This window comes from Pogona vitticeps, chromosome 3, assembly GCF_051106095.1.
Source record: "Pogona vitticeps strain Pit_001003342236 chromosome 3, PviZW2.1, whole genome shotgun sequence".
Lineage (NCBI taxonomy): Eukaryota > Metazoa > Chordata > Lepidosauria > Squamata > Agamidae > Pogona > Pogona vitticeps.
In genome coordinates this window covers 155,132,767-155,204,855 of record NC_135785.1, presented here as the reverse complement: position 1 = coordinate 155,204,855, position 72,089 = coordinate 155,132,767, and the positions used below count along the sequence as shown (strand labels likewise).

The following is a 72,089-nucleotide window of genomic DNA, read 5'->3' as shown; positions in this document are numbered from 1 at the left end:
TGTGAAAATCCACTACATTTTTAGGCCACAGGCAGGGGTTTCTCTGTAGGGAGAGCTGTAATGGACTGAAGTAAACTAAGAATTTTTGTATTCTCAAAGGCTTTCGAGAATACAAAAATAATTTTTCTGTGACTGACATAGGATGAAATGAATAATGTGCAGAATTAAAAACAAAAACCCTGAAACTAAAAAGACCGTGAAAGCTTTCAGCAGAGGTTGCAGTCGCATTACTTTCCTAAAAATAAGCAAGTGCCAAAACTGGCTGTTGGTTAATTACGGCATATCTAAAAGTCAGCTAGAGTTTTTGCTGGCATTGTGGGTGTTGCAGTACATGGCAAAAGGCCAATGCAACCATTTCTGGCTGCTAAGAGCCATTTAGGAAGTTCAGAGCCTGCCAACACACAAAGCTGTTTAAAGACAGCTGTGGTCATGGTTAGTACAAATATTTACATCAGTTCTTGATGCCATTCAGGCTGGTCATAGAGAAATTATTTTGGGATGTAGCATTCCAGCTGGGATTGAACCCTTTGGTGTTACATACAGGTATTTAATTTTAAACAACACGCTATGAAGTGAAGTAACTATGATTATGAACTTCTTAAAAACAGACATGTAGAACTCAAATATGGTAACATTTTGATTTGACTTAAAGTGTAATGCATGTTAACCTGAGCCACCCACTGAATATTTTAGATGCAGATATTTTTGTTTTAATGTGTGTGTCACTTACATGGATCTCTGAACAAGAGGAAACCAGCACTTGTAGCTCAGCTTATGTGTTATGGGAGGGCTGTTAAGATCTGAATAAACTCTGCTGTTCTCATACAGAGGATTTCTTTACCCATCACAATCTAAGGTACAATTTTGCAGAATAGTCATGTTGTAATTTCTCAGTCAATGACACAAGCAAATTGTGTGATGCAAATTGCTGCGATATAATGCCCTGCACACTTCCACAGGCATAACTGTGTTATGCCAACTTGACAGGATGTCAGCCATTGTAACAAATAGATTCAACTAATCAACATAACCCTGATCAGTTGTGCCTTGAAACATGTTGAGTACATCATTGTTGACTGCTGCATGATAGTCCATCCTCCCCATTATCTCCCTAAACATGGATGCACAAATCTCTTGAAGGGAACATGAGCTTCTGCAGCCTATCCCTGTGAGTCAAAATCCCAAATGGGGTTGTGACTCATATGGGGGGAGCTATCCAGATACAACAGCTTACTGTTTGTTTGTTTTTTCTGACAGTTGCACTTCCATGATAAAGAGATGATAGAAGAGGCAGGGCACCACATATGTGGTCTCCACAAATGAATCCTCTTCAGTCAAACATGACTGAATAGGGCTAATGATGTATTATAAAACATAGATCCAATAGAATGAATACATGAAAATATCCAAAGTTCAATCCTTTGGCATGATGGGAGTCCACAACTACTGTATATCTGTAGGACCATAAATGTTTCAATATTTTTTTAAAAAAATTCTTTCAACAGAGCAGAATCTTTAAAAGGAAAATAAGGCCCACCCGCTGCTGCTTCTCTGGTTTGCCAATTGCTGCTGAAGAAACAATTGGCGTTTTGTTTCTGAAGAGCATTATCACCATAAATCATGAAAGATTTATTTTCAGCATTTAACCATCATTCAACACATCATCAACCCTCCTCCTCTGTCATTTTGCATGCCTAAATAAACACAAGAAGGCTGAACAAGAATCATCTTTCTGTCCCCCCCAGTTGCCCATATTATAGAACATTGCAATGTGAAGTATATCCACAATCTATGTTGATAATTATAGACTTTTAAAATGTGAATAAAAGTCATGAGTTAGACTAAAATTTAAGTGTCAAAACAAATAGATTTGAGGAGAATGTGGGTTTTTAAAAAGTTCCTCACACATCTTTGGTGTAAGTACTTTTCAATCCATTTGCAGAAGTCTTCTCTCTTTAATTCATGATCTGCTTTCAGTAAGAACCACACATTACTATCTTCATGACCACTAATAATTATGGCTGGCTCATGGTGTCTACATAGTAATGGCTAATCTTCCCACAGTTTTCCTTAGTGGCTCATTTGCTTTTCTTGTGCTTTCCTGGGAAAGCTGGTGAGGGACAGACTTTATTTTTCTTTTCTTTTTACTTTTTTTGGGGAAAAGCTCAAGTTATTTCTAGCAATCACACAACACACAGGAGACTGTAAACAAGTCTGGCCCTACTGTATGCACAAGCTGGACCTTTTTGTCCAGTGCAAGGGCTATTCTTTATTTTTTATTTTATTTTTTGGCTGTGCTGAATTGATTCCTGCATAGATGGAAGGGTCATTTTAAGGGAGAGCATTACCTGGGAAATCACTCTTTCCAGTACAAGTGGACACAATTCTTTCTCACCATCTGATTGCACTCTAAGTAGCTGTTGTTGCTATTGTTTGAACAGCCTGTGCTTGCCAAACATGCATGCCAAAATGAAAATGACATTGTTTCACCTACATTGATAATAGAGATTTACACCAACCCCAACATTTGTTACTTTAGTTTCACAATTTGAAAATCATTCTGATCCACCTCAAGCTCATATAGAGACTGTGTCGCCTTGGTCTGGATCCAAATCTCAATTTGATAATCTGAACTTTTACACTTCCTATTAAATATAATGAAAAATAAACAGTTCTGTCTGAATGAGATGAAATTGTCAACCGTAACAGGCTGTTAGAAGGAGATTATGCCATGATTCAGATAACAAAATGCAAGGTTTGGGGTACTTCACATTGTGGTCTTTTCAAAGGAAACTGATCACACATTTCTCTTTCATGAAAGGGTTCTATGAAATGCGCTCCAATAGTAGCCTCCTTTGAAAAGATTTTTCAGATGAACAGGTGCAGATGAGTAGGTGTCTGGAGTGTGTGCAATACCAATAATTTACTATTGTGACGTTTTCAAAAATGACACACTTCTTTTCCCATGTTCTTGGGCAACAGTTTGTACTGTAATGCCCATATGTAATAGGGGTGTTCCTGAATGAAGGGAAAAAACTTGCAAAGCATTCAAAGGGTCAGTACAGAGGCTAGAGCATTGTCAACTATGAAAAACATTCCTTATTTCATACTCAACCGGCACTTACTACAGCATCAGATGGAGGTGGATAACAGGTGTGGGCTGGACAATGGTACCAGCAGAAGAATATGGATAGCTGACAGTTTTCAAGCAAGCACCTAGTTTTACAACTTCCCAGGTCCCCAGAGACTACACAGTTTCACTACTATAGTTCATGGAGTAGGATATGAGCAAAGATCATTGAATATTAAAACAGTCCTAGAATATATCTTACAACTTCTGTCTCCTAAAAGCACTGGAATTGGAAACCATTTACTGTGTTCAAAAACTAAAGCTACCAGTTACAAAGCTACATCACCTCCTCTTCTATTTTCTTTCAAATTGTTTAGAAAAAGCTCCTAAAAACTTCAGAATAGGCTTGGGAAGGGATCAATCATTTTGTAGAGAAACATTGCTGGTACTTCCAAATTTGAATCATCAATGAACTTTCAAAAGGGTTCTGATTTAGTCAGTGTCAAAGGAGCCCTGCTTCAATTTCTGCATCTTCCCCCATTTGTCCAAATCAGCCGAGTTTCCAACTTGGTATTTTGTCAGAGCACAACCCCAATGTTTCTTTATTCCACCCAACCATTGTTCCTCCTCCCTGAGTTCTGAGTTCTTTGACTTACCATAACTTTTCAGGTTTATACTCTGTCAAACTATAGCTCCATCTAGCTTAGTATTGTCTGCACTAACCAACCAAAGATCTTGAAACTGAAATCTTTCCTGGCTATGCTGATATGAACCTAGAAATGTGTCCATGTTAAAAAAAATGATGTGATCTTTCACTGCAGATATATTGTCATTGTGAATGCAAGAGAAAAGAAAAGAGGCCACAAACCTCAAAAGATGTTTGTAATGTTATCCTGAATGATCAAAGCACACACCTTTGAAATAATTTTGCCACTGTTCATGACATTCCTTCTCTTCAACCCTTATTCTTTCATGTTAGAAAATAAACAGCAACAACTATGAGCATATCTCATGCAGTAGGAATTGACCCTGAGGTTTTGGTAATGTGCCCTTAGCTTCAGCATAGCATGTTGTAAGTTCAAGCAGTACTGGCTGAGCTTCAGATCCACTATTTTTGTTTAATCAAGGCCCTGTCTTGTGATGAAATATGAGCTGCAGTTGCCTGATAAGCTAACAGAGAGGTGGCACAAGGCCACAGTCCTAAAAAGTGGCCAGAAGTCCAATGCAAAGATCCAAAGCTTGCTCACATTAATGACCCTATTTCTGAAAAGAAAAAAAAACAGTTATTTTTAAGAGCAGAAAGCTGGTGACACAGATTTTCAGTGTATTAAAGTAGTAAATGACTAGGTCAGACCACAAAATAGTGTAAAAAAATCTAAATGTCAGGAAGTTACTGCAAAGCGATAGGGAGTTGACTCTCATCAGTAGATTTTCAGAAGCACGTTGCTTCTGATTTTGGTGTCACATGTAGCCTATATGGATCAGAGTCAATGACAGCTTTATCCTTCATGAATTTGTCCAATTCCTTTTTGAAGTCATCTGAATGTGTGTTTTCTTCAATTTGCATGTTGTTCCCCTGAGAACCAATTTCCTCAGGTGTGATGCCCAGAAATCTTACTAGCAAATCAAACCTGTTTTTACTTTCCAATCACAAAATAAAGTATGCTAACTACAAAATTTAGAAATGTGAAAAATCATGTGGCATGTCAGGGAGAGATACTTCACCAGCTGAGTGGAGAAAAGCTCCTAAATACATGCTGAACATATCATGTAGTTTAGTCTTTGTTGGTGGTCATTCTTCCATTCTAGAATAGATTATCACACTGGGAAGAACTGTTTCCTTTAATCTGCCTTGAATCTCACTACAATCAGTTCTTTTGATGAGTTCAGGTTCTTGCACTGAAAGAGAGTGGCTTTTTTTCTTCTTCTAGTCCTGTTTAATCCACACTATGCATATTTTAATAGCTTGCGCTAACTAGGAACAAGTTTCTCCTTCTTAGGTGTTCCAATTGTATTTTATTTTGGTATGGACACTTGGCCTGTTCCAGATTTTGAGTTTAACTTTGTTTCCCAGTAAAAGGAAGGCCCTGATTCCAATGGTGCCCTTTGTCTTAACACAAGATCTATTGTGCTAATGGAAGTGGCTTTCTGGAATTAGTCTTCTTTCTTTGTGTCAGAAGCAATCCAGTGATGCTTCTGGAGTGGAAGGATCCAAGAACAGGGAATTGCCACTGCCCAGGAGATCCCTGAATGTTCACACAGTCATCACATTCTTTGGAGGGCAGGGGCAGGGTGCCTCTGTGTTTCTCTCCAGAATAAGTGTAAGAAGGAGGGGGAATCCAATACAGCTGTCTATTCTACAACAATAGTATGAGAGACAGAATGAATACGGTTGTCTCTTGTTCTACTTCTTGTGCCATGGGTAAATCCAGCACAACTCTGTTAATGATGTTTTTCATTCTATTGGCATCAAACTGGGTCTGTGCTGATGAAACATGTTCGATATGGATCCAGCCCACTGGAGCTCCAATCATAAACGCAGGCTTTTGTATTAAAATCATTTGATAGATTGGAAGCCAAAGGTATCTATATCCACTTAGTGGCAGCTAGCTGAAGTTGGTGGGGCAGAAAGCACAGCACAGGCTAGTGTAGCCAGGAGTCACAGCCATAGTCAAGAGAATAATATACAATAAACAATATGCTTGCACATGCAGGCAGGCAAGCAATCAAGTAAACATTCAGATATGCATTCAAGAGGAGAGGGACTGGCAGGACCATGATCCCTCCACCTGTAGTAAGGAGGCAGGTAGGAGAGGGGTGCTTGGGGAGCCTGAAACTGAAATGAGATTTCATTATATTACTTTAAATAACATGGATGTTAGGATATGCATTTTCATACAGACTTAGATGCAACAAATTGTATGTAAAGATGGGTGGATCCCACTGTAAGACAAGCTGGATCAGGACATTGATATCCATAGCTGATTTTCCAGAGACATCTTTAAACATCCACCAATGTTGTACTGAAAGAACTTTTATTTATTAGTAGAGATGGGATAGATGAATATGAAGTCTGCTGGCACAGATAGTTGGTCTGATTATCTCCCATCCCCAGAACCTACCAGTCCACTTGCAGCATGGTGTGTGACACTTTAGGCTGGCTGGTGTCCTTGAATCAATCATGCTGCAGCCTCATTCCCCTGCCTGCCCAGCCATCCTAGCAACACATACAAAATAATTATAAGTGTGCATGCAGTCAGGCCAGTTTTAATCTATGGAGGAAAATCCATGTTATTCTTATTTTCTTCTGTTACTGTTGCTGTTGCTGCTACATAATTGTTATTAATATCTGATGTGTGTGATGAGGCATGGAAATGCAATGATGTGATGATGATTTGAATCTTGCTCTCTGTGTATACCTCTCTATGTTTGTATTTTGCTTAGATCCCCACATCTCCCCCTCAACCTGTCAACAATCTCTTTTCCATGGCCTATAAGTTATAAGGACCTGATGCACCAAGGAAACATTTTAAATAGGAATCTCTATGGTTACATTTCCTGTAACTCCATAGGCTTGTAACTCAGAATTTGGCAAGCTGCCACCATAATAATGAACATAATTCTTATGACTAAAATTTGCAGATTCTGGAGGAGTAAAGGCTTGTAATAAAAAAAATCTGGTACACTAACATTCTACAAAACCAGAGTACTGTACAGTGGTGCCTCGTATAACAAGTGCACCGTTTAACGATGAATCTGCATAGCGATGCAGATTTTGTGATCGCTAATGCGATCACATACCAATGCTTCCAATGGACAAAAATCGCTTTGCGACGATCGGTAAGTGTTTCGCTTACCGATTTTCGCATAGCGATTTTTTAAAAACAGTTGATCGACGGTTCCAAAATGGCCACAGGACGCCCAAAATGGCCGAGTGCAGCGTTTTCGCGCCCTGCCCTCGCTTACCAAGGGCGCAAAAATGGCGGTGCTATGGAGAAACCTCGCTGAACAGTGAGTTTGGGCCCCATTGGAACATATTAAATGAAGTTTAATGCGTTCCAACGGGTTTTTACTTTCCGTATAGCAATGTTTCCCCATAGCGATGGTTAATCCAGAATGGATTAACCTCGCTATGCAGGGCACCACTGTATTTACAGAGAGTGCAAGTTACAGGAGCTGCAAAGACCATCTCCAGTAATAATACATTGCAGCATAAATACAGTGATGCCTCGCAAGACAAATGCCTCGCGGGACAAAAAACTCGCAAGACGAAAGGGTCTTGAGACTTTCATGGTGCCTTGCAATACAGTTCATCTTGCAATATTTTTCGTCTTCTGAGGCGTGTTTTCCATAGAAATGCACTGAAATTTCATTTGTGTTCCTATAGGGAAAAAAGTCAGAAACAAAAAAAAGTCAGCAAAAAGTCAGTAGATTGAGCTCAGCTCCTCACAGTGCCTTTGTAGCCCTGGAACAGCCAGAAAAAGAGCACCAAATAGCTGAGGGTCAGCAACCAGCAGGGAGGCGGCAGCCATTTTGTGGTCATCTCTGCTCTTGCTCCCCCTCTCCCTGCCTCTCAGCTGATCGATGCTGGGTCTAAGAGGCTTCCTGAGGCTTGCCTAGCATGGAAAAAGGCAGGGGGGAAAGCGGGAAATTCAAAAATGGAGTTTTTCCTCTGTCTTTTTATGTGGTGGGCAAGCCCTGGGAGGCTTCTGAAAGTGGTGCTTTGCCACGGACACCCCCCCCCCCCACAGCCAGCACTGCTTTCAGAGGTCCCCTGCCAGTCTTCCGATGGCTGGGAAGACTGGTGGGGAACCTCTGAAAGTGGCGCTGGCTATAGGGGGGTGGCAGCAAGGCCCCCCCATGACAAAGTGCCACTTTCAGAAGCCCCCCGGGGCTTGCCCAGCATGGAAAAAGGCAGGGGAAAAGCACCATTGCTGAATTCCCCACTCCCCCCTGCCTTTTTCCATGCTAGGCAAGCCCCGGGAAGCCTCTTAGACCCTACTGCACCTGGTAAGTGACTTTTTGCTGACTTTTGTTTCTGACATTTTTCCCCATAGGAACATATTAATTCAATTTCAATGCATTCCTACGGGAAAATGCGCTTCGCAAGACAAAATTTTTGCTAGACGGCATTAACCACGGAATGGATAAATTTCATCTTTCAAGGCACCACTGTATGTTCAACTGTCAGCCATAAATGACATTCGGTTGTAATGTTATTATATGATAACCTTACTCTCAGATTTTGTGATGACTGTGGTTGCTGAAATTGGAATGGGAATGGGGATGTCTAGATCTTGTTTGTGTGTTCTTTTAATTTCTTGCCTCAATTTTGGATACTTTGCAGCCTTTGCACTTTCCATATTTTTGAGGTTGCTTTTTGATGGAACTTACAGTTATTGTTGTTATGAATCTTATTTTGTGAATATACTACAGTACTTTTCTTGCATAGGCTGCAACAGAGCCTGTACAGTATAAAGACTGTTCAAGCAGGCATTCACAGAACATCAATGAAAGTTTAGGTTCACATTGATTTAAACTTACCTTCCATGGATTTCCCCAATGAAAAAAATCAGGAGGCTAAGTGATAACTAACTAAAATAAATACTTAACTTACTATATTTAAACTGTGGGTTTTCATGCACTAAGCTGTTACATTAGGGTTTGGGGTTTTTTTTAACAGTATTGACCTCCACCCCCATTAGATGCAAACTAATGCTGTTCTTTTGATTAGTCTTTTTCTGGCTTCAGAAATATCTGTACATGAAAACTGATGAGCTAGTCTTAAAGCAAGCCCTAATTCTGTCATTCATATGCTTTGCTTGGGTTGGTGGTTCTTTACTCATACACCGAAGAGAAAATGGTGGCATTGTCTAGCACATATTTTTAAACAGCAGCATCTTTAGATTGTCTTTAACAATGGCTCTTAAATATTCTTTGTAATTGCCCCACAGCAGCTACAAGATCATTTTTATTCAGGTGTTCACCAGAACAGCTATTTAGTTTTATAATATGTAACTGATAGTGCCCCCTCCTCCCTCTATCAGCCTGTTCAGGACTCTAGGCTATACAAAAATGCTGCTGCTTGAAATTAGAGGAGCACACGATTGAATCAGAGCATGATTAAATCTCAGTGGTACAGCTTTCTCTGATCTCCATGGCTACCTATCAGATGTTGTACTGACATTAAACTTGTACAAATCTGTGAAGCTCTCTGGGAACTTTTTTTTTTAATGAAAGTGGACAAAAAAAAACAAGATGTTGTCACAGATTCAGCACTTACTGATTATGATTTCAAACAATTTTAATTTGATGAATACGGAATATTTTTCTCTGTGTTATGTTTATCTAAATTCACCAAAGCTACTAAATTCTGGCTTTTTTGCACTGTACATACCATATTAAGTCTTTTTTCTCCCTTCTGCCCCCTTTTAATATACTTCAAGTAGATCATTTATATTTTAAGCACAGTGTAAATCAGTCAGGAAACCTTTGAAGTTATAGAACTCCACACATAGGTTATTTTATACTTGGAAACAGATATTAAACATATTTATGATGACATCTGTGTAATGGTGAAGAGCAACTGGTACATTTTATTTGTGAATGATACACCTTTTTTGCAGAAATATTAAATAGTGTTGAATTTAAATTACACTTGAAGTGAAATTTTGAGATATACTGTATTTGGAGGATTTTCTTCAGTTGTAGCAACTGAGGAATTTGACAAAAAGGAGAAAGAGTTTTGGAAAGCCAATCAGAGTTTCCTACCAGAATATATGTTTGCATCTTCATACCCAACTTCAAGAAAAGTAGAGTTTTGAAGCATATTTGGAAGGTTTCTGTTTGGAGAAAAGATCTATGAAATTTCAAAGAAAGCACAAAACTAATACTTGAGAACTTTATCTTTGAAATCTTACATTATGTTTAAAACAGTGAAATATAGTGATATGTATGAACCCAGTTTCTTTACATGTAGGTATGGAACAAATCAGAATAGTGTAAATGTGTTGTTGAATTACATATTATGAAGCATCATCAACAACTAATTGTTTACTTAGAATTTTACTTCAATAAAACACAGTAAAGATATATGTGACAATCTACCAGTTAACATATTTTAACTCTCCCCTCTCCCATTCCTTTATACAAGTTGCACTTCCCTTCAAAATTCCAGATACACAAACCAATGTTGTAATCAGGATCAATGCTGAAGTCTTCAAACAGTATCACCGCAGGCCACAATAACTGCACAATGTTTACTTCAATGCCAATGGAAATTCAAATGCAGATGAGGAAAAGAGATTAATGACTGCGGTGAAATGTATCTCTTTTTTTATGAAGTTGTGATTTCAAAGGAGAGAAGTGATATCTTGTGCATCAAGTAGGGGTCCCATGGAGATCTTTGAAACCCAGAACAAAAGCAAGCTGTAATATTCTGCAGTCAGTGGGAAGACAACGCAGAAGAAAAGGCATCTGGGGATTCTCAGACTCTCAATGTGGTTAATTCACCACTTTGAACTCTACCAGAGTTAGAGACTTAGAGAAACCGTTTTCCCTCTTTCCTTCTTTTCTCTAAAGTACATGCACACCTAAGGATTTTCAAAGACTGAATGGAGTTTCTTACCACATACAAAAACAAAGGCATGCTTTTAAGGAATAATTTTTTAAAAAAATCAAAGGCCTGACACATTGACATGGTTTTGATTATTGGGGCCAGCATGATGTCCCTTGGGACAGTAACTCACAATCAGAGTGCTGCTACAGAGAAAGTCCTATCTCAACCTGAACTCTTGAGATAAAGAGATTATCTTTCCTTTTAGCTGAATTGGACCATTGGATAAGGTGAGAAGGAGTGGAATAAGAACAAAAACATGAGATTCTGTATAGTGGCAGATCTACATGTTTTCAAGTCCTGAAGTGTGAACTGTTATTGGGAGGAGAGATACACAGCCATCAACAGGTTCTGGGTAAACACTGTTATCTTCTTCAGTTGGGTTGTTTCATGACAGATCATCACAGCAGGGATGAGAAAACAGGTGTTCCATGATCGGCAGCCTGCCCTCTTTGATAGGTCCCCATTCAGAGGCAATCGCCAGAGGAGGTGGGGCAGGGAAGCAAGTGCTTCTGAGTGGGAGCCTGCTGAAGGGAGCAGGGCACTGAACCATGGAACATCTGGTTGGCCATTGGCCAACCAGCCTGAACCACCAAACCAATCATCCATGCCCATCTTCAGTGACAGCATGTAAGCAGAGATGATCTAAGGCTGTTCACATGCACAATTAATTTTAAAATTTATTCAAGTCACAATAGATAAAGGGGGAACAATATCCATGAAGTGAAGGCACAGTGTAAAAGAAATGAGAGGAAAATCAATGCATTTAAAAGAAAAAACAACAAACAAAAAGTGTCAGATGAATTTAAAACATGAACCATTAGTGACTTGATGGCATAGAGCAACAACAAAGCCTGTTTTAAAGCCCTACATTTTTTTCTCTCTAATCTTCCACCAGCCCTCCACTTCAAACTTCCTGTGTTCTAGCCATTTAGCAGTTTTTGGCCTAAAAACTGAGGAAGAAGAATGTAGAGCAGCCGTTCTCATCATCTTTTTTTTTTTTTTTTTGCCACAGCCATAAACACAATATAAAAGAAATATAGCCTGAATCAGGACTGTATAACTTGCATAATGTGTGAATAATTCTCTCTCTCTCTCTCTCTCTCTCTCTCTCTCTCTCTCTGTGTGTGTGTGTGTGTGTGTGTGTGAAGCAGTCTACAGGCCTACCAAAAAAATTGCCCAGGAAAATCTAGCTCCATGGAAAAATCATAAGGGAAAATCCTGATCAGGGAGGTATAGAATCTCCCCGAGCATAGTAAACTACCCTATCATAAAAAATGCATCTTCCCTCAAAGCCAAGGTAAAATAATAAACTAAAGTGCAAAGGCCTCAGGATGGTCCAAGTATTTCAAAGTAAAGCTTACACTAAAGTGGTGAATGGAAAAGTGTACCTGTATGTTCCTCTACTAAGGAGCAATTCCTTTTCATTCCATTGATACTCCTATTTTGCCTGAATTCTGACTTGCCATTTCCCCTAACTAAAATACAGTTTTCTGTCGATAGATGGCAATTCGAAGGAAAAGTGTATTATACCACCTTTTCTTTTATCACCCAGAAAATATTGTACATACTTTAGGCAAATGCATGATCACAGCATCTTATCAGGGTACACTCTGGGCATGGAGCCATTGAAACTATCCATCTTCAAAATTTGTCTATACTTTTCTATTGTATTTCAGCTTGGCCAAGGCCTTGTTGTCTTTTGCTCATTCCCTAATAGAAAAGTCTAGGCTGAGAGACTTTGCTCATTCCATAATAGAAAAGTCTAGGCTGTAAAGTAAGAAACAGTCAATTGTAGAGTTTATAAAACATAGCATTCCCCCCCCATTCCATTTAATAGTTAGATCATTCTACAGTGCTGCCTTGCATAACGAGTGCACCATTTAACGATGAATCCGCATAGCGATGCGGATTTTGCGATCACTAATGCCATCGCATACCGATGTTTTATCGCATTGCGATGGGGGAACAGCTGTTCGGCAGTTCCAAAATGGCCACCGGAACACCCAAAATGGCCACCAGAACACCCAAAATGGCTGCCGGAACACCCAAAATGGCCGCCAGAACACCCAAAATGGCCACCGGAACATGGGGAAACATCGCAGAATGGTGAGTTTTGGGCCCATTTGGAATGCATTAAACGAAGTTTAATGGGCTTTTCCGTTCCGTTTAGCGATGTTTCCCCATAGCGAAGGTTAATCCGGAACAGATTAACTTTGCTATGCGGGGCACCACTGTATTCTATAATTCTATGGTCCATTCATTGGCCAGGGGTAGGCAATTGATTTCTATAGGGGGACAACATGAAAAATCTGAACTGTGTTCGGGGACCAAACCAACTTTACTTAAAAATAAAATGAAACAGTAATGTTATGATTGTTTTTATTTTAAACTTGTTAATCTTCACAAATACTAAATAGGTTTTTTGTGGTATGTTAAAGATAACCAACTGATCAACTTTAGACAAAAAGCTATGAATGATTTTGATGTTCAAAACTGTCCGCAGGCCGAACAGGAGTGGCTCGCAGGCCGTATGTGGTCCTTGGTCCGCATTTTGCCCAGCTCTGCCATAGCCTATTTATCTACATGTCCACAGGAGCTTTTCCCCAGTGTGGCTTTAGATCCCAAAAGTCTGTCCTGATTAACACCCTAGCCATATAAAACTCACCATTCCATGAAAATCTGAAATGCCTGCTTCACAAATAGGTAACAGAGCCCCTGCATATTTAAACCACCACTACCACAACAACTAGAACCCATTTTCCAAAACTGGGGACTTTAGCAACTTCTAGATTCTCAAATATCTCTCTCTCTCTCTCTCTCTCTCTCACACACACACACACACACACACACACACACACACACACACACACACACACAACATGTTTAGTGGTTTGTACAGTACTAGAGGATTCCAGGGCAGAAGAATGGCCTCTGGAACTGCCAAAGTTGCTAACTCCTGACATATCAGAACTGTATCAGAGCAGGGTTTGGTAACCTCTGAGTCTCCCATGGGCTTAGAAGGCCCTTTGGGGATTGACGTATGAGCTCAACAAACTACATGATCCCATCTTATTTCTTTATTGTATTCCTCACTTTACAGGTTTTCAGCCTTCCCTGATCCTAAGCCCTTGACTCAAGTATTTTGAAGTCCCTGTTGGCAGGGCCAGAAGTGGCTCAGTTTACCTCCCTAGGCTGTGGCCCCATTCCCATTCTAAACAGTTTTCCAAGTGGAACCCACATGTTCCATCCACGGTGCTCCAAAAGGGCAGCAGCCCTCAGTTCTCTTGGTGGCATAACTCTCAGGCTTAACATTACTGATAACACTGCATCTTCTGGGTTGAAGTGGGCTGTCCAGCATCCACTGTCAGGTAGGGTAATAAAAAAGTAGGAACAGTCCTCCATGGGCAATACCAGGTTGGTCAGCAAAGGTCTACTTCCCATGGTGGCCCAATTAGGGTATCCACCTTGCTGTTATCCTCCCCTGTCTCCTTGCCTTCAATGTCAATACTGTTCCATTCTACAACTCTGAATCATATCCCTCTTTTCCTTGGGCTCTTTCATCTCACCCAGCACTTCTATGTACCCAATGCAAATGGTGGGTGGCACACTGGCTTCTCTCTCTAGATCCACTGATCCAGTGCCATCTGGAGTCCGGGTCAGGCCTTTCTCTTTCTGTGAGACAGCTTCCTCCCTGACTGGCCTCACCAGATTCCAGTCATTGGCTACTGATTGCTTGCTGGCAAGTGCAGTGGGAGGCATGGGGATGGCTCTGAGTTAGCTCTGCTGGTCTCATCACACAGGGCAAAAAACTGGTGCAGGATTGTGTCCTCACACTTGCCAATCAGATTCCTTTGGGAGGACAACAAATAGGTCATTGAGAGAAGCAGCAGCTTTCCCCACCTCCTTCCTGTGTTCTACAGATCTCTACTGGGCAGGTAGAGATACATTCCAAAAATAACCACCATCATTTGTAGCCATTGATAGGATTATCCTCCAAGAATACAGAACTTTATAGTTTTCCCTGGCAGAAATGTATACCTTCCAGCAACAGAGCTGCTTATAAGGTAAAATAGAAAGGGGAATTCCAGAAACCAAGATTGCCTTTAAAGGTGTTGTGCTTAAATGCTTCAAACCCTTTATCTACTTTGTTCTGTTCTGCCTCTTACATGCAGAGGTGCATTCAAATTTTTTAGGTAACTTAAAAAGTTCATATTATGGTTGACAGTATGCCTCCAGGATCTTGTGATTTCTGGAAAGTTTTAATAAGGAGCAAATAAACTAGTCACTATGGCCTTTCTTTTCATCACACAAATTTCCAGCATATTATTCTTCAAATCCATCCTGACAAGATTCTTACGCCTTGAAAAAGGGTAAGTGACTGAATCATTTTGATAATATCATATGTACTTGCATATTGACAAAAGGCTGGAACGGATGCATTCCCCCCCCCCAGCAGCTGCTATTATAGGCACCGGGGGGGGGGGACTGAAAATGATTTCTGGCAAAGTCCTGTCTTGAATTTAATTTGTATCTCTGATATTAATCACATTTGTTTAGAAGAGGATTTAGAACACCAAGAGTCTCCATTTGTTTTAATGACTCAGTGATGACTCAGTGGTGACTTGGTTTAATGACTCAGTGAAAGTGAAAGTTGTAGTGACTCTAAGAAAATAAATGTATGTTGTGCTCATTTGCCATCAAGCTGCTTCCCATTTACAACAATTCTTTGAATTAGGGATGTCCAAAAGGTCTTATCATTAACAGCCCTTCTCAGGTCCTTCCCTTGAATGTACATTTGAACATGGTGCAGGTGTCTGAGTGGACCAGGATAACTGAGAGCAGTGCCATCAGGAAGTTAGACTCCGTTATTCCTAGTAGGGTCAAAGCTGAGACACAAGACTGAGATTCTTCTAGAATGAACAGTCACATCGGGTGGGGGGAGGGATCTGGTTGTTGTTCCAATGATGATGGAGTCAGAAGAAGTAGTGAAGGGTACATAGTAGTGGAAGGGGACATAGTAGCAGAGGATATTTCACATACAACTCTAGAGATATCTGAGGTAACTCTTGTTAGTACTTTGCAGAAAGTGTCAATGGTAAATCACTTCATATCTTGAAAAGCCTATATTGAAACAATCCAAAGAAAAAGACTGCATATAATCGAATGCATCACTTTCTCTTCAATGTCATTTCATGTTGGACTCCATACCCCCTGATCCCAAGGAGGTGAGAAAGCCATTATGTGCAATGGAACTTGGGTTTTGGGATTCGATGTTCCTTCTCTCCTTCTCTCCTTCCTTTCTTTTCAGGGTGGACTGAAAGCCATTTTCTCTTCACTCCAAGTTACCTCAATCTATAAGTCATAAAAGAGGAATAATTGTATAAATAAAATGTGACATCAAAATGCAGCAGGTCAAACCAACAGCTCCTTCACAACAAGAACTATACCTCAGTTTAATACTGTAATAGGAAATAGTATATCCTAAACAGATCTTGTTATGCAGAACTTCAGAATGAATAATATTAAACAGAGGGAAAGAACTTGCAGTCCTCAGCCTGAACTCCTCAGATCTGAGAAAATGCAGCTGAATGCCACAGCCATTATTACCAGTGGCTGTGCTGGTTGGGAAACTCTGTAGCCCTTAAAAAATAACTTTTCCACGCTCTGGTTCTTCAGTCTGTGACCCAAAAGCCTGCTGGTTGCTGAACAAATGGATGAGTAAGAGTAAGAACATGGGGTGGAAAAGACTGAAAACAGGATGGCAAAGAAAAAGAGAGAGAAAGAGAGAGAAAAATGGTTTTGCTTACTGTTACTTTTACTGTTCCCTACAGCAGCTTCTGGTCCATGAGAAATTACCCTGACAGAAAGTGTCCCTCAATATGGGGGGATGGAGTGTTTTTCACCCTAATATAAAAGGAGATCTTCAGTTTAGCTAACAGATTTCTTGCCCAGCTCTGAACACGTTCTTCAGCAGAATCGGACAGTCTCGGGAAATTTCAAAGCATTGAAATCTCAGTTTCAAAGCTGCCTCCAACCTATGGCAACCCTATGAATGAGTGATCTCAACAATGTCCTCTCCTAAACAGCCATGCTCAGGTCTTCTAAACTCAAGGCTGCGGCTTCCTATATGGAGTAATTCCATTCCATCTTGTATTTGAACTTTTCCTACTGCCTTCAGCTTTTCCCACCATTATTATTTTGCTCACTGAATCTTGCCTTTCCATGATGTGCCCAAAGTATGACAGCCTCAGTTTTGTTATTTTGCCTCCAGAAAAAGTTCAGGCTTGATTTCCTCTAGGACCCACTTGTTCAACTTTCAGGAAGTCCAGGGTATCCACAAAGCTCTCCTCTACAGTATCCCCATATTTCAAGTGAACCTATTTTCTTCCTGTCAGCTCTCTTCATTGTCCAGCTTTCACACATACATGGTGACTAGGAATGCAAGATTGTGGATGATCTTGGTCTTGGTCTCCAGTGACACATCCTTACACTTGACTATCTTTTCGAATTCCTTCATTGTGGCCCTTCCAAGTCTCAATATTCTTCTGATTTCTTAGCTGCAGTCTTTATTTGAATTGATGACTGAACTAAGGTATACAAATTCTCTGTTTCAATTTCTTCATTGTCAATGTTGCATTTTTCCTCCAGAACAATCCATAGTTTCTCATGATCCACACAGTCAAAGGCTTTTCTGTAGTCTATAAAGAATGGACTGACCTGAAATCCTTTAGTGTGGTCCAACAGCAGATTCTTGCATTAAGATTTTGAGTACTTCTTCATTTTCAGAATCAATATTTAAATGTTCCAATTTTTACTTTATAGTTTCCAGTTTACTTTCATTCATACTTCTCATGTTCCATGTTTCAATTGTGTGTGTTGTGCACCATCAGATTATCCTTTCACCTCAATGCATGTCAGCCACTAGATGTCCTTTCTGCTTTAATTGAGTTGTGTTTTTAGCAACAGCACTATTTGTACTTGTCCTTTGCTCTTCTCTAGTAGGTGACTGAGTGTTTTTTGACCTGGAAGTCTCATCTCAGCACTGTTTCTTGTTTCATTTTGAAGTGTCTCATCATAGGATTTTCAAGGTAAGAAAGGTTCAGCAGTGTTTTACCATTACCTTGTGTGGTACTAATAACAGTTAACTTGAGTGTGACTGCTGTTGTCTGTGAAAGATCCTCTGCCATCATCACCTTCAGCTGCCTTCCAGAGGTTTCTCTGCCCCCATTGCCATTGGAACTATCCATTTTTTTCCTGCTGATATGGCTGTTACTCCTAAAGAGCATCTTAATTTGGTGCTCCAAATGTGAACATTCTACCTTGGGTGACCCTGCTAAGAGTCCAGGCTTGTAATGGAATCTAGACTCCTGACAGCATTGCTCTCCGCTTTTGGGGAACACTCAAACCCCCTCATCACATTAAGGTGTGCATCTAAGAAGGGGTCATATGTGGCAACACAGGATCAATCTGATGGTCTTGTTATGTGCTGTCAAGTTGCTTCCCATTTATGACAACTTTATGAATGAGTGATTTCCAAAATGTCCTGTCATCAACTGCCCTGCTCAGCAATTATAAACTCAAAGCTCTAGCTTCCTTTACAGATCCAATCATATCTGATCTTCCTTTTTAAAATCTCATGATAAAAACTAATATAAGACTACTCAAATTTTCTATCTTTTCCCTCTGTGGGCAATTTACCACTGATGGATACCCTGCTTCTGTGTCATTGATCACATGCCTTCAACCTGCTGATCCAGGTTTTCTGCCTGTTTGCTTCTTTGCCTGTTTCTTGATGTACTTTTAACTATTCAACTCTGAGCAATGGGCAATATTACATGTGATATTGCATTTTTACATGTATTGCCAGTGACAACTGATTTATCATATGGAAGTAAAAGCTACTCATAACGTAACTTCTCTTTAAAAGTCTTCCATTTGAATTAGACTCTAATTTTCAACATCTCTTGGGCTTTTCTAGGTGATGTTCCGGGGTCGGTGGGAGGCAATGAATTACCTAAGAGAGAATTCACCTGTACTGTCAAATGTCCTGCAGGAGATAAAAGAATTACGTGTTTCCAATATTTTATGCATCTCATAAGAGTTGCTGGCAGGTGACCCTGGACGACTGATTGTGGCCAACACATTTATATATATACATATACATATATATCAGCAGATATGAAAGGGCTCACTACCCCTTCCAAAAGATGTTCACTGAACCAGGAAGCCTCTAGTTCACTCCATTTATGACTGCTTTAAAGAAATATATACCAGGTGTAAGAAGAACTGCTTTGCAATATGCATGCAGGGTTGAGACATTTTAGGGAGGGAACACAAATAGGAGGAGGAAACCAAGGGCAGATGTCGGAGGCTGGGAGGAAAATAAGGGGACTGGTAAATGGTGCTTCACAATGTTAAGAAGCTGAGATCATAAAAAGTGCCTATCAATTGAGCTATAGAAAAAGGAGTGTGTGCCTTGGGCTACTAGCAGTTTTTTTTTTATCACCTCAACATGTGAACTGAAAGCGAGACTGCTATAAATGGGAAACTTCAAAAGGCATCTTTCCACCTATTAGTGGCAATGAGAACTCTTAGAAGACCAAGTTCAGGATAATCCTTGTAGATTAAATAGACCAGAATGTTTTAGCAGAGGTGATTTTCTTGTGGAATGGGATGCAGGAAACCATGGTCTGCAGCTGAGGTTCATTTGCTGAAAGCAAGGGTGGGCTTCTGTGGGACTCCAGAAGTTGGCAAACTGCAACTTTTATCAGCTTGAGCCAGTCTAGTCATCAGTAGGGGGTTATGGGAGTTGTAATCCAATCATATCTGGAATTCCACAGCTGCATGGTACAGTCTAAAGCATTTGCTTTCTCTGGGCTGATATGTCAGAAAATTCCAGCAATCTTGTCCTCCCTTTTTGCTGGATAAACCACTGAAGCATTATGAAGCAGTATTACAAATCTTATCAATTAGGTACTACAAAAACATAATAATATTTGATAGTTTGCCACATGTTCAGGTCAGAGCAAATATAACATGCTCTGGCTCTCATGGCTGAGGCATAATACATGAATGTATCACAATGAATATGGCTTCTTCAAAAATGCCTGTTGTTTGCAATTGGTTCCTGTGTATTTTTCTCTCAAGTGATTAAAAAAATAAAGCAATGATTATATCTCACAAGCCAGGCATAGGGTAAAATGTGTTGGTCTATGTAATTTTACAACACCGTGTATGTGTGTTTGTGTAAATGTGTTTGCATGGGAAAGACTGAAATGTCATTTCTGCATAGTGAAATATTCTGACCAATCAGAATGTGCCTGGCATCAGCCAGATAGATATATAAAACAGGTGTTAGTTAGTAATCTCTCAGATAATGTCCGATATATAATAGTTTTCAAATAGAGCAAATATGTACAGTGGTGCCTCGCTTAACGAGCACACCATTTAACGATGAATCCACATAGTGATGGGTTTTTTGCAACTGTTATTTGACATTTTTAACCAAGTGATTATTTACTATCAACTGCTAGCATAAACACACACAAGAGAGAATATAAGCCTTTACTCGGTGTGTGTGTTTTCATCAATATGCTTGAAATTGCTATGCACAAAATCTGATAAGTTACATTTATATTCTTTATTATAGCCCAGGTCAACAAAATTTAGTATATTCCAGAAACATAGGGATATAGCAGAGGTAAAGATTAAGATGCCTCTCATGTAAGGTTTTCCAAATTAATATTGTTTATTGAACTAGTCCACCCAGTAACAAGCTGCATTCTCTTGAAGGCAAACTCTTCCCTTTAGCAGATATAAGTCCTAGTTGGTGAGCAGGAAAATGGCCAAAACAATTAGTACATATTTAAATTAATGAAAAAATGCATTAAATACAACAACATACAAAAATTTAAATCACAATAAAAAACTAAATAACAATTAAGAAAATCCCTTTTGTGGCAGAACAGGAGAGCGCCATGAATGGACACATCATGCCGGAATCCACAAATGACCCTTGTCTAAGGCAACAGTGGCGTATCCATGTCCCCAGGTAATAAGTGGCACTGGTCCTTTCCATTCAGGATCTGGAGGCTGGCGGTAGGACACCAGAGGTCAAGGGAGTTGCTCTTTAGACCTAAAATGAATTTCGACTGGAGTGTGAGACCTGTTATGGGGAGCATGCAGGAAATTTAATGTATACAAAACCTTAGCAACAACCATCTGGACATCTGTCATGGGGACCCCTTTCCCCCCAGTTTGTTTATGTAACAATGATTTGAAAGTCAGGTGAGCACGCTCGATGATTGCCTGTCCAGTTGAGTTGAAAGGAATTCCATGCTTGAGAATTATTCCCCATTGGACACAAAAGTCCTTGAAGGCAATTGAAATGTAAGCAGGCCCATTATCAGTCTTTAGAGTTTGTGGTCTTCCCATAACAGCAAAGGCGCACATACAATGCTGGATAACATGTCGAGTAGTCTCACCCCGAAGAGGGGTAGCCCAAATGAAACCAGAAAAGGTGTCAACAGTCAGATGCAGTTTAGAAAAAGGAGCAAGAAGTAGTACCTGCTTAACATCCATCTGCCAAACCTCATTAGCCAATGTTCCACATGGATTGATGGACTCAAAAAGTAAGTTGAGTGGAGACTTACTACATGAAAGGCAGGCAGCAACAATATCCCGGGCTTGAGACATGGGGATAGAAAACATCCTATGGAGTACTTCAGCAGATTGATGAAATATGTCATGGGAAGCAAAAGGATCATCAAAAAGGTTGAAAGTACAGGCAGATTATCTAAGGGCAGAATCTGTCCTGGCATTGCCTTCAGTTAAGAAACCACGAAGTCCAGAATGAGAACGAATGTGAGTAACAAAGCAAGGAGCTGTTCGGCTTTGCAATAAGACGTGTAAACGTGAAAACAGCGAGAAAAGGTCCTTATAAATAGAAGGAGATAAGTATGAAAAAGGCAAATGAAGGAGAAGTTTGTAAACATACTGGGTATCCACAACAAGATTGAAATCATCATGAGCAAAGATATCAAGGCCATAGGTTTTTGGTGGAATTTTAATTGCTGAGAGAAAACGGGGTATCTATATTTGGATGGTGAAAGTTGTGTATATTTTAACTTTTTTTGTAGTGTTGTCCAGTTTTACCTTGGGGAAGAGCACCTCATTTCGTTGCACCCACTTGTGAACGCAATGACAAATAAATTTCTTATGTCTTATGTCTTAAAAGCCAACATCATCACCGCCAGTTCAGAACACTGCACAGAAGACTGATGATCCATAAATTTCAACATCCACTGACCCTCTGAATCTGGCCACACAACCACACCACGGGTAGACGAACCATCTGTGAAGAGAGTTCTTGTACTTACTAACGGTTGGAGAGAAAAACAAGTAGTTAATTGATAGGAAACAGAAGAAAGAAAGGTTAAACGCTTGTCCTTCGGTGGATTGGGAAGAACAGTTCCAAAGAAATCTGCGAAGGCAACCTGAAATGCAGAGGAAGTCTGTAAAAGCTTCTCAACATCGCCCTGTAGAAAAGGAAAATACACAGAATTAATGTCCATCCCCGACAGTTGACAACATTGGGAATGAGCCTTAGAAAACAAATCAGCAACAGCTTCAATCCAAGGGTACAAATTCCTAGAAGGCATGTGAGGAAGATGAAGCCACTCAAATATAGCAATATAATCCTTGATGTCAGGTGTATATAGGATTGCGGTAGGAAGAGATGGTGTGGATAAAATTGCACAGAAGAGTGGAGAGCCATACTTTGGGACTCTGTCAACAGCTTGGATCTGAAAATGTTGAGCAACAAGTTGAAGCGCTGACCGCATACTGGGAGTAACAGGAATGATGTCCACAGGTGAAGTGTGAACAGAGAAAGCAATAAAAAGTGGAGAGAGCTCTTGTGTAGAAAGGACTAGAAATGAATGAGCCCAGTTAATGTTGCCAAGTAAACTTTGAAGTTCAACAAAAGTGAAAGACAAAGGTACCTTCATTTGTAGAAGAGATGGTATAGAAGCTGTATCTGACTATTTGTGTCCTAGATATTCATAAGGCGAAGTTGTTTGAACCTTCTCAGGAGCAATGCAAAGGCCAAAAGAAGTCAGAGAGGCTGTGAGGAACTCAAGATGATTTTTGCCAACATCCTTTCCGGCTGCCAAGATGTCATCCATATAGTGATAGACCAAAAGGTCAGGAAAAGCATTACGAAATGGTTGAAGTGCAGAAGCAACAAACAATTGGCACAAAGTGGGGGAATTTGCCATTCCTTGAGGCAAGACGCAATATTCAAATCTGCGGGTCAGTTGTTCATTATTAATAGGAACTGTAAAGGCAAATTTCTCTCAGTCTTGTAGAGCTGAAGACAATGATGAACCCATAATGGCTATGTTCCAACTGGACAAAAAACAGTCACCCGGGATTCTAAGGAAGTGTGATGCATCTGTAACCCTAGCTGGGTGTGGGTAAATGCAAGCCGGTTCAGTTGTCGAGCCTCACACAAAAATTAAGGCCTCACACAGAAAAATAAGCCCCACAAAAAGTAAGCCTCATAAAAAACAGGCCTCACACGAGAAGCAGCCTCACACAAAAAGCAGGCCTTACACAAAAGCAAACTCACACAAAAAGCAAGCTTCACACGAGACACCACATGTCAGAGTCCAGCTCCAACACCAGTGAATGGGAGAGATCTCTGAAGAAAAACAAGGAGACTGCAGTCGGAGATTCGAAAACAAAGCATGCTCAGTCATACCTACAGGAAAAGAAAAACTCTCTTGGCAACTCCCGGCACCTCCCTTTATTCAGTACCTAGGTTACACAGGAATCACGTTACAACCAATAAGGCATCAAGTACGTTCTGCCTAGCAACAACTGACACATGCATAGATTAACTGTGTTAATGAGCTAGGCATTTGGCTGATGCAATCTTCAGCGTACGTGACCTCCTTGCTCAGCTGTAAGGGAGTCAGCAGACTCCCACAGTCGTCCCCTTCTCCTCTTGTCTTCCCCTTTTCCCAACTTCAGGGTCTATTCCAGAGAGTCTTCTCTTCTCATGAGATGGACAAAGTACTGGAGCCTCAACTTCAGGATCTGTCTTTCCAGTGAGCACTCAGGGTTCACAATTGATAGGTTTGTTCTCCTTGCAGTCCAGGGGGTTCTCAAGAGTCTCCTCCAGCACAACAATTCAAAAGCATCAATTCTTCGCCGGTCAGCCTTCTTTATGGTCCAGCTCTCACTTCCATACATCACGACTGGAAAAACCATAGCTTTGACTATGCGAACCTTTGTCGGTAAGGTGATGTCTCTGCTTTTTAAGATGCTGTCTAGGTTTGTCATCACTTTCCTCCCAAGAAGCAGGCGTCTTTGAATTTTGTGGCTGCTGTCACCATCTGCAGTGATCATGGAGCCCAAGAAAGTAAAATCTGTCATTGCCTCCATATCTTCCCCTTCTATTGGTCAGGAGTTGATGGGACCTGTGGCCATTATCTTAGTTTTTTTGATGTTGAGCTTCAGACCATTTTTAGCGCTCTCCTTTTTCACCCTCATTAAGAGGTTCTTTAATTCTTCCTCACTTTCTGCTATCAGAGTGGTATCATCTGCATATCTGATGTTGTTGATATTTCTTCCAGCAATCTTAATTCCTGCTTGGGATTCATCCAGTTCAGCCTTTCACATGATATATTTATTCTGCATATAAGTTAAATAAGCAGGGAGACAATATACAGCCTTGTTGTTCTCCTTAAGTCATTAAGTCAATGATTAAAGGGGATTACACTACTCAGTGTTTTTTTTTGGGGGGGGTCCTTAGAATAGATTCTGGCAATTGCCAGATATGACAAAACTTTCTGGAGTTCTAGTCTACAAGCTGTGGCGTAGTGCTTATATATAAGCCTTTTGAGTAGTAGGAATGAGTAAGTAAATCACTTGGTATGAAGTTCTGCTTCATGATCACTTGATTCTCTTTAATAGCAGTTAGAAGTTTCCCTTTTTGACATGTGAAGACATAAATATCTACCCATTTTTGCTCAGTTAAGTGTTTTTTTTTTAGTGTTAAGAGATCATCTATGATGCCAGAATCAACCTACTAGTGGAAAGTTACATTAAAGGTGGATGTGAAAGTTAAAATGGTACAGATAGCATCATCACTTTTTGTATACATTTGTATTGCCATACTAAACTGTTCTCTCTTTCTCTTGTGTTAAAGAGGTATTTCTGTTGTGCCAATAACAATCTTGCATGCATTAATACTGGATAACTGTCATGTGTTCAGCTGAAGAAGACCTAGAATTGGAGGAATTGATTGCACCCGAGGGAAGTGTAGGGCAATTAGTGGAAACAGAGGCCTCTCTGTTATTACAGACAGCTCCAGTTAGGGATGAATCTCCACCAGATTCTCCTCCCCTACTGGCCAGAATTAGAGATAGGCTTTGGCAGAAACTTACAACACAGAAATATCAGAGCAGCCAGTCCAGAATTTTAGAAGGATGGAGTGTTCCCAGGAATGAGATGACTGTTGCATCTATATAACTTGTACACAGAGGTCTGGAAAGTCGTGGAAGCAACAAGTCAATTCCCTGGCTTGCATCCATGCCGATTCATTAAATATTTGTCCCTTCATATTCGTGGGTACCAGAGACTCCCACAAATACAAAAGGATGAATATTTACTCATTTTTATTCATCATTCGTATTTAAAAAAATTCTGCCTGCCAGCCACCAGTCACCTGATCGGCAGCCAATAGGAAGCCACCACCACCCACAGCCACCCACCACCACAGTCTACCTCCCCACCCCTTCCTCTCCGTAACTTAGCCCCCCCCCCCCACTGACACTCAGGTACCTTAATAGCTGCCATTGTCTTCATCTGCCCTCCCAGCCATGACATGTAAAAAGGAAGACTGGCTGCCCTTTGTAAAGATGGTGGCTGCGGCTTCATTTAGGGTAGGGAAACTGCAGCTGCCATTTTTGCAAAGGGAAGCCTGGATTCCCTTAAGGCAGGTGACAGCAGTGGGGGGAGGTGGGTGGCAGCCGGGGTGTTTTTTTTAAAATAACCCCCCACGAATTGACAAATAACTTCATTATTTATTGCTTTATGGGGGCAACTTTGTGCTTCGTGAGTCGTCAACTTTTGACAACTCATGAAGTGGGACAACTTGCCAAGATGGTGAGTCATCCCCATCTCTAGTCCACGGTCTTGTTTATCCTGAATTACGTGAACTTTGCTTTGGTTTTCAGACTCTGACTTTGGACTATGGTTTGTGTTTTGGTTTTGATGATTCAGCATCTGTTTTGATCTCCTGGACTTCTGACCTTGGGCTGGCTCATCGGACTTTCGCCTGCTGAATTCCCTGAGAATGTGACAATGACAGTAGGAAGAGGCCTTAGAACCCACTATGATTGTTCTTTGGCATTAACTTGATTTATAAATTGTTTACTGCCTCTTGCATTTGAGGTAAGCACTATTTATTCTTGTTTACTCTTGCTTCCACTGTTTTCTTAATAGCTGCTCTCTTCTCTTCCCAACCATCTTTAAATGAAGAATCAATTTTCAACATTTTTCTTCTAATTGTCACAACAGATGGTAACTGTAAGTAAATATACCTTCCCCCCAATTTAAAATGCTTTTAGAATAATTTTACCATGCAAAGTGTTAGTTTTGTGTGCAAACAAGGAAGAATTAGGGTGAGTATGGGCTAATTTATCCACATTTCTGTGTTTTTCCGCCTCCTATTTTGCAGAGGCAAAGGAATAAAGGAATTGCCAAATTCCAAGAAACTTTTTCCCCTAAAAATCCCAAACAATTTGTGCTATTGTTGAATCTGACTTTTGTTTTTTAATTCATATTAAAAGAAGTCTACACTACTGTTTAGTAAGAATGGAAGAATGTGAATTTTGGTTTCAGTCAGTTCCTGACTTTTCCAACCATAATTTCAAAGCACAGCTGCATTTTGGCTTGTTCATTGATTCTGAAAGTGTATATTACGTAAAAGATTGCATCCGTATCCTTAGTATCACATAATAATGGATCAAAATATTGATGTTTTGCAAAGGTTGTTTGCTAAAAGATTTTTGAATGGAAGAGCTCTTGATAAATATATGGAAGCTCCTAATTAACCTCTGGCATCTCTGTCTCCAGCAGGGTAAGAAACTTGTATTTTCCTGGTATTGTTGACTGCAACTCTCTTCAGCCCTAGTTGGTTTAGACAAGAGTGGGAAAATATAAGATATGTTGTCTAAGAGCATTTGGATAGCCACATGTCCTGCATTCCTCAGTTGATGAAATAAGATGCTGCAGGGAAATGCCTCTTCCTAAAACCTTGAAGAGACATCTGTGCTCATGGTTGGTAAGAACTACACAGAACCGATGTGACAGAATGATTTCTGTGTCTTCAAAATTAATTCTGGAATGCTAGGTGTACTCGGTGAAATTGCATATAAAGATAGGGTTAAATCTAGATATAGGCATGTAATGTCACCTGGTGGAAGCTAACGTCTAATGCAGGGGTCTCAAACCTGCAGCCCGTGGGCCATTTGCGGCCCTCGGGATGATAGTTTGTGGCCCCCTTAATATGAAAGTTTAATGTTAGTGCAGCCCACAAGTTTGATATGTATGGTACTTTACAGTGTTGTGTGCGGAGCTGAATGAACCTACCAATTACAGTGTGGTATATGGCTCTCGGGGGTGGGACATTGGCCGGGCTTGATGCAAGCCGAGATACATTTCTCAATGAGTGAAAGTTACAGCAGCGTTGCATGGAGTGTTTTCTTCCATGCCTGGCTGGCTGCCTCGTTTTTATTGGGCACGCACAGACATTCGTCCCAACACGCTGCATTCACAACACTTCAAAAATAAGTTGCTGCCCAGTGGGACATTATACGTGTGTGTGTGTGTGTGTGTGTGTGTGTGTGTGTGTGTGTGTGTGTGTGTGTGTGTGTGTGTGTGTGTGTGTGTGTGTGTGTATTTATACCGCAAATGGCCCATCGGCTGTGAATTTGAGACCCCTGCCTTAGAAGTTAGCTTCCACCAGTCGCAACTGCTTCCTCCCTCAAGCCAAATGTGGCTCAGCTATGCAAGAGGAAGTACTGCCAGGTCTCTAGCAGCAAAGAGTAGGCAAGAGAAGCCATGGTTGAAGTAGCAGCACGAAACTGGAGTACTACAATGGAAACAACAATATGTTATCCAACAGCTGTTAAAGGGCATTTGTAACATACTGGCCAGAATCCTTTTATTTACATCTGCCTGAAGAACTCAATCAGCATAAATCTCAGCAATGCATTGCTGCTGCTTAAGAAGTCTATACAGGCAGTTGCTGTTCCAACATGCTGAACTGTGTGTCTCAGCACATAGAAAATTCTTACGATGACTTATTAACTTGCAGCAATTTGTTACCCAAATTTATGCCACACAAAAACATAGTAGGATTCTGCATAATATGTGTGTTGATTGGCTTACCTGGTTGTTTGTGTGATCAGCTATGGTTTGGGAAGGAGAAATTTTAATAAATCAGTTATTACTGTCACTAGTGGTTTACCACTAGTGAATGAATGAATGAATGAATGAATGAATGAATAAATAAATAAATAAATAATACTTACTTACTTCCTTACTTTCTGCATCCAATTTATCAGTGATCATGTTTTCTGCAATCCCACCTCCAACTGTGCATGACTGTATATAACTGGGATTAGAGATGGGCATAATCCTGGATCACTGGATCATGCATAGATTGTTATTGTGGCACCACAGGTGTCACACATTCCCTTACCCCACTCCAATATACCACCCCACACTCCCCCCAGCTGGCACCCCCCTCAACAGCAGCAGCTGCCCATTCAGATGATAAGGTGGGACAGGGATCGCAGCAGTGCAGCCCTTGAGTGGGCAGTTGATGGAGGAGGTGGAGAAGGGAAGTCTGTGTTCCTGTTATGACTGGATGATTGCCCAAAGGGCAGGAAAAAAAGCAATGTGTGCTGGCTGGAGAGTGGGGGAGCCAGTTGGGTGAATGGGAGAAGGCAATGCCCAGCACCTGTGGTGCTGCAACAATGATCAGTGCAGAATCAGATGTTTCAGGATCGTGCCCATCTCTAACTGGGATTCTCAGTCATGCTCCAGACGTCTGAAAAAGTGGACTGTGGTTTATAAAAGGTCGCACTGTATTTATTTCTTACTCTTTTAAGTACCGGAATAATCTTTGTTGGTTTCTCACAGTTGACTAAAATGGCTACTCCTTTCAAATTTTCATTTAGCATTACTAGTATCAGTAGTTCTACTAGCAGCAGCATGCCAGGAAACTCTTGCATATTCTAAAGAGCAAAACTATGTGTCTTCTAATAAGGGCCAGGAAGCTGGATGAGAAGGGCTACCCCTCCACATTCAAGCCTCCTCTGTTAACTTTTCTGGTCAGAGCAACCCTTAAGTCTAAAAGGAGGCTCTGGGACAGAATCAGTTGTAAAGTAAGCAGAGGTTCAACAAACCCAGCTTCACTGCATCTTCATATTGATAAAATATTGTACCTATTTTTTCTGTATAGTGTTTGACCAAAGAATGGGTTTTACTCCCTATGAATCTAAATAATATGCATATTTTTATGCCAACTTTGATTAAAGATCATTTAAACTGCATTACTTGGGAAAAAATAAAAGTCAAACATAATTTATTAGCTAGCACTCTCCAGACAATTAATCTTGCAAGGTATGTTAAGTTTGAGAAATGTTAATAAGCATTGATTTCACAAATTATATAATTTAGTACCCTTTAATGGGAATATTTTGTAAGTTTTGAAGTACAGCATTTTCTAAACTACTATGTCTTGAATAGAACCAAAATAAATGTGCAAGAGGGCTGTGGTGGACCTAAATTTTGGGGGATCGTGGAGCTTGAACTGTTATGGGGGGGCCTTCACAACAAACAATGTGGTCTGGGTAATGACGATTATCTTCTTCAATGGGGTTGTTCCATGACAGACCACCACATTTTTTAAAATTGACTTAAATTGTTTATGAGGCCCCTCTGGGATTAGGGGCCCCTGAAGCTTAAGCTTCATTAGTTTCATAGTATATTTGCCCCTGCAAGAGGCCTGTTTTTAAAAGGGGCTTCACTCCACTGTGAGAGTTCTTTCCTCAGGAGTTTATTATCCACAGCCTTAAAGAGCAAACCAAATGTCCCTCCTTGGAAGTAAGTCCTTCTGAAATCCAAGGTGCCATGGCTAGGACTGAGATGGTGCATTTTTGGAGCGGGTTTTGTAGCTAGCGTGGTATGCATCTTTCCTATCCATATTGACATAACTGGATCACAAGAAAAACAGTCACATTGGTATACCTGTGAGAGTCTGTAGGAAAAGCCTGGAACAATTGCTGTATAGAGGGGTAATTCTGGGGGTTAATCTTGTTTAATGTTCTGAGGGAAAAGGGGAAAGTTGGGAAATTTTAGCGTGGGAGCCAAAATCCAACCCCCCTTCCCCCCTCTTTCCAGTTTTTCCTTTATTTTGTTTCTTTGTAATGAATGAAATGTTCTTTCAGAGTATGTTTTCCTCAGTCAAGATGTGAATATGAGTGCAGCTGTCTCAAGAATATGAGACACATAATATACAGCATTAGAGAGAAATTCCTGTGTGTAATGTAGAATAATAATGTTATAATGATATCCAAATATGTTTCCAGTTCATAATGTTGATTATGCTGTTATCTGTTTCTGCCTAAATAACATGCTTTCTTTTATTCCAGAAAAGGAAAAGAAAAGCGAAAGGGGGAAGTACATTTTACAGTATTACCTGTTGGGTAGAGAATAAGGTTGTCCTCAGTTTGCAGTCTTGCTTGGATTGATTGATTGATTGATTGATTGATTGATTGATTGATTGATTGATTGATTGATTGATTGATTGATTGATTGATTGATGCCCTGCCCATCGAGACTGAAGTCTACTCTGGGCAGCTAACAATAATACATAAAAGTAAAAACAATATAATAAAATAATGATGTTAAGTATCTATAATTTCTCGACGATAGTGCCCTGGTCAGCTATTCAGGGTACTCTCCATAGACCAGAGAAAGAAAGACAGCTGTGTGCTCCTTAATCTAGACAATCCAATGGTAAGGTTAGAAGTTACCCTTATTAGACCATTAAAAAGGAATCACAAACCAGTGCTTGCTTTAGACCCAAACAGGACTTTGCCTGGCTGGGCACTACTGAGTTGCAGAAGTCTCGAATACCTTCCCCCTGGTGACCATTGATTGGAATGTTTCTCCCAACTTGCCAAACAAAGGGGTGCTCAGTTTTTGGCATTTCAACATCTCCCAATGCCTGTATTGAAATTAAAGATTCCTTTTTGGCTGGGGATTGACATTACACAGAAAGAATTGGGGGTAAAATTCAGTCTACCCAGTAAATTGAGCCAATTGCAGCCAAATTAACTATGTTACCTAGTGTGGAGGAAGAAGTCAATTTCCAATCCTTCTTGGGCAATGTTAACTATGTCCAATACCTGCCATCCCTTTGTTTAGTGAGTTGAGAGAGACAATCCAATGCACTGCCACCAAAGGTGAAGAATTTGACTATGGCACTCTTGACTTGGGTTTGCAGCTCACATTTTGAAAATCCCTTTTAAGAAAAAAGCCAGGCATTGACATCTGCCATGATTTTTGCAATGTTGTTATCCCCCGCACACATACACACTGTCCATAATGCAGTAGTGCGCAGGCTGAAGAAGACCTATCTGGGTTGAAAGCTAGCATTTGTTTGTGATTTTTTTTAGTTCCAAGTATCATCTATCTTTGGATGATGCTTTCTGTACCAGAAAAACTGTGATTTCTGCTTTCACCTTCCCCCCCCCTCCATCCCTCATATGGGGAACACTGAGTCAGAAGTCATTAGGAAGCATAAGGTGAAATAGATTGCAGGAGTCTTTCTAGTGTTTGGGTTACATTTGCAGTATGACATTCCTGCAAGCACTTGCCTGGTACCAGCCTTCCCTAAATAGATACTCGGAAGGAACATGTATACGATTCTTTTATGCAAGCTATCTTGAGAGGGGTTTTCTTCCGAAAGCGGTCATGAAAATGTTTAAAAATATAACTATGCCAAACAATACAGCTATTGCATACTGTCAAATTGATTCCGACTTATGGCAAACTGTCTTGGGTGGGGTTTCCAGGTAGAGACTACTCAGAAGTGCTTTCCCATTCCCTTCTTCCGGTGGCACCCTCAGACTGTGTAGCTTGCCCGACGCCAAATAGGCTGGGTCTTTTCCTGGGAGTCAAAGTGGTTAATTGAACTCTCAACCTCTGGCTTGGCGGCCATATACATAAGAGACTGAACTATACCTTGTTGAAAATACTGCACTGCTAGACAGGGCAATTCCATTCAGTGTAAGTCCTTGCTTCTCTCATTCCCATATGCAAGGAAAAGGAATCACATCATTACTCTTCCTGCACATAGTGAGATATTTTATAAAACTCTTCACAAGAAAAGAGGTCCTGCTTTCACTTGTACGTGATGATTCGATGGGGTTTGAAAATTCCTCATCCACATGTCTCATTAAGTCAAGGCACTCTAAATCTGCAAGAATGAAGAATTTAGTAAGTATTCTTTATATCCTAATTTGAGGTAAGTCTTACCATATTGTTAATCCAGAAAACATGTAAGTAGGCTTTCTGCTTTATTTACTCTCCGTCAACACACTTATTCTATATAATGATACTTTCCCAGTATTCAACTAATATAGTTTCATGTAGTTTCTCCTTTGTTGATACTATTTTAATAACAAACATGTATCAAAGTAGGTATTATTTTCAGTTACATCTGAATAATTCAATGATACCAGAATAAATGGTGAAGGACTTTTTTTAAAAAAAAGTGGACCATAATTTATTTGTCGTTGAGTTTTGTGACATATAAACACAACCATTGCAATCACTCTTGCTGTTAACAGCACATAAGAATAGCTATCCCCTTTTCTTCATTGTGCCCTTATCAATTCTGTTTCAGGCGAAAATGAAACTAACTCCTTCACTCTTAATAAAGCTCAGGTGATCCAAAATAGCAGATTTATGAATATTTTAATCTTTTTGCTCAAGTCTTTTTTCCTCATTAAGGCATTTTTGTGTTTGCAGAAGGGAATATTGCTTGTGAAAAATTTAGCCAGCTGTCTGATAATTATGCCCTTTACTTGAAGTGTATACTTGAGGTTCAAATAATAAGATCAGAAAATGACATTCAACCATTTTCATAGTGAAATTACAAGCACTTTCTTAACTTTCCCTGTTTCATATATTTAAGGCTTAATTTCAGCTAAGACTTATTAGGACTCTAATCCAAGAAGCTCTTATCACTCTCAGAGCTTGTCTCAAGAAAATGAGAGTTATACATTCATTTTTTGTATGTCTTTCTGTCTTTCACTCTGTCAGTCTGTCTGTTCAACATGTCTATCCTTCATAATGAGTGACCACAAACTCATTATGTCTATCTGAAATCAATGTACATTGCTTCGAAGGCTATGATATGCTAGCTTAGCAGCTTCTCATTTGTTAACAGTATCATCTCCATCTAGATTCATAGGGTCAAAATCATGTAGACCACTGGTTCTTAACCTTGAGTTACTCAGGAGTTTTGGACTGCAACTCCCAGAAGCCTTCACCACCAGCTGTGCTGACTGGGGTTTCTGGGAGTTGTAGTTCAAAAGCATCTGAGCAACAAAGGTTAAGAACCACTGATGTAGACGGTTCCCTTGAATTGCATGGTTATGAACAACATGGTTTTGGTTATGCATTGCCTTCAATTTTTCCCAGCTTATTGCCTTTTCCAGTGAATCTTGCCTCTGCATATAGATACTATGGCCTAAATCCAGCTTGCAGTCCCTCCTATTCCACACCCATTAAATCAGTTACTGAATGGTATGTCGATAATCTATTTGAGACTAGCAATTGAATTTAGGCCTTTAATTTCATCTGGCTGGACAGTCCAGTGAGTTGAGAGTTCCCTTCTGTGTTGGCCTGTGTAGCCTTGGGCAAGCTGCATCATCGCACAATACCCCTGCAAAGGTATGGTAAACCACTTCTGAGTGATCTATACTGAGAAACTCCCAGACATAATTATTAAAGCAGTGTTCAGAATAAAGGGTGGGAGGGTACTCTTCTCAGACACAATGTCTGAAGAATTGTGAGGGAAGCCAAACAAAATATGGTGATGTCAACAAATTGAGCCAAGTCTCCCAACTTCACAGTATTTTAAAAGGTACAAAGATGTTTTTGAAGAGTAGAATTGGGAAGTCCATTCCTGTCCCTACCATATCGTATTTCCAAATGTGGACTCAATTATTTGAAATTAAAATTGGAAGTTCTTTCTAGCATGAAACATTTGAGTGTTTAGGTGGAAGCTCAGAGATATTGTGGTGGTGCTTAGTCATTGAACTCTGCAAGGAGGATCTTTAGCATGCAAAAAAGTAACCTGACATTGCATTTAATGTGAAATTTTTGACAGAGTGGTAGCTGTTCATCATCTCATTGCTCAATATTCTAAAAGAGATTTAAATGCAGTTCAGGTTGAGCGAAAGGGACATTATTATTAGTCCTCGTGGTTTTTTTTTAAAAAATATTTCCTTATCTAAATCTTTAAACCTATGGATAGCTATTATACTTTAAAATATACTAGATTATCTCACTGTGTCAAGGGCCATACAGAGGATTGGTCTTGAAATTCTCCCTCTTTCTCATTATGTGTGTGTTTCAGCATAACATTTATTTGCATTTGTTAACTGTTCAAAAAATGGCCAGGAATTCTCCATTCTTTTGAGGTTATGTATTTTGTAGGAAGAGGAATCTCATTAAAGTATTTACTTCTCATTATTTTATCATTTTTTCATTAGCACGTTTTGCAATTGGTGAAATCCTTACTCAGCCTTGACGGAGGGAACAGATGTCCTCTAAGTGCTAGGTAGAGAAGTTGATATTTATTTTATCTTGAAACATGCACCATGAAACAAGAAACATCAAAAGGTGGTAGGATAGCTAGAGAGAGAGAGAGAGAGAGAGAGAGAGAGAGAGAGAGATGTTGCCGTATAAATACATTAAAAACTTTCAGTCAGTAAACAGAGCTTTGAATTGGGATAACTTCTTATCCTACTACATATCTTAATTGACTTACCTACTATGCCAAGTTGTTTGCATTATCAGCTACTGGCTTTGGGAAGAGAACTGTGATAATAGCACAATTGTCACTGCCAGTACTTTCTACATACAGTTGTTCTCTAATCTTACTGTCTACAAGTCAGCTGCCAAACATGCATGCCATCATTTATAACTGGTATTCTCAGTAATGTTCCAGATATCAAATGAAGTGGGCTGTGGTCTACAAAAGCTTATATTGTAATACATTTGTTACTCTTTAAGGTGCCACAGAACTGATTGCTGAATTGCTGCAATAGGCTAAGGTGTTGGTAGTAGCGACATCATGCCTCAATGATCTTGTGCCTTGCAAATGCGCAAGGACAGGGAGGATGGTCCACACCCACTTTGTGCCTGTAGATCAGGTGAAACAGGACATGGAGGATGGTCTGTGCCTGCTCTATGCCCTCTCTGTGGGACTAGAATCAAGGTAAATTGGCCATGTGAGCAATCCCACAGCATTCTTAACCACTACCTCTTTATATTGATGAAATACCTCTCAACAGTGACAACAGACACAAGGGAGTTGAAGCTAATGTAGAATTTTTTCCTGGTGTGGACAATTAATCATTTTCCACTAAAAGGATAGCTTGGCAACAGAAAGGGGAAGTCTGAGTTTGTTTTGATGATGAATTGCAGTAAAGGTTACAGTGACCTTATGCTGAGGAGGCAGCATAGGCCCTCTGTTCATGTTCATAGGCATTGATTCCTCAAATATCTTCTTCCCCTCCTGTTCTGAGAGAATACTGGAAACCATGTTCTTGCCCCGCTACCTGCAGTCAAGGCAGATATTTTAATCCATATTCTGGAGCATTTTAGAATTTAATATGAGGTCCACAGGCAGGGAAGAATGGGGAGAATGTATATGTAGGTGTAAAAGTGGAACCTCTACTTACGAACGTCCCTAGCTACAAATGATCCAACTTACAAGCAGCTCTGTTCGCAAAATATTGCTTCTACTTGCGAACGGAACTTCAAGATTCGAATGAAAAAAATGTGGGGGAGGCAGGGAAAGCACAAAATTTAAACTTTCAGATGACCAGCGAAGAGGCTGTTTGCCTGCAACATTGCTCGTCCAAGCGGTTAGAGAGTGGATAGGGAGAGAATCTTCAGACTGCCTGGTACTCCCTGGTATTGCCTGGTACTGCCTGGTACTGTACTGTACTGACTGTATTGTTTTGGCTTTTTTATTTTTTTTATTTTTGGATTTTTGACTTTATTTTTAAACAGAGAGACTGCCTGTTCTGGGTGAGTACATACACTGTATAGTATTTACTGTACTGTACAGGGTTTTTTGCAGCTTGGTGGAGGGCTAGGGCTAGGTGGGGGGTTATGTTTCTGTGCCCTGATGGGTCTTGCAGGGTGGATTTAAAATTTGAAAAGTAGATTAATATTGAATTAAAATTAAATGTGAAAATTAGACTGTAATTTTAAAATGTAAAATTTATTTATTTATTTTTGCATTCTGTGGCTTCTAGGGTTTGTGTACTGTGATGTCTCTGATGTTTTAAAATGTGTGGGTTTAAAATGTGATTCCAAAGTCTTTTTTTTTTCCTTTGGGGATCTGTTTTCTGTAATAATGGTTGCTGGTTGTTGATGCAGGCAGGCTGTAAAATGCAGTTAGATTCCACAGTTATTTTTTCTTAAAATCAGAAAACATTCTGTGAGGGCCTGTGCTGGCTGTTGATGCAGGCAGGCTGTAAAATGCAGTTTAGAATCTTTTTGTGATGAGGAGTTCTGTGCTGGAATAATGCTTGCTGGATTCTGTGGCTTCTAGGGTTTGTGTACTGTGACCTGTCTTTTGTTTTAAAATGTATGTTTAAAATATGGCTCCAAAGTCTGTCTCTTTTAAAATAAAAAAAATCTGTGGTGCTTGTTGATGCAGGCAGGCAGGCTTTAACATGGAGTTTATGTCAGGTATTAGTTATACCAGTTGAATTGTTAATCCAGTTTGTAAAAGATGGTAAGTGATTGTAAGAATGAAACTGTAGGAAAGTCTGTAGAAATAATGATTTAGGCAATACAGCTGTGATAAGAACAAGCTAGTAGGTAGACTTAGATCAGCTGTGGAAAAAGAATGCAGAGGAAACAACCTACAGAAGCAAATCACTGATTGGCTGAAAGGAGAGATAAAGCCGACAACTCCAGCCTGATCATTTTGTGGGTTGAAAGGAGAAATGCTGATGGATGGATTTATGACATCAGACTCACAATGGACACTGATTTATTGGATAAGTAAATGGACTGACTCTAATTGCTATTCTGTGTATGACCAAGGACTGAACTAAAGGACTGAGCTGTACGTATGTGTTGCAATATTACTTCAATATAAGTTTTCTATTGTCAACACTGTCTGCTTAATATCTTCTTGGAGCACCTTAACCCAGTGGTCCTCAATCTTTTTTGGTCCATGGACTGGTTGGGGGGGTGCGGGCTCCATGCAAAGACCAGTTGGGGGTGGGGCACCCCTCGCTCATGGGTGGGTGTGTTGCACTTGCGGAGGGGCATGCCGTGCTGGTGCTAAATCTTCCCCCAGCACCCCTCACAGGAGAGCAGGGCCCCTTCCTTGCACGGAAGCTGCTGTGGGGCAGCCTACCCAGGAAGCACCGATGACTGGCCACCGGGCTTGGCACCACCCCACCCAGGGCAAGTGGCCGGTTGGGAGCGTGCGTGCGATCCTGCTGTTTCCTGCCCGGCCGACTCTTCCTGAGTGGGAAAGGTGGGCTGGGCCAGGCTTGTCCGCAGAACTTCCAAGGTTCTGGGAGGGCAGCCTTCCTGCCACTGCCGCCCCCGAGTGCGGCTCGCCTTCCAGATTGCCTCTTCGTTTGCTCTTTTTTTGCGCTGGGCGGCCAAAGCAACCATCCCGTCCCACACGCAATCCCTCTCAATACCAAAGTGGGGTCCACCATAGGTAAGGCTGGTAGACAAGGGCTCTCCTCCTCCCCCACCGCCCTTGGCTGCCTGTCTCCTTCATCTGCAAGAAGCCAAGACGTGCTGCTACTTGCAGGCGGGGGGCAGCAGCAGCGGGGGGAGAGATGGCAATAGCAGAAGCCAGAAGGGGAGGAGACAGCTGGAGCGACTTTGCAGCTCTTGCCTTCCGGAGGCAGCGCTTCCTCCGTGCACCCAGCCGGCCTGTCTCTGCACCTTCTCTGTTGGACCAGTGGGCAGGCTTTTTTTCCAGGAAACCAAGCTGGGCAGGGCTGTATGTCTTTGTTGGGGCAACGAAAGGAAGGAGAAAGAGGAGGAACTCCTTTCCCTGCCCTTCAGGAGCTTCCCTCACACCTGACCTCCCCTACCCCAGGCTCCTTCCGTGCAACTCTGTAAGTCTGAGTGAACAAAAAGAAGGGGGGAAGGGTCGATCCATCCGTCCTCCTCCTCCGCCCCCCTCCCTGACTCAACCAGCCCTCCCTTTTTGAGCGGGGCAGGGAGAGGATCTTTTAAGGCGGCTTTTTCCAGAAGAGAGAAAGGTGGCGGAAGACGCTCTGTGGTGGATGATCCTTGGGCTGGCATTGCCTCTTTCTCCCCTTCCGCCGTGCCTTCCTGGGAGGCCCAGGAGGCACTGGAAGGCCTAGGAAGGCGAGCCACACTTGGAAGTTCTGTGGACAAGCCCGCCCCAGCCCACCTTTCCCACTCAGGAAGAGTCGGCTGGGCAGGAAGCAGCAGGATCGCATGTGCGCTCCCACCTGGCCGCTCGCCCTGGGTGGGGTGGTGCCGAGCCCGGTGGCCAGCCCCAGTAGGGCATGCCCCTCCGCAAGTGCGACACACACCCCAGGCGGGGCAGGGGGGGCGGAAACCCGTGTCCACAGCCCAGTTCCAGCAAGCCCACGGACCGGCACCGGGCCGTGGACCAGGGGTTGATGACCCCTGCCTTAACCTCTGGTGAAGCTATGCTCTCTAGCACCCCCTGATTCTGCATTTGCACATTGTCAGTTTAAAATGGAGTTTTAAAATGGAGTTTACTGTAGACTCGAGGCTCTCCCCCCTTGTCTTCTCTCTCTCTCTCTCTCTTTCTCTCCTCTCTTTTTGTGCTTAACAGCACAAACCTTTGTCTGAGGGGTCTGTGTGCCCCAGTGATGACCTTCTTTCTTTCTTTCCTCTTTTCCCCATTGTTTCTTCTCTCCCTCCTTTCCTGCCCATGTCTAACCTCATAAGACATAAAGCAACATGCTGCAGCATACTCTCCCCACTCAAAATAAATAAATAACCTAACCCCAAGCTAACCGAAAGTTGTGTTGTCTTTCTCGTAACCTTGACCTACAGTTAGTTTCCCATATAAATGGGAAAAAATAATAAAAAAATTTCATCAGAGAAAAAATGGAATGAAAGAACTCTTTTACTCCTTCTCATAGATTTGCACCTCGTGGCGCAGTGGTTAAACCATTGTACTGCAGCCAAATCTGTGCTCACAACCTGGGGTTCAATCCCAGGTAGCAGCTCAAGGTTGACTAAGCCTTCTATCCTTCCGAGATCGGTAAAATGAGTACCCAGCTTGCTGGTGGGGGGCAATGTGTAGCCTGCATAACTAACTTGTAAACCGCTCAGAGAGTGCTTGAAGCACTATGGGGTGGTATATAAGCAGCATGCTTTTGATGGGGGGCTCACTACTCTAGTCCATGCACTTGTAATCTCGAGATTAGACCATTGTAATGCACTCTACATGGGGCTGCCTTTGAGGCTGATGCAGAAACTTCAGGTGGTCCAGAACGCAGCAGCCAGGCTTCTTAGTGGGGTGAGAAAATACCAGCACATCTCCCCCACTCTGGTTGCCTTGCACTGGTTGCCCATCTGTTTCCACATCGACTTCAAAGTGTTAATGATTACACATAAAGCCCTGAGCAGTCAAACAAGCAGTGAAGCTGAGTGGTCAGAGTGCTACCTACAATTCAGAAGACATGGGTTCAAATTTCCACTTGAGCATAAATCTCTCTAGGTCATCTCAGACTCTCTCAGACTGACCAGTCTTACAGAGTTGAAATGAGCATGAAATGTCAAGATGGAGAGCCACCTATGCTGTCCTGACCTCATTGGAGAAATGAAAACCTATACATGGAAGAAATGAAGAAAATAAAGAAACACTTCTTTCCAATACTATTGTCTGTAAATACAGCTGTTGACAGATTTAGAAATTTTGTAGGAGAGCAGCTTAATTAAAGAGCACATGGTGAATGAATGTACAGTTTTCTTGTGAAGCAATCTCGCACCACTGCGACAGGTGAGCCATAGGGCTGAACCATAGATTTTCCACACCCATCTTCTCCTGATTTAGCGGGAAAGTGACAGTTAAATGGGATCCCTGAAATTGTTTGTGTCACATGGTCTCGAATTGAACATACAATAGAGAAAACTGAGGTGGGTTCGGGTTATGGAGGTTAGGAGGGTCTCCATAGAGAAGAGCCAACCTGTGTGACCTTGGGCAAGCTGTACAGTATCAAGTGGCCTCCAGAGGAAGGGAATGGCCATCCACTTCTCTACCTGGAAAACCCTCAAAAGGGTCACGATAAGTCAGAAGTGACTTGATGGCACATTTTTAGAGATGGGGTGAAGCGTCAAAATGGCACTTGGTTCGTGGGTCATCAGTGTTTAGTTTCAGAACCTTTACTGGCATACAGTACAAGAGATGAAATACGATAAATACGATAAAATGTTTTTTAAAGAGACGTATGTGCCATATATGCCAGGGGATTCTCAGATAACATCATTAGCACTCAATGGTGTGTGACAGCATGATGTGGTGCCTCTACATGATGGAAGGGATATATCTGGCTGTTGTCTGGGTAAGTTCCTTATTAGTGCCACTCAGCAGGTGCCAGATTTTATCTGGGTTGCCCCAGCCACAGTGGGAGAAAAGGAAGTGCTCAAGTATTGCAGGTGGATATCCTGAAACCATATGTAGTAGAACAGCATGTGCTGCAATGATTCAACCACTCCCTGGCCTGCTGATGTTCATTGGAGATTAGCAGCCATAGGTTACTACACTGATTTTTTTTTAAAAAAAATTAAAATAAAAATAAGATTAAAGTGGTGCAGTATTCACCATGTCTCTATTTAACCACCTTCAAATGACTGTAGGTAAATGGTGCCTTATTGGACCCCTTTGTCTCCCCCTGCTTTACCAACACTGAATTTGTTTTTAATTTAATTTAAATTTAAGGCCACATTTTCCCTTATAAGAGACTCAGATTGGGTCATAGTTCATTGCACAATTCTGAGAATTTAAAATGCCATAAAGTAATTTTTTTAAAGGTTGATGTAATTATTTTAAAAATGAAATGATCACATCCTTACTCATATATATTTATTTCATTGCAGCATAAATGTTAACAAATGAAAAAAATGTTGCATTTATTTTTGGTTTTTGTTGTCATTTTTGTCCAATCTGCCTCAAATTTGACTAGTGTGATGTCCTGGGAAAGTAGAACATGTCTGGCCATTTCATGTGGCATATGCAGAAAACATGAACATTGGAAACAAGGAAAAGATCAGCTAAAATGTCCACTAACAGAAATGGAAAATCATTGGTTAACCATAAATTGTCACTATAATCCCTGAAATTTGGCAAGCCTAATATCCTTACAGAGTGGAACAGATGTGGTCTTTTGGGTCCAGGACACTGCACCTTGTTTTATTGGAAGATTACCATTCTGACAGAATTTTGCACAACAGAAAACATTGTCTCTATTTATTTTGGAATTCTTTTGTAGATTTGTAAGGAGAAATGTAAGATATAGGTGCTGTAATAATGGCCTTGGAGACTCATATATAGCCCCACCCTTGGAACAAAAGTTTCCTGCAATTGTTATCTCTTTTATGTCACAATCCTAACTAACCAAGATGGCTGACAATTGGCAAGTGAAGTCCTGCTGACCTACAGATGCTGGAAATTATTTAGTACTACCAACACCTTGGTTTAAATGTGTTGGCCTAGTGTCTGAGTTTGAGGCTGAGAAGGCTGAAGACCTCTACTACCCCTTGGCTTTTCTCTCACCCCACCCCTTCTATGCCTTTTTCTTTTAGTTTGCCTCATTTACTGGCTGATCCTGTGCAGGCATATCTTTCTGTCAAAAGATCTCCAAGGCCAGCTAGCACAAGGCATTGTGCCAGCACCAAGGTAGCTGGAAAACTCACTTAGAGTTGAGGCATCTTTGAGTTAGAATTGCCATGTTAAATAAGAACACCAAAAGTTTAAGCGGCAGAAATTCAAGCTGGTGTCCATTAACAAGAAATTACAAAAATGAAGAGCATATGAAAATGAAAGCAGTGTGAACACAGATAAAATGAAGTCAGTATGCTCTCAAAAACCCAAAGGTGGAAGAGAAAAATAAAATGAAAAGGATTACCAAGCACATCCCTATTATCTATAGCACAATATAAAGCAAAGAAGCATATAGGAAGGCAGGCAATATCATTGATTAAAAGGCTTAAATAAATATCAGATTTACTGAAGAGTGCTGACACACTGATGGCAGTTCGGCAATGCAGAGGTGTTAAACATTTCGCCACACACAACTTCATTTACGCATCCATAATCCATCCATCCAGTCATTTATTTGCTCCATCTCTTATTTAGTCTAGTGAGTTCTACTCTTGGCAGAGTACTGTATCTTGGATAGGAGAGAATCTGGGCTCTGTCATTAGCATTTTTAATTGACATTATTGCCTGACCTGACACACAGTAATTTCCACCAATCCTGGTTTCTGTAACCGCAGAAGTAGCTCTCTGCCAATTGAGTTATGGGCATGCGTCACGCCTGCCTGCACTCTGCTAATAGGAATATGCGGCTCTTGGAGGTCATAAGCCATAGTGTCAACTCGTCGTATTGCTCTTTATGCATCGCTTGCTGGAGAGCAAGACAAATGAGCCCTTGCGTCATAATATCTCCTTGCTGTCAAGGCTGTTCGTGGTCTGAGGGGCCAGAAATGTTTTGCGTGGAGAGATGGCATAGGTATTGCTCACCTGGTGGAAATGGCTATCATTATGATCATGTCAAGTCCAGTATTTTCTATGGTGCAATAGACCCTTTTGCCATCGTTATTCATTTACTATCCCAAGCATTTCCTTTCCTTGGAAACAAGCCAATAGAGAGACTGTAAGAAATGCATTTTATGAGCTCTGCGCCCAAATGGCCCCCATCCTATCTGTTGGCAGAGAAATGTGTTTTCTGTAAGGGAAGAGAAATTGTCCAACAGTTTTTCAGGAACAAGCCTCCTCATTAGTAGCCAGTGTAGGATTGCTTCCTTTTCCCCCAAGTTTTCCCACTCAATTTTAAAAAACAATGACTGCAATTATAGAATGTAGAAGCATTATATAGGCTACACTGCTGACACAGGACAATGTCGGTTTGGGAGTTAAGCAACTGAATGAACCCTTCATGTCATAGAGAAACTGTTCTGGAAGTGTGGCTGTCTTTTTGCATCCTCCACAGTGTCCATGATCTAGTGCCATTCTGGATATGTTGGATTTGGACAGGTCACAAAACTGTTAATATTCAGAAAAAGATTAAATAAAACAACCTTATTTTTCAGGGCAGGGTGAGAAAATGTGTGTGGGGAGACCCTCAGAACTTATCTTAGTAAAATGTCTTCTGAGAAATTTCCACCCAGCTGTCATTTGAATCAAAAACATAGCAATATGGTGAGCAATCTAAGTTATAACAAATGTCTTAGAAATATTTCTGGAAAGTAGTTGCAAAGAAGCCCTTTCTGCTGCTACCAGCTCTCCATATTTTGGAAGTGTGTTGTATTCAGCTGGTTGCTAAAATGTGAACCAAACTGAAGCTATTTGTAAATCTTTCTGGTAGCTGAGAGATAGTGCAAAGAACCCAAGGACTTTCACAGTGCAGGGTGCTATTCCCCATACATCCCTCATGCTGTACCTGTAATTTTCTTGGGGTGAAAAAATGCTTTAAAAAAAAAGATGTTATGTGATCACAAGCAGCGAAAAAGAAGTCATTTGTATCAGTAGAAAGGAAGCAGGGACCAAAGGAGAAGGAAGCTCAACCCCAGAGTGTAGAACTCTCTTATATGCGCCAGTCACTGTGGTGGATCTCTGAGTGAGGTCAGGAGGAGCCAGGAACCAATCTGCACATTTTTGCCATTTTTAAGTGGCAATGAAATGAGAAGGACTTTCATTGGCTTGCCCTTTTTTCTTCTTTTTAACAACTTAGTTGTACTATTAGGAGTGTATGTGTTTCTTCTGTTCTTTGGGCTGAAGGTGAACAAATAATTCTGTCAAAAATAATTATGGCAGTCTAATATAGCACTCAGCCCAAGCTATTACAGTGGTGCCTCACTAGACAATGATAATCTATTCCACTGAAATCGCTGTTTAGCGAAATCATTGTCTAGCGAAAAGCATTTCCCCATTGGAACGCATTGAAACCTGTTTAATGTGTTCCAATGGGGAAGAATTGTCGTTGTCTAGTGAAGATCGGCCATAGGAAAGCCACCTTGCAAACCGCCAATCAGCTGTTTAAATTGCTATCTTGCGAAGCTTACGTCCCGAAAACACCTGTTTTGCGAGCTTGGAGGGAGCTGTCAAAATCATTGTCTAGCGAAAATCGGTTTGCGAAGCAGGGACCAAACATTGTCCAGCGAAATTCCCTCATAGGAATCACTGTTTTGCGAATCGCTATAGCGATCGCAAAAAGTAAATGTCTAGCGAAAAAACTGTCATGCGGGGTAACTGTCTAGTGAGGTACCACTGTACTGTTTCCATTTCCCTATTCAAAGGATTGGGATGTTTCACGAATGTTCAAAATCAGACAATTACTGGTAGGGGTGCAAATAAAAATCAAGTTGGAGTATCTCCAAAATGGTATAAGGAATGTAGGCTTCAATCTGGATGAGCTTGTTTGAGCACACATTCAATTGTGACAAGTGCACATGTCTATTGAGCATTATCTTTTCTGATATTTAGTTATTGTTCTCTGTGTCTCTTCTCTGTGTTAATTTCTGCATCACATTGCCACCAGCTCAACTATACCTGAGATATCCCTTTGCATAGCATTGCATCTCTTCCCAATTTTAATGGTTCAATGGCTGCACTTTAACTTGGCATTCCTCACTCTTTGTCCATTACTATGATGGAGTACTTGTGGCCGAATGTCCATGTTCCACCTGTCTGTCATGTGGAGCTCTAGAGCCAGAGCCTATGAGAGAACAGGAGGACGGAGTCAGAGAGGCAGTTGGAGACTGAGAGAGGAGGAGAGAGGAGGTTTTGAAGGTTTATGAGAGAGATTGGAAAGTTGGTGTAGTTGGCTGATGTGTTAAAGAATAGTAGTACAGTGGTGCCTCGTGCAACGGTCGCTCCGTAGAGCAACGAATCCGTGCAACGATGCCGTTTTTGCAATCACAAATGCAATCACAAAACGGCACCTAGATAGGGGAAAATTCACAGAGCGAAGGTCGGTAAGCGGTTCGCTTACCGACCTTCGCTTTGCGACCCACCGATCAGCTGTTCCGTGGCTTCAAAATGGCCACCGGAACAGCTGAAAGGGCCGGGCACAGCGTTTTCGCACCCTTGGTAAGCAAGGGGAGGGTGCGAAAATGCTGCCGGAACAGCCGAAATGGCCGCACACAGCGTTTTCGCGCCCTCCCCTCGCTTACCAAGGGTGCAAAAATGCTGCGCCCGGCCATTTCCGCTATTCCGGCGGCCATTTTGGACCCGCCGGACAGCTGATCGCAGCATTTTAGCGCCCTCATTCAGCGAGAGGAGGGCGCGAAAATGGCTGCTGGCCATCCCGGAACATCGCACAACGGTGAGTATTCGGCCAAATTGGAACACATTAAACCATGTTTAATGCATTCCAATGGCTTTTACTTTCCGTTGAGCGATGTTTCACACAGCGAGGCACCACTGTATACTAAAATAGATAGACAGTCATCAGATCTTATTCCAGTCATTGATGTGAAGTAATACAAATAAAGAAACGTGTTTAATATCCAAGTTTAATGAGTGCGACATAATAAAACATATATGAACTTACTTGTGTGATTTAACAACCAACTAATAAATAATCAGTTATAGTTGACAACATGTGTCTGTTGCGAGCACACTGAAGCCTCTACTAACTCAGGCCTCCAGGAGTGCTCACTCTTCTTCTTCAGTTGCTGCCACCAATTTTATCCAATATTTGAAAAAAGACAAGTTTTGTTTCAAAACAAAAACATGTTTATTGGTTTAACAAAATAAAGTAAGTAAATCACAAAATGTTAATCAAGGTCTCTTACTCACTGACATACACAGACTCTTCCCTCACTGACTATTTGGCTCCCAGGCCCATAGACACACTCAACACTAACTCTCTCAAAATCTCTCTCTCAAAACTCCTTTCTCCCTCATCATACACACCTTTATATATTCCAGCTCCTCCCCCTTCTGCACCACCTTCCGTCCCCTCATTGGCTGATGTTCCACTGCCCAGCTGTGACGGACAGGTGAGGGCAGGGCTGAATGCTACAGTGTCTATGCAACATTATTGGTAAAGGGTAGATAAAGATCCACTGGTGGCAGTTGGTGAAAGGAGAAATAAGCAAGTTGTGTCCAAAGGTGGACCTGGATTTGAGGGAAACAAACTAGGGACACTGTGTGTGTGTGTGTGTGTGTGTGTGCGTGTGTGCACGCGCGCACGACAGTACTCATAATGCTCTAGATTTGATTTCTCTGTATTACCAATGACAAATGTTGTGTGTGACCTGATTATCATGCAAGGGCAAATCAAGGCAAGATTTGCAACTTCACACACATGGGTAACACTTGGGCCACATGGAGGTAAGTTCTCTGTCAGTAAAAGCAAGACATTCTACTTCAATTATTGCAACTGTTGTACAAGCATCAGTAATCCATTTGTGAGAAATTGTCACAAATCCAGTGGGCCCTTCTGTAGCCACTCAACCGCACTACCTTCTTAGTTCCAGAGTGGGTGAACCCAGGAAAGTGGGTTGTGGTCAGGATTATGTAACCAACCTGGCACTTGTGTCTCCCCCTTCACCCTAGTCTTCCCAGTCTTTGCAGTGGTTCCTGGGAGATTTAGATGCCCACCTTGCAAGGTAGAAATTCCACTACACACTCAAAACTACCAAATCTCCTGATAGATGGTCAAGGGCAAGGCCTATAATTAGTACTACAAATCCTCCGAGCCAAAAATCTCTGACAGTGGCTGGATACATTTTTAATTTTATTAAAGGGAATTAAAAACGATAAAGAACCAAAACAATTCAAAAGGTTTCAAAAAGCATCTGGAGCAAAAATGCAATTGAGACAAAACTAAAATGTTCAAAAAAACATCAGAAAAAAAAAGAAAGTAATTCTACCCGCTGCTCACATTACAATACAAATCCAAATGGTCCTGAGGCATGCACAAAAAGCATTCCCAACATCAACTAAGCACAGCATCTTCTAAGGGGTAAGCTAAGCCAACTAAAGTAGCTTCTGAAGTCCTTTTTTATAGATTACATGTCCCATTCTAGACACACACAAATGGGAATACATTTTCTTGACTATCTGATCTTCACACCCCAGGATTAGAAACTGCAAAATTCTTCTGCTTGACAATGAGGAGGGTGAGAGGTGTCTTGTCATTCTCTTTCTCATGTCAGAAAGCATTATATTTATTATTTGCAAACCAATGTCTATTTTTACCCAAGAATAATTTTACACAACATAGTTCAATTTTATGCACAATTGCACAATTAATGCAGTTTCAATACTGTACCAAAACTAGCTTTATTTTTAAAAATTTGAATCACTGGATAGACTGTTTGTGTCTTTCTTAGTAATCAACCAGTCCTCATGGCGTTGAGGCATGTCTGCAAATATGCAGACTTTGCTTTTCAAAGGGAAGGGGGACCAGAGGACACTATTTTGCACCAGTTACAGACACAGAGAGCTCTCTTATTTTTCTGTCATCTAGAAGCAAGGCATCCCTCAGGGATTCTTCACTGGGATCTTACCATGTTGAGGCAACCTAAACAAGGATGGAATTGAATAATATTCCTTCCATCCCTGAAACAAAGAGACAGGACACAAAGAGAATTTCCCCACAACCTTATGACAATATGGCCATGAATTCTAGGAAGTGATTGCAGTACACAGCATTCAAATTGCTGCAGTCCCTTTAAACAGGGATGTGCAACTTGTTGCTATTGGACTGTAACTCCTATTGGCCCTAGGCAGCAGAGCTTCATAAAGATGGTGGGTGATGCAGTTCAAAGGGGGGGGGCACAAGTTGTCCATCCTGATTTAACACATTACAGTTAATGGTATATTGCTTATTGAAGCTGATTTGGTGCTCACCTCCTTACTCCTGAACACAAAAGCAATGACACCATCAGCTGAATTAGTTCTTGAGCAAACACAACGTTTTTATGCTCTTCCTCTCATTATCATGATGTCTAAACAGTGAACTAGTAAGCAATGAGAATTCTTTCACCACTATCTGGAAGTGTTCAGAATATCCTGAAACTGATTTAAACATTAACCATAGTGTGTTACACTGCATGAGTTGAGTTACATGTTAAGTGTCATTAATTTTCTACATCTGAGTTGGATACGGTAATGATTTCTTAAAAAGAAAAAAGATTGAAAAGCAAACTCTCATGGTAGCCATAGCAACTACAGCACTAGAGTTTACACTCAGTGTGAGGGTATGTGAAGATGAAGCCTGAATGTCCTTTGCACCATTGTGCTTGGACTCAATAGAAAAAAGAAAGCAACAAGGGAAGTCTTGACATATATGGAAACATGTGGATAATTACACTTGTTGTCTGAGGTGGGAAGAGCTTTGGGAGAACTTACACAAACATCTCTGAAGCACTCAGGGAGCATCCTCTGCTACTAAGGATTTAATTCTATGACTACTCACTAGAGAGTAAGAGTCTGATTATATGGGCATGTAGCTCACATTTTGGACCACTTGTGGAGTAGTCTGGTGGAAGGTATTTCCGAGCAATCACATGACATATAGGGAATAGCACTTTAGCCTGGCCCCAACCCATGCCCAAGCTGGACCTTTTTGGTCCAGCAGCAGAGCTCTTGCTGTTTGTTTCTGGATTACAACTATATCCCCATGGTCAGAAGGGTCATCTTAAGGGAGATTGCTCCTGAGACAGCAATCCTTGACACCATACAATCCCACTCTAAGGCACATCGAAATCAATGGGACATGATTGGTTGCAATGTTAGTATTGAAGGTAAGGGTGCAGTTCCTCCTTCATTTCAACATTTTAAACCTTTAAGTGCTTTTTCTCCTGAATATGGAAATTTGCAGGTTTTGGTAAATTCTATTTAAAATAAATGGAAATGACATTTTCATCTACATGCAGTAGTCAAATTCAGTAATTATTCCCAGACTGGAGCGTTCATCTGTTCTGTTCACTAAAAATGAGGAGCAACATGTAGCTCCCATCGCCACAGAGGAATTTTTTACAGACTGCAAAAGGCAGCCCCTAAAATTATACTCTTGAAATTCAGTGGCAAATTGTGCTGTTGAATTTTTGTAACAAAAGGCCAGTAAGTGAAGTGGTCGATTCTTGCTTTAGAAAGGTTTCCACAGTTTGCTACTGCAGCAGGGAAAGAACATCAGAATCCTGCATGAAAACTAACAAGTCCTCCTTGTTTTCAACTAACAAAATTCAGTGCTCAGAATTTTGGTTGGAGTTTTGCTGCTTAGCATAGTAAATCACCTGAAGTAGGCAGATTAAATCAATGGAACTTATGGAGGAGTTGACTCACCAAATCCATACTGATTGCAATTCTAGTTGAAATTTACTAAGCTAAGCAACAGGATTTCAGCCATTGATATATGCAAGAGGGAACAAAGGAAAATCTAAATCAATATTTTGTGACACACTACTAGATCTAGAATCTAAACTGACCATGTTGCAAATTATTCCATTTCAGGCAGTGATGCAGAAGTTCTGCCTTTGATGTTTGCTAAAGTACATCTCTTTCACAGTTGTCTTTTGATACTGAAGATATCAAATTGATAAACATACATGTATGATCTAGCCTCTGAGGTTGAAAAAAACAAACATGTACCCTTTACAATTGATTTTATTGTGTATAAAACAGCATAGAAATGTCAGCATCAGCATAGAATCCACTTACTTTTTAAATATTTTGTAATAAACATACATACAGTACAAAATCCAAATTTAAAGAAAGTAAAAATTAAACAGACAGAAAAACAAATAAGCCATAGTTTTCATACACAAAACTTTAAAATGATAACAATGTGCCCCTGCTCCACCAAAACCATTGGGGATCTAAAAAATTCTCTTTTCTTCAAAGGTACAAATTCCCCTTTCAAAATTGTAACATTTCTTGCAATTATACACTTTCCTTAGAAATTAGTTCTCTAGTTGTCCAATTATATTTCTCCTTATCAAATATTGATACAAGTGCTATTTTAGGACATACATTTACATTTTGCTTAGTTATTTCTTTTATTTCTATAAATACCATTTGTCAAAATTCCATCACTCTCTCGCATTCCCACCACAAAGGAAAATAAGTACCAGTTTTCTGACATCCTCTCCAACACAACATAGAATAGTTTTTATTTATTTGACTTGTTTTCACCAGAGTTAGATATCATCACCATTCAGTTTTATAAAAGTTCTCTATAATCCTTACAGACATAAATTTCACTATTTTTATATCCCATGTTTTCTCCTATATCTCAGTACATATTCTTCCCTCATATCACATTCCTATAAGACTTTCAGTGGGTCCCTTTGATCCTCTGCTTCAATTAAGGTTTTATAAGTTTTACTCATTATAACTGTCAGTTTTTTTATTTTCTTCTGCACTTTTCTTTTGTAGTGGCATTTCCTCAAACTTTGTAAGTTCCCTATATTTAACATTTTTCCTCAGCCAATCTTTTGTCCACCTCTCTAATTGCATCAAGCTGATACTTTCCCCTTTCCTAATATACCTTTAATTTGTTCTCTATTCCCTATCTTTTCTATGCAATCCTTTAGTTGGATAACTTGTTTTCCTCTTAAATAATTGTTAAACAACAGTAACATCATACTTGGAGACTCTCAGCTGAACCTGCAAACTGGATCTATTAAAAATATCTTGTGTTTAATTCCCAAATACATTTTAGTATTATAATTGTATTAAGCCATGCTAAAGGATAATATACTTCCCGATTTAATTTTGTGTCATCCATGTGTATATTCTTATGTGTACTTTTTCGTAATGTAGACAATTTTGTACACATTCTTTAGAGAATTTCACAACTTTGCGCAGAGAATTGCTGTGAGTGACTTCTGTGGCATTTTCTTAACCCAGTGAGGGTTAGCTTCAGAAAGTGTTTTTCTTATGGTTAGTAAACTCAATAGCTACCACTGCCTCCCTTCTTTCCCCTATTTGAGATGAATGAAGGCTCCAACTTAGCAAAACATGGAGGAATGTTGTTGTGGGTCTGTCCCCTTCCATGGACCTAGGAAAAAAGTTAAAGAGAGGTCAAAAGAAAAGACAACCAACCAACCACTCCAGAATCCTCAAGCCTAGTGGCTTTCTCTCTCTTTACTTAACTGTGAAATTCTCAGGTGTTGGCATCAAACAGAAACTGTTACAGGCTGGATTGTTTCTAAGAAAGAATACAACACATTAAAATATAATACATTTAACAAATAGTGTAAGGTAGAAAAGTCACAGTGATATGTCTCTGGGCACAATTTAAAAATTACAAAATAATCTAAATAACTAATAATTCTATATAGGCATTCTGGAAACTAGCCGACTCCTGCCCGATTCTATTCATACCTTCTTGCCTCTCACTGTCCTGAGATCAGCTCTTCCTCATGGGCACCCGGAAACTTTCAAGAGGGAGAACAAAGAAAGCTCTTGCTGGATATTTAAAAATCCTTCAGTCAGTCTGATTGGCTGATATCTTTGAGTCATCAAGAGTATCAGCACTACTATCACAACTACTATCACAACTACCTTCCCTTCATTGTTATAATTTGCACGGCATTGCATCAGCTAGGACAAAAATGTACTATGATGTCTAGAAGCAAGACATGGGCTATTTGGGACATTATTTTTTGCCACCACTGTTCTGTTTGTTTGTATTTTAACTTTGCACACGGCAAGTGGGTGAAACATGGAAACATTGCCTGCCACTGTTAGATGACAAATGGAGCTGGCCATGAATTTAAAAAATGAATTGCAAAATTAATCAAAAATTGCTAATTCCTCAATTCGTATTCATCAGAAGTGACTCCTTCAACAAATCAAATTTTAGTGATTTTTGCCTGCTGCTTCTCTACAAGCCCAACAAGTTTGATGAAGTTTGAGTTTTGGATGTCTGAGTAATGCACCCACAAAGGGGGCCGACTAGAATGTTCCTCCCAGGCACATAGGGACACCAACATCACTATATACATATATATATAATTAACAGGAGCTCTGCCTGAGAAGCTGTTAAAAAAAGAAAGAAATGTCTAGAGAGAGACGGTTTACAGAGACAGGTGAGTGGTGGCACTGCTTGTGTATGTGTCCATGTGCACTGTTCTAGTTCTCTCTCTTCAGGCAGGAGGTGACGGGGAAGGTGATTTACCAAAGCACTGCTCTCTCTGTGTGCAGGTGTGCACTCACACACTGGTTGGTCTTTCCTTTCTGCATCGGTTCAAAGGGATCTCATGCTTTGAACCAAAGTGCAAGGATTCAACTTCTAAAATGTAGAAGGGTCTCTTTTGAGGAGCAAAAACTGTGGATTGGGGCTGTGGGACTCTGAATTGATTTGTGTTTCCCATTATGTCATGTGACCAATGGGGAAACATGTGAAACAGCCTGCCCAAACCTGTAGTATTTCCCATAGTTTTTTGCTGTTTAGTGGGGTTCAAAGTTAAGAGGAAGAGACACTATGGCAGATGGGGCAGGAGCAATACACACATTTATTGTGTGCCCTGTTTTATAGTAAATAACTTGCTTTTGATTAGCAACAGCTAATGCTTTTAAAACATGATTCTAAATAGGATAGTAATTATCTTCTTTAAGACAAAATAAAGCCCTGGAGGTACTTTAGGAATAACAGATGCTCACAGCTTTAAAAAAAATCTTCAGAGAATGCCAAACACTTTGAATCTTCTTTCATTTTAGATTGAATGAGAGGTTGGTCTATACTTAGGTTTTGTGTAACACAAGGAAAACACCCACTTCATGACCTCATGAAAAATTCTTTTTCAGTGCAGTTTTAGAGCTCTTATAAACTGACAACAAAATGAACAAAAAACATCAAGTATGGTTCAGTTCCAGCTGCATGAACAGATTCAAATATAGTAAATAAAACCAGCTTTTATCATTCTAGTTCTGCTGAGATGTTTATTTATTAAGCAGTTACATTTACACCTCACTCTTCCCCCAGCTAGTTCAAGGGGATGTACATATATGGTTCTCCTCCTTTCTGCTTTATTCTCACCATTCTCCTGTGAGGCACGCTGAGTTCAAGAGCCAAGGGAATCCTGGAAGCTTTATGGCTGAGCATGGACAATTATGTTGATCTTCCAAGTCCCAGCCTAATACTCACTAGTACAAGATTCAGGCTGCTACTGGTGGTTTGAGGAAGCATCAGCAATGTGTTGGAAAACCACAGCTATTTTTTCCTGCCCCTCATCCCTAAATTTGTCCCTGCAACCCCCCAGTGCCGTGAAAGACACCAGCTCATCTCAAGTACTGAAGTAATATTTAAACTGCCGGTCTGTTCCACTGTTTTACATGGATTGGATGGGGATGCCACAATCTCATTTGTCTCAAGGAGCAAAATATTTGGAATTGGCCTTGATAGCTTGCTGCTAGTGCTATATCGTGAAATACTGGTCCCTCACTGTCTTGTATAAACACTGTTCCTTGGGATGCTTGAGTGAGTCATTCTTCATGGTCTCTCATGCAAACTGGCCTGATCCATATATTCCTGGACTAAAATGTGGATTGAAACATAGTTATCCTTCTGATTTTGAATTTCTTTGAATGTTGTGATACAGCTCTTGGCTCAAAGAAGCGTACAAAAAGGTATGCTCAAAAATAGTTCAGGGGAGAAAGATGACTTAGAAATGTTGAGATTAAATGCAATTAAAAGTGTGCATTTGATCAGAATATATGGACCAAAAATACACATTTATATTTTAAAAGTTATACAGTTCTTTTTAAAAGATGCCTCAATTGTAGATGACAATAGGAAAAAAAACCATAATGGATCCACCTAGAAAATGTACCTTACAGATTGATCTCTCCATCCATAATTGTTCCAATGTAAGGGTAGTGTTAGCAATTCTAACCACTGTTTGCGAACATTATTGAGGCTTTAGAGAAAGTATGGAGGAATAAAGTCCAACTGTCATCAATCCAGCTCAACCAAACCCAAAAGATGAGTAGTATTTCAAGGCATTAAGGTTATCAGGAGAAGCACAGAAAGTAAGGACATCAGGTATAAGAACTGCAACGATGTATGCTGTTGCTATATTTAGGCAACGAAAAAGAACACATAGCTTGCAGTTTGATTTTGCAAGTCAAAACATAGTAACAAGCTATCACTGCTACCATCTCAAGAGATTTCAGGCTTGGAAAGCATAATGGCAACATTACCACAAGTGGCAGATGGGCCGGTCTTACAACTGGATTTGGCAAACTACTGTTCAGTAACAATGATCATAATAGTAATAATAGTAATGACAGTAACAGCAACAGCAGAAACAATTATAGCAATTGTTTTCTACAACCTATTTATTTATTTATCTAATATATTTATATGCTAACTTTCTTCCAGAACTGAGGCTCAAAGCATCTTGCAGAACTGGTTTTAAAAATGCAATGGAATTGCAAATGATAAATTTATAATAGTTTTAAAATAAAAAACAATTTTAAACATATGGGTTTTTTTAAAAAAAAATCTCTGTGACATCCCTCAAAGTTCTGCTTTTTTCCTATGTAATTTGACATCTACATAGAACTGCTGGGGGAAGTTGTCCAGAGTTTTTGGGGTGGTTTGGGGAGACTTGGGGTTCAGTGTCACGATTATGCAGATGACATCAATCAGGATGTTCCTGGATTTGTCTTTGAGCCTGGATGCTCAGGCTTTGGCAGTGGCCAAGAATGCATTTACACAATTAAAACTAGTTTGCCAGTTGCCCCCATTCCTGGAAAGGTCTGATCTGGCTACAGTGACACATGCCTTAGTTACTGTACATCACAGCTGGTTTACTGTAACACTCTCTGTGTGAGGCTGCCTATGGAAAGTGTCAGGAAATTTTAGCAGGTCAAAATATCATCAGTCAGATTGGTGACTAGTGCTGGTTACAAAGATCATATAACCCACCCGTGTTACAGCAGCTCCACTGACTGCCAGTCCATTTCTGGACACATTTCAAAGTGCAAATTCTAACCTATAAAGCTTTAAATGGCTTGGGTCCAAGCTATCTCAAAGAATGTGGTTTTTATGAGCCTGCTCAAGAGTTAAGATCATCATGAAAGGCCTTTCTTTCAGTCCCACTACCTTCACAGGTGGATTTGGTGAGGACACAGGAGAGAGACTTCCCTGTTGCTCCTCCCAGATTTGGAACTCCCTCCCACTGGAAGCTAGTCTAGCTTCATCTTTACTCTCTTTCTGCAAGCAGGTAAAGATCTTTCTCTTTAGGCAAGCTTTCCCTCAGTGACAGGCTGTCTAAGTGGCATTTTTATATAGATTGTTATGCCCTACTGCTTTGAATGTGTTTTTAGTTTGGCTTTTGTTTACCATTTCTCAGATCGGGTATTTGTTTAATCCTTTTTGGTATTAGTATATGGAGATCGGGAGGAGCTGCCGGTTTGGTGGTTTGTTCTGGTTTGGCTGACGGTTGCATAGCTGTTCTGCAGTTCAGGGCCCTGCCCCCCTCCACTGGCTGCCCACTCTGAGGCAGCACTCCAGCTTCCCTTACCTGCCTCCTCCAGGTGCTGCCTCTGCTTGTATACTCATTGTTTTTAGCTTCAAATATTGCCTTTTAATGATGTAAGCCACCCTGAGTCCTTTTTAAGGAGAAAGATGAGGCAAAGATATTGTAAATAAATAAATAAATAAATAAATAAATAAATAAATAAATAAATAAATAAATAAATAAATAAATAAATAAATAAATAAACAAACAAACAAATAAATAAATAAATAAATAAGATATGAATGCCATCTCTCAAACCCTCACTAATCCCCAAGTATTTCCCCCTGGTCATATTCCTCTAATTTACTTTGAAGCCGCAAGGAGGCTTTGCTAGATACCTCCTGTGTGAGGCCTCCATTACAGTTCTTTCCTTATATCCCAAAATTTTAAAGAGAAGCATTCCTGTCAGCAGATACCCTGGGGGAATATCTTTCTATGGGACACCCAAAGCACATACTAAACACTGGTCCTACCATCTGCTGCATCCACTTGTGTTCAAACGAACTTAGAATTTATGTTCATTTCTTGTGGCTATCCCTCTTCTTCACGTTTTATGTTGTAATGGTACCTAACAGTAATAATGATCAATAGGCCAGATCATTTTCAAGCTGTGCTATTGCCGCAGGCTCCAAAACTGCAGTAAGCTATTTCATAAGAGGAAGTAACCTCCCTTAAGTCATTATTAAATGATGAATTATTAATCTTTGTTATCCAAGCATTGATCTTTGGTGTACACTGTGTATGCTTAGCTATTTGGTGTAAGTAGTCTTAGGGAAAAATAAAATCCATTGTAGCTTATATGATTTTCCCCCATCCCTTCATCCGTTGTTTCCCTTTACAACCTCTATTACTATATATCAGTAACTGCAGGTTGAGTGAAAACATGTGAGGGAAAGGGAGAATTAAAAGAACAGGGGGAAATAAGATAGACTTGTCTGTTGCAACTTTGACAATCTAATAATCAAGCAATCAATCACTCCATTAGTGATGTCCCTACAGATCCTGGAAATGGTGGGGGACAGGTGTTGATCTTTAAGCAAAACTGATATCTTATTTTACTGTGTTTGATAGTCTTTCTCATGACAAAACTAAAATAGCTACTGCTGTGTTACAGAACCTCTCTTTGCTAATGTTGCCTGTTTCAGGAATAGAGTTAAGAGCTGAAATGACAATTTTTACATGAAAGATGCCTTCAACCATACTATGAACACACTTGCTATGGTCTTTGCAATCATACTTTATTAGCGATAATCACCAACAGAGGTTGTTCTCTGAATGTCTGCAGCAAAGCAGTTTTCACACAAGCATTCACTGACAGCACAATATTAACATGCTTCTTCAATGCAAGCCCCATGGAGTTCAGTGGGGCTAACTCCCAGGAAAATGAGTATAGGACTGCAGCAGTAGATGTACAGAGCATATTGAATACTTTTTATAATTATGAATTCACTGTGTTTTGCTTGCACATTTAAAAGATTTAGCTTCTGTCTCATCAAGTGTGATTTCCATTGGATGAATATAGAAACTTCCATTATATCACTGCATAATTTCATAGGAGAAGCATAATTATAATAAGAGCTGCGTAGCAATCATGTTTATTTATTTTTGTAAGTGTGTATTTTGCCCTTCAGTGTAAAACATTTCCAGAACTGCTTGCCAAATAATCAAAATTAACTTCAGGGTCTTTTCCAGGGAGTCTTCTCTTCTCATGAGATGGCCGAAGTATTGGAGACTCAGTTTCAGGATCTGTCCTTCCAGTGAGCACTCAAGGTTGATTCCCTTCAAAATGGATAGATTTGTTCTCCTTGCAGTCCAGGGGACTCTCAAGAGTCTCCTCCAGCACCACAATTCAAAGGCATCAATTCTTCGGGGGTCAGCCTCCTTTATGGTCCAGCTCTCACTTCCATACATCGCTACTGGTAAAATCATACTTTTGACTATGCGGACCTTTGTAGGCAATTATTTATTTATTTATTTATTATTTTATTTATTTTATTTATATCCCACCTATCTAGTCCCTCAGGACCATTCTAGGTGGCAAGGTGATGTCTCTGGTTTTTAAGATGCTGCCTCAGTTTGTCATCACTTTCCTCCCAAGAACCAGGTGTCTTTTAATTTCGTGGCTGCTGTCACCATCTGCAGTGATCATGGAGCCCAAGAAGGTAAAATTTGTCACTGCCTTCATATCTTCCCCTTCTATTTGCCAGGAGGTGATGGGACCAGTGGCCATTCTCTTAGTTTTTTTACGTTGAGCTTCAGACCATTTTTGGCACTCTCCTCTTTCACCCTCATTAAGAGGTTCTTTAATTCCTCCTCACTTTCTGCTATCAGAGTGGTATCATCTGCATATCTGAGGTTGTTGATATTTCTTCCAGCAATCTTAATTCTGGCTTGGGATTCATCTAGTCCAGCCTTTCGCATGATGGATTCTGCATATAAGTTAAATAAGCAGGGACAGAACATACAGCCTTGTTGTACTCCTTTCCCAATTTTGAACCAATCAGTTGTTCCATATCCACTTCTAACTGTTGCTTCCTCTCCCACATATAGATTTCTCAGGAGATAGATAAGGTGGTCAGGCACTCCCATTTCTTTAAGAACTTACCATAATTTGCTGTGGTCCACACAGTCAAACGCTTTTGCGTAGTCAATGAAGCAGAAGTAGATGTTTTTCTGGAACTCTTTGGCTTTCTCCATAATCCAGTGCATGTTAGCAATTTGGTCTCTTGTTCCTTTGCCCCTTCGAAATCCAGCTTGCACTTCTGGGAGTTCTCGGTCCACATACTGCTGAAGCCTACCTTGTAAGATTTTGAACATAACCTTTCTAGCGTGTGAAATGAGTATAATTGTACAGTAGTTGGAGCATTCTTTGGCTTCTCTTCTTTGGGATTGGGATGTAGACTGATCTTTTCCAATCCTCTGGCCACTGCTGAGTTTTCCAAACCTGCTCGAATATTGGGTATAGAACCTTAATGGTGTCATCTTGGAAGGTTTTAAATAGTTCAACTGTAATTCCATCACCTCCACTGGCCTTGTTGTTAGCCATGCTTCTAAGGCCCACTTGACTTCACTCTCCAGGAGTGACTTCACTCTCAAGGTCAGCAATCACACTACCTGGTTTGTCCAGGACACCTAGACCTTTCTGGTATAATTCCTCTGTGTATTCTTGCCACCTGTTCTTGATGTCTTCTGCTTCTGTTAGGTCCCTCCCATTTTTGTCCTTTATCATGTCCATCTTTGCACAAAATGTTCCTTTAATATCTCCAATTTTCTTGAATACATATCTGATTTTTCCCTTTCTATCATTTTCCTCTATATCTTTGCACTGTTCATTTAAGAAGGCCCTCTTGTCTCTCCTTGCTATTCGTTGGAAGTCTGTGTTCAATTTGCTGCCTCCTGTACAATGTTACAAGCCTCCATCCAGAGTTCTTCAGGCACTCTGTCCATCAAATCGAGTTCCTTAAATCTGTTCTTCACTTCCACTGTGCATTCATAAGGGATTTGGTTTAGATTATACCTGACTAGCCCAGTGGTTTTTCCTACTTTCTACAGTTTAAGCTTGAGTTTTGCTATAAGAAGCTGATGATCAGGGCCACAATCAGTTCCAAGTCTTGTTTTTGCTGACTGTATAGAGCTTCTCCATCTTTGGCTGGAGAGAACATAATCAATCTGATTTTGGTATTGCCCATCTGGTGATGTCCATTTGTAGAGTTGCCTCTTGTGTTGTTCAAAAAGAATATTTGTGATGACTAGCTTGTTCTCTTGACAAAAATCTATTAGCCTTTGCCCTGTTTCGTTTTGAACTCCATGGCCAAACTTACCTGTTGTTCCTTTTATCTCTTGACTTCCTGCTTTAGCATTCCTGTCCCCTATAATGAGAAGAACATATTTCTTTGGTGTCAGTTCTAGAAGGTGTTGTAAGTCTTCACAGAATTGGCCAATTTCATCCTCTTCAGCATGGGTGGTTGGTGCATAAACTTGGATTACTGTGATGTTGAAAGGACTGCCTTGGATTGTATGTACAGGATTAAGTGACAAAGCCAGCCACCTTTTATTCTATGCAAATACTGAATTCTGCACATTCATAGGTCCCAGAATATATATTTAATGTCCCTTCTTTTGGGACAGAGAGCAAGGAAAAGTATTGGACACTGGAGCCGTCTTAATAGTATAGCACCAATATTCTTCCCTCAAAACTCTGAGATGGGAGAGGCTTGGTAAAACCAATTGCTGTGTTACAAGCTAGAGTTGTCAGTCACAGAAGGATAAGCAAAGACTTTCATTTTCTGAGATTTCAAAGTGATTGAACAGATGTATCCCTCCTCCTGCCCACAAGGTTTCTGCCTGAGGCAGCAACCTTATGCAAATTTACCCAGGAGTAGGGCCCATTAAATTTGATGGGACTCCCTTTGAAATACACAGGTAAAGGATTTGCTGTAGGTTTGGTGAGTTAGTGTCTGTGTCATGAAGTTTCCCATATCTCTTCGCCTGTGGTTCAATGAATTGCTGCCTCTTGAAGCTTTTAATGAGGGATGTCATATCTAAAAATATAACACTAATGAAAATATTCGCACTCACATAATGTATCTTTTCCTATGAAATCTTTTAAATATATTTCTGCAAACACCCACACTATTTTGTAGTCATTTTATTTACCATGGCAACATGAAATCCTGGATACATCACAACTCTTGGGGTACTCCTGGAATATTCAGACACTTATTAGAAAAGAACTCAAAAGCCAGAATTTTATATTATATAATCCCCCGGTTTCCTAAATTCCCAATAGTCTCAGTGCCACAAATTACTGTGCTGTCTAGAATGGAGGGATCACAGAACATACTAGATAAAACATGTATCTATCTTTACTTGTCACCTGGAGCTATGTTTAAAAAAAAAAGAAGGTACAAGCTGCAATTTTATAAATGGAGCACAATTAGAAGTAGCTTCAAAGGGTCATTAGAAGAAACTACAGATGAATCTGAAAGATTGGGGGACGAATGCATTCAGATTAGAGCTCTGTATCAACTTTGGCCAAATCTAGTATCTCACATAGATTGGTCCAATCCATGGCAATATGTACGAGGTCCAGATTGAAGCAAGGTAATCAGATTCCATTTTGAGTTGAAACCTCAGGTATTTAGACTGAATGGCTGGTTCAAATTTCTAAAATGGGAGGAGGAGTAAGATTATGGGCTAGTGTGAATGAGTTGGCAGGGAAGAAGGGAACCTAGGTTTTATTCTGTGACAGCTGTGATATGCAATCTGAGGCCGGATTTTCACTTCCATCACAGGATTTGTGGGGAGTAAACATGTATATAGTCATGCCATCATGAAGGGGGAGTGTTGAAGCACTGGCACTCTTTTTGCAGCCTTTGCTGCTTCCTATTGGCTCTGTCAGATCATTCCTTCGACCCCCTCTCTTCAGGTAGGCATTGGCTTCGGACTCTTCAGACTGGCCCCTCTTTCAAAACCATCGTTGTGTCTCATAGGGATATTTGTTACCTCACTTCAGACAGATTTCTCCTTTTAATGGGGGAAGATTCTTGTTTCATGTTCTGTCTAAGGCAGAGGGAGCCGGTTCACCCTCTCATTGCCTATCTGCCTGCTGGCTGATTGGGGTGGCTTGGGTATTGTTTGGCTTTCTGTTCTCCATTCTCGGTCAATGCACACACTAAAGGTATCAACTAAAACCTAGAAAAAAGAGCCGTCTTGCAGGTCACTAATTGGGCTGTTTGGAAAACTTATTTCTCTCTCTTCCACTCAGTTCCATGTGTCTGTCTCTTGCAGTTTCCTAGGTTGCTGAATCGAGGAGGAGGAGGAGAGGCAGGATAGAAGTGCGGGATGGGAGGTTAGTAGGAAATTTGTGGAAACAGCTGCTGCCTCCACCTTTCACAAGGATGTTTTAAGTTACAGGAAGTTATAGCCTATAAAGGCAGAGAATACACCTCTATAACGTGAACATTTAAAACTATCAGGCAGTCCATAGCTTTAAAAACTTAAAAAGAACAAATATTAAAATAAGAATATATAAAATGAAAAGTGTTATTTAGCTCTAATCATGATACAGACACATAGGGTTTTTTTTTCTTTTAAAAAAGAGCTCACGCAGCCAAGCCAGTCAAAGAATCTAAGGAGGAAATTCATTCATAATGCTTGTTGGTCCTTGATGTCTGTTGCCTAAAGTGCCATGGAGTTTAATGGTGTGACAATGCCTAGATTCTAGGATGAGATGCCTCAATTCTTGGATGGGATGCCTTATGTATGTGTATATTTTATTCCCTGTATTTATACTCTGTATATGTTTTATCTGAACATAAACAATTACTTGTGTGTCCTTAGTCTTCCCTAAGCATTGCAGATGGATGGGGTTGCTGCTTCTGTACAAACCTCCATTAGCTTGGATAAACCTGCTGAGTCTTGACACAGATACCAGTAATTCTGATGTAATATGTTTTCCTTTTTCTGTGGCAGGTCCCATGGATGGCAAAGCGTATGGATGACAATGTGTGAGGTGGGAAACCTTTGTGGACAACAGGTCATGCATTTGTGCTGCAATTTATATTAACATCAAAATATGATATTATTGTATAGCATATATGATGTATATGCTTTATCCATTTTTTCACCTTGAAAGTGTTTACTTTATTTACTGTAAGGTTGTGGCTAGAGCCTCATTTTTGCCTCCTTTTCTTCTTGTGTTTCATCATTGTTTATGCATCCTCATAGAAACTGGCACACAATGAATAAAATACTTCAAAGCAGTATTATCATTTCATTGACCTTGGGCTCAAGCAGGCTGGAAACAGGGTGCTTGTTTTTGGGAACAACTGACTCAAAGTTTCACTTTTAAAAAGAAATTTCATGTTTAAGGTAACATTGCTGCATCCCCAATCATAAAGGAACCTTTGTCCAAATTAGTTATTTGTGCTTTACCAAGACAGCGGATAACTTTGCATATGTGGAAAGAGACAAGCTGGAAATGTAAAGGATTTTCTAAAGTTCCTGAACATGTATACATTAAAGTTTTTGTATGTCAAAGCCAGAGATAGACAGGAGACACTGGACTCTTGTCAGTGATGTTGGCCAAACAGGGTGGGGTGGGGGAGAAGGCATCTTAACTTCTGACTTAACCAATCAGAACCATACAAGAACATTCATCTGCACGTACATACTCATTCTTAGTAGTGTATATACTATATACAATAAAAAGAAGATGGGGAAATTCAAGAATGCAAGGTTGATGCAAATCTCACATTTTGCTTAGCAGCTAAACTAAATGCTGCAGTTGGGAACTGCAAGGAAATATACAGTATGTTCTATGATCTCACTCTGAGATTTTCCACAGCACCTCAGCCTTCTGAGTATGCAGTATTGTTGCTGGGATTCATTGGGGACTGAATATGACAGTGTCCTTCCCTGCTGGTGTCAGCTCATCATCTTCCTTAACAGTTACTAGTATTTTGGATTTCCCTTTCCCTCCTTTGAATCATAACGACCTCTTTTTTATTACAACAGTTTTAAACCCAGCAATATTGGATTAAACATGAGGGATTGGGCAGGGTTCTGCTTCACCCTAGGAATGCTCCTGGGCAGTTTTTGCTACCCTGTGATCACTGTGGAAATTTGCAAATAGCTCAGAATCAAATAATATTATGGGGAAAAACTGAATATGGTGCACAGCCCTATTATCACATTTTTCCATTTATAAGACACCCCATTTATAAGACACCCCCTTTTCTAACCCAAAAATTAAGAAAACTTAGCTTTGAGTATTCAGTTTCTGGGCTCAGAAGGTTCCGACATTACAACTCCCTGTTGAATCTGAGCACTGCCTACAGGCTCCACCTCCAACTATGTGTGTTCCAATTGGTTTGTACAGCATCAGCTGACATCAGTTCCGTAAGACTCATAACTGGAGGAAGCTAAGTCTTGTGACTGGAGGAAGCTAAGCCTCATGATTTGAGGAAGCCTGTTTACAGTGGCAAGATATGGAACATTTTGTACTCTCCATTTTCTCAGCTTCTGTGTAAAAGATGCCCCTCAATTTTTAGTGTAATGATTTTAGGAAAAAACTAGCATCTTATACACAGAAAAATACGGTATATCATTTATTATATGCTCCTTTCCGTCAAATAACATCTGTAAGAAATTCTCCTGTGTTCTTTAAGTAATATTTTGGTTTAATATTTAAACCAAAAATCATGCCAATACATCTATATAGTATTCTCTGAAGTATTCCTTGTTCTGGTGTAGAGCAGGTTTTCAGGATGTGCACAATAGGAATGAATGGGATCGCTAATTCTGGCAGTGAAATTCAGCAGATGTCCACCACTAGTTTCATCAACTTAATGCACTACAAAACATTCTAAATGTGTACATGGTCTGTGCGTGTGTGTGAGAGAGAGACAATTGAATGTTGTTGCTCTCTCAACAGCATTCCAGGTGCCATGTTGTGCCAACATTTACATAATTCTTTCCCAAACAGATTGCAAGCATTTACAAGAAAGCACTTCATATTTGATAATGATTCTTCAGACACTTCAAATGACTTCTTCCAGAGGCTTTCTCTAAAGTCATTTGCACAGATGAATGCTTTATTTCCTTCCTGCCTATTCAGGAGTCCAATAAGGTACTTAACAAATGACTAAGCTCCCTTCCTTCCCATAACCATAAAAGTTACCAGTCTTTCAGCACACTTCTAGGAGTTTTGAGAGAAACATTAGCTTATTTGATACAAATGCTAGTAAACAGAAGACACGCAAAAGGGGAAATAAAGTCAATATCATCTATCCTATTGCAGTCCATGGAAAATTGAGGATTTAATGCACATACCGTATTTTCTGTGTATAAGACGCCCCCATGTGTAAAACGCCCCCCCACTTTTCTAACCCAAAATTAAAAAATCTAAGTGGGGCTTAGCAAATGTAGGGTAAAAAGGATCAAAGTGCTGCAGGATGGCTTTGATCCTTGCTTTCTCCCTTGTGCTAAGCCCCGCATGACATAGCAAAAGGAGGGGGAAAGGGATCAAAGCAATCCCACAACTGTACAATCATTTTGATCCCTTTTCCCCTTATACAGCCATGGGATTGCTTTGATCATCCCCCCTACTTTTGCTAAGCCCCATGGGCCTTAGCAAGCAGAGGGGAAAGCAGGGATTAAAGTGATCCTGCAGCAGTTTGATCCCTGTTTTCCTTTTGCTAAGGCTTAGCAAGTGGAGGGGAAAGCAGGGATCAAAGCCCTGCAGGATCACTTTGATCCCTGCTTTCCCCTCCACTTGTTTTTTTCTCCTCAGCTTACCTCCGTGTATAAGATGACCCAATTTTTTGGTCTAAAGATTTTAGACAAAAGTATAGTCTTATACATGGAAAAATATGGTATATCTAGTCCCTATTTGATAGTAGGTGTGGAAGTTTGTTTCCCAAGAAATGTGCCTTCCATTTTGTAGAAGCAATTTTCTGGCCCTTTTATCTGAAAAGAAAGTATGGGAGGTCTTGGCAGCTAAAAAAATTAGTAAATCAGCTGTCTCTACATGTGCATGTCTTCTTGATATCTATGCCAATGCATGTAAATTCAGAAGGAAGTCCCAAGCTCATAAAGGGGTTTTTCCATTTTTTCATGTTTTTCTTGAGGAACCTCTGAATGTTTTTACTAATCCCAAAAAAATTTAGGCAGGTGTTAATCCAGTTGTGTGGCAATGAGTCAAATGCCTTTTTATAGTCTATCCAGGCCATGTTAAGGTTTGTTTTTTGTATTTTTGCATTCTTCAGGATCATTTTATCAATAAGCAGCTGATTTTTTTTGTGCCTCTTGACTTTTTAAAGTTCCCTTTCTGTTCAGTTAGGTATAGGGAGTTTTCAATTAAGTATTTGTACATAGAGCTTTCAAGTGCTCCTGTGAGGAGCTTGAACATTATTGGAAGGCATGTAATTGGTCGCTAATTACTGGGTTCATTGCCCTTTTCATGACCTTTTATTATGGCAGCCTGTTGCCATCCAGTCTTTAGTTGTAGAATTTAAGTGGTTCAATTGCACTGCTATAAAAGGATAGAGATTTGATAGATACTTTAACTAAAATCTGTGCAGCTCATCTGGACCAGGTGCACTCCAAGTTTTCACAGCCTTTACTTGCCTCTTAATAATTTCACTTGTTATTACAATATCATCCATTTGTTTTCCTTGAGTTTCTTTACAAATGTCTTTAATCCATGAGGCATTTTTGTTATGTTTGGTTGGCTTTCCCACATTTCTTTCCAGAATCATCTTTCCAGAATCATCTGTGGAGCATCATCTTTACATGGGCCTAATTACTTTTGCTCTTCATTTTCTCCTAGTGCTGTACAGAATAATTGTTGGTTATTTCGAAATTGCATGTTTTCTCTATATTTTTTCAAGCGTCCATCATATCTTTCAATTTTCTTTGCTGCAGCTGTTACCCAGTGTTTTAATTCTTCCATAGTTTCAACAATTGTTTGCCTTTCTAGGTCATATATTTCACATAGTCTGGCTTTTATTTTTTTCATTTTAAAGTTTTGAATCTTTCAAGTGTTTTCAGCAGGTAATTTGCGTTTTTTTTTCTCCAGACCAATTTTCCATTTTGTGGTGCCATGAGTTTTCTAGGGTTTTTGCAGCTTGTAACCAAGTTCTATGGTTATTATGGCAGCTGTGCTATACATGAGCTGGTTTGTTTCCTTTAGTGTGTTGGTCAGTATTGTTCTGATGATAACATTTGCATCATTCATTAGATCTTTTACTGGTTTACTTTGTGATTGGTGCAAATTGGGGAGCCTTTGTCTTTCTGTGTTTGGTTGAATATGGGTTACAATTTTTCTCCTCAGTGATGTATGCCATTCTGTCAACTCATAATTTCTGGGTTGTTCCATAAATTGTTCCTCTATTGTACATTTTATTCCGCTATTGTATCTCTACCCTCCATTTTTCTTCCATATTATGGTCATTGTTCTATGTTGATTTTGCCACCTTTTCTACTTCTTGCAATCCCAGTTCTGAAAACACTTTAGTGCGGACGATAAATCTTCTCTGGTCCATTAATCATTGTTCAGTTATATCACTATTTGGGTGTTTCCTTTTACAAATTTCCATCATTCTTTCTTGAAAAACACAGGCTGTTGGGTTTGCCTTGTAACAACATTTCCTCTTTTTCTGCTGCTTTCAGCTTTAAGCAACATTCTTGTCTTTTCTAGAGAATCTTGACTTCTCATGATGTATCCAAAGTACAACATCGTCATCTTCAACACTTTTGCCTCCAGAAATAGTTCAGGCTTGATTTGATCTGGGACCCATTTGCTGATTTTTATGGCAGCCCAGGGTATTTGCAAACCTTCCTCACCCCCCAAATATTTCAAATGAATCTTTTTCTTTTGTTGTCAGATTTCACAACCATACATGATGATCAGCAACACAAGAATGTTGGTGATCTTGGTCTCCAGTGACACATCCTTATACTTAATGATTCCCCACCCCCAATTTCCTCATTGCCCTCCCAGTCTCAGAATAAAGACATGAGACAATGATATGGATTAAATACAGGCCATACTTTATTAAGTCAGATCAAATTGTATATCACCAACATCGTCAAAGGAGGGGTCCTGCTATAGTGTGAAAACAGATAAAGGCAGGCTATCCAAATACCCCTAAAAACAGTAAATGGGTGAGTCCCTGGCCCAGGTTCAAGCAGTCTTAAAGACAGCAGGAACCCAGCCAGCTGCTAATAAACACCCCAGACCTCCAGACGTCTTTCATTGATGACTGTTGGTCTGGAAATGGCCCAGCGCATCTTCCTGCCACTGGCCCTGTAATCGCACAATCCGCAGAGCCGGAGGTTGGATGCACTGTTGGCTTACCTGAATTACAAATGGGACACACCGAGACTACATGTTTATCCACACTATTTGCCATAGCATAGGGATTAGCCTAGCTATGTCCCATGCCTGCCACAGAGCCCTTCAAGCTTGACAAGCAGCCCCTCTTTGATGTCTTCTAAAAATATGTCCAAATCTGCATCAGAGAGGTGGACACCATCACTATGAAAATATACAGTATTGCTCAATTGGATTCTATGGTGATTAATCACCGATTTGAGGCCACCGCTGCAGACACCTCTACACACTTCTCTGTTAACACCCCGCTGGGCCTTGTTAGCATTGTCAACATTCCGGGTGCTTTGCCAGGTGAACCACAGGATGATTGTGGACCACACAATCTGCATCACAGGATATCTGGCATTCAACCTTTTAAGGTCTCTCAGAATGTCCAGGATCAATGCCTTACCAGGCAATATAGGCAGCTCATTACCTCCCAATTGAATTACCAAAACATCAGGTGGAGCTTTGTCAAAGGCCGTCACTCTGCCAAGCTGTATTCATTGCATGCCATGCATGCTTCTCCATGTAATATATGCATGGGCACCAAGCCCCAAATCATTCCCCCATGGAGAAAAAGCAGCATAACACGGCGCCCAATAAACATCACTGTGGCTGATGATCATCACGTGCCTTCGACTTTTGGAACTCATGGTACCTGAAGCGACATAAAGGACCCCTGCCTACACGTTAGGTTGAGGTCTAATGTACTTTTGATAGCTAGTTGAAGACCATCACCCCAATTGCTTAATTTGGTTTGCGCTATAGCCCAAGGCTGGTGCCGTCGATGTTGCTTCTATTCTAAAGGAATGTGCACCAAATCTCATACAATTCACTCCTATTCTATCCAGCACCATGTCTGTAAGTTTCCAGAACTCATACTTGGTCAGAAGTGCCCCATCAGCATGCTGGAAAAAATACCCTGGGCTTGAGTGGCCTTCACAAGACAAATGTGTCTGATGCTGCATTCCCCTAAGACTAATTGCTTACCTTTACCTGTCTGATCTACTTTGGGCCGCCTGATTCTAATTCTCAATTGACTGTCCTGAACCATGACATCTCTCTGTTGCAAGGCCATTCGAGAGCTACTAGGGCAGCTGCTTTAAATAATGCCACCTCATATTGGTCCCTACATAGCCTCCTCCATTGCTTGCATAAGCATTCAAAAAGGGATGGAGATATGGGTGTCCTGGCATCAGACACCCTCCCCCTGTCTTTTGACCACCCTTTTAGCATTTTCTTTATCCTAAAGTCACAAGAAAAATCCCTGTATCTATTAATTTTAGCATAAAAAGCCAGATCCGACAGTTTACCCTGTATAATGCCTGGCACTAATCCTTTCCTATGTAGAAATATTATGAATCGTTGGAGTTGCTCCACTGGAGCAGGCCAGACCTGTTCCAGGTCCACCGTTTTTCTAAATTCTTGAAACTTTGCAATATATTCTCCACCTATCATTGGGTGATTAATTATCCCTTTCTTGTTCTTACTTTGATGAGTCTCCTGTAACAAAAACACATCTACTCCTAATTTTTGAATAGTCTTAATGACTCTATATCTTTTCACTGGTGACCCCAGCCCATTCACATTATAAGAAAGGATTTGGAGATTATCTAACATAACAGTCATACATTCTATATGCTATATTTACAAATATATTCTTTACCAGTATTTGTCTAATAGATTTTTATATGTTGTAGTATACAGTCTATATTCATATTTTACTAAGCCAGATTCTCTACTTCGTTCTAATTTTCTTTTCAGTGTCACCCATTTTACTATGCCAAATTCCCTCCCACCCTTTTCCCCCTCCCTCACCCTCACCCTGTTCCAACAGTGGTCAGTGAGAACAAATCCCCAGCTCTTGTTTGAGCTGTGCCCTGTGGAACTATAGGGAGCCAAAAAACTTAACATTCCCTGTAAAAGATCAGATCTTTCCCCATGCCCGCTCTAACCCTCTTAATCTATACATATATTAATATAACAGATTACAATTTATCTGTGTTTGTTTGTAGATATTGTATCTCTTACTTATCATTACATTAAAGTGTTCTAAACATATATTCTAAACATTCTTGAATGTATGTGCTTCTTATCTAAAAATTCTAAGGTTCCTTTCTATCATATATATTTATTTTAAATATATCGCAAATGGAGTGAACAAGGCTAGAGGGGTGGCAGTAATCTTTATGAAGAACTCAAAATTTGAAGTGATTGATTATATGGAAGACCCTGAAGGCAGATATGTTATAGTAAAAGGAAAACTGGAAGACAAATTATTAACTATTGGTTCTTATTATGCCCTCAATATAGGTCAAGCAAATTTTATGCAGAGCTTTTTAAGAAAGGTGAAAGAATTGTATTTTAAACAAAATAGATACAACATAAAAAAATATAAAGGTGTCAAATGATGGTAATAAAATTAAGAAGCGAATACAGAGATCAGGATTAATTGACGGCTGGAGGTATTTAAACCCTAAAGTGAGAGAATATACATATTTTTCTAAAATATATTGTACCTATTCAAGAATCGATCACTTCCTTATATCAGAGACTTTGGACCCAAATCTAGACAAAATAAAGTTTGCCCCGAGATAGCCTCTGATCATGCACCATTAAAACTTTTTTGGGTTAGTGAAGTAAAGAGTAAATCTAGAATTTGGAGACTGAGCCCTAATGTGTGTTTAAATATAGAAATTATTGGAAAAATAAAGAAAGAAATTAAAAATTTCTATGAAATAAATGATACTGCAGAAATAAAATCAGCATTGCTATGGGATGCCCTAAAAGCCTACCTAAGAGGAATTTTTATTATGGAAACCTCTAGAATAAAGAAAGAACGAAATAAGCTCCAAGAACAATTAGAAAGCAAAATAAAAAAAATATCAGAACAACATAAACAACTAGGAACCAAGAACATACTTAATGAATTAACAAAAACTAGAGCAGAGTTAGAAGCACTGGATACTGCAAAGGTTCATACAGCTATGAACTATTTAAAGAGAAAATATTATGAACATGGAAATAGAAACACTAAACTGCTATCACATGCAGTTAAAAGGATGGCAGCAAAAAGAACAATTGTCTCATTAAAAACGAAGGAAGGAATAATGGTAAATTCACAGCAACAAATACTCTCTACATTCATGGAATATTATAAAGATCTATACAAATCAGAAGTAACACCGGACATAAATACTAAGAAATTTATACAAACATTACCAATAAGCCAAATTTTAGAAAAACATAAAGATTATTTAAATAGCCCAATAATGAAAACTGAGATAAATTCAGTTATTAAAAAACTTTAAAAAGTAAAAGCACCAGGCTGTGATGGATTCACTGCTGATTTCTATAAAGTATGGTAAGAAGATGTCATAGAACATCTTCTAAAGCTATTTAACTCAATTTTGGGAGATGAGAAAATACCAGTCATGGCATACAGCCAGAATAATAACTATATTGAAACCAGAAAAAGATCCAATGTTTCCTTCATCTTACAGACCTATAACATTGCAAAATCAAGATCAAATTTTTTTCAACAATATTGGCACAAAGATTAAGTAGTTTTGTAACTAACCAGACCAGTGTGCAGAGGAAGCCAGGAACCATCGGCCGGCCACAGCCACTGGGTGAGAGGCAGTGGACTGTGGTTGGGCTCCTGCTGGGTGCCAGCTCTCTTTCCCAAGAGAGCTGCTCAGCCCCCTCTGTGTCTGCAGAACCAGGCCCTGCTGCTCCAGGCTGCCTCATTCCCCTTCAACATCAGCCACCTGGCCTAGGGAGAGAGCTTTTATCCGGAGCTGCCTTTGGGGCCTGACCAGACCAGCGTGCAGAGGAAGCCAGGAACCATCAGCCGGCCACAGCCACTTGGTGAGAGGCAGTGGACTGTGGTTGGGCTCCTGCTGGATGCCAGCTCTCTTTCCCAAGAGAGCTGCTCAGCCCCCTCTGTGTCTGCAGAACCAGGCCCTGCTGCTCCAGGCTGCCTCATTCCCCTTCAACATCAGCCACCTGGCCTAGGGAGAGAGCTTTTATCCGGAGCTGCCTTTGGGGCCTGACCAGACCAGCGTGCAGAGGAAGCCAGGAACCATCGGCCGGCCACAGCCACTTGGTGAGAGGCAGTGGACTGTGGTTGGGCTCCTGCTGGATGCCAGCTCTCTTTCCCAAGAGAGCTGCTCAGCCCCCTCTGTGTCTGCAGAACCAGGCCCTGCTGCTCCAGGCTGACTCATTCATCTCAACATGAGCCACATAACTTTGGGGGGGGGGGAGAGAAGGGGCTTTAGAAATGTTTTATTTTATATATGTTTTAAATGTTTTTAAATTGTTATTAATTGCCATAAATTAAGAAGAGACCCACAGTGGATCTAATGGAACAGGAAGGGGGGAGGGTGTTGGAGGGGGCAGCCATTGAGGTGGTGCTGGGTAGGGGAAGGAAT

General features: G+C 40.4%; 1 long non-coding RNA gene across 1 annotated transcript; it reads left to right on the top strand.

The window, feature by feature from the left end:
- Positions 1-14,994: 14,994 nt before the first annotated feature.
- Positions 14,995-71,133, top strand: LOC144588460 (uncharacterized). The gene is made up of 3 exons (XR_013544036.1): positions 14,995-15,058; positions 25,980-26,150; positions 62,250-71,133. It is a non-coding gene; the product is annotated as an uncharacterized LOC144588460 (long non-coding RNA).
- Positions 71,134-72,089: the final 956 nt, after the last annotated feature.